The 70012-nt window shown below is 37.5% G+C and overlaps 6 protein-coding genes across 10 annotated transcripts; 5 read left to right on the top strand and 1 right to left on the bottom strand.

Moving 5' to 3' along the window:
- The first annotated feature begins 11786 nt into the window (after positions 1-11786).
- On the top strand, positions 11787-12882 carry LOC112190385 (probable carboxylesterase 17). The gene has a single exon (XM_024329821.2). It carries the CDS (start codon positions 11806-11808, stop codon positions 12838-12840), a length of 1035 nt encoding a protein of 344 aa, XP_024185589.1. The 5' UTR covers positions 11787-11805; the 3' UTR covers positions 12841-12882.
- Positions 12883-14054: 1172 nt separating this feature from the next.
- LOC112183439 (synaptonemal complex protein 1-like) lies at positions 14055-14829 on the bottom strand. Its single transcript, XM_040514202.1, has 3 exons — positions 14776-14829; positions 14502-14612; positions 14055-14258 (listed from the first exon to the last, which is right to left on the bottom strand). Exons 1-3 carry the CDS (start codon positions 14809-14811, stop codon positions 14172-14174), a joined length of 234 nt encoding a protein of 77 aa, XP_040370136.1. The 5' UTR covers positions 14812-14829; the 3' UTR covers positions 14055-14171.
- Positions 14830-22016: 7187 nt separating this feature from the next.
- On the top strand, positions 22017-44621 carry LOC112189802 (protein SWEETIE). 2 transcript variants are annotated; one of them, XM_024329156.2, is made up of 48 exons: positions 22017-22354; positions 22631-22838; positions 23219-23325; positions 23728-23964; positions 24067-24156; positions 24258-24345; positions 24436-24500; positions 25401-25505; positions 26044-26133; positions 26261-26341; positions 26782-26850; positions 28223-28348; positions 28905-29008; positions 29731-29863; positions 30036-30142; positions 30930-31040; positions 31241-31408; positions 31631-31717; positions 31910-32003; positions 32247-32315; positions 32394-32516; positions 32603-32671; positions 32761-32865; positions 33148-33236; positions 33724-33880; positions 34023-34172; positions 34368-34417; positions 34547-34646; positions 34745-34801; positions 34881-34948; positions 35119-35212; positions 35436-35632; positions 36115-36259; positions 36360-36428; positions 37011-37067; positions 37296-37382; positions 37486-37614; positions 37763-37966; positions 38076-38537; positions 38946-39011; positions 40335-40432; positions 40534-40627; positions 40826-40964; positions 41660-41970; positions 42044-42178; positions 42292-42456; positions 42562-42687; positions 43416-44621. In XM_024329156.2, exons 1-48 carry the CDS (start codon positions 22187-22189, stop codon positions 44469-44471), a joined length of 6909 nt encoding a protein of 2302 aa, XP_024184924.1. In that variant the 5' UTR covers positions 22017-22186; the 3' UTR covers positions 44472-44621. The 2 variants fall into 2 exon arrangements, with proteins under 2 accessions (XP_024184924.1, XP_024184927.1); XM_024329159.2 differs by lacking the exons at positions 22017-22354; positions 22631-22838; positions 23219-23325 and having other exon boundaries at positions 23824-23964; positions 24064-24156.
- A 260-nt stretch (positions 44622-44881) lies between these two features.
- Positions 44882-48996, top strand: LOC112189803 (NADPH-dependent diflavin oxidoreductase 1). 4 transcript variants are annotated; one of them, XM_024329160.2, is made up of 12 exons: positions 44882-45239; positions 45338-45415; positions 45513-45617; positions 45735-45826; positions 45919-46103; positions 46351-46448; positions 46559-46636; positions 46727-46837; positions 47137-47256; positions 47559-47678; positions 47778-47994; positions 48086-48974. In XM_024329160.2, exons 1-12 carry the CDS (start codon positions 45099-45101, stop codon positions 48613-48615), a joined length of 1875 nt encoding a protein of 624 aa, XP_024184928.1. In that variant the 5' UTR covers positions 44882-45098; the 3' UTR covers positions 48616-48974. The 4 variants fall into 4 exon arrangements, with proteins under 4 accessions (XP_024184928.1, XP_040371062.1, XP_024184930.1 ...); XM_040515128.1 differs by lacking the exon at positions 44882-45239 and having other exon boundaries at positions 45713-45826; positions 48086-48996; XM_024329162.2 differs by lacking the exons at positions 44882-45239; positions 45338-45415; positions 45513-45617; positions 45735-45826 and having other exon boundaries at positions 45925-46103; positions 46374-46448; positions 48086-48996.
- A 589-nt stretch (positions 48997-49585) lies between these two features.
- Positions 49586-50768, top strand: LOC112187970 (30S ribosomal protein 3, chloroplastic). Its single transcript, XM_024326956.2, has 2 exons — positions 49586-49936; positions 50315-50768. The coding sequence occupies exons 1-2, from the start codon at positions 49652-49654 to the stop codon at positions 50594-50596; spliced, it is 567 nt and encodes a 188-aa protein (XP_024182724.1). The 5' UTR covers positions 49586-49651; the 3' UTR covers positions 50597-50768.
- A 3665-nt stretch (positions 50769-54433) lies between these two features.
- On the top strand, positions 54434-60034 carry LOC112188582 (ubiquitin receptor RAD23d). The gene is made up of 12 exons (XM_024327726.2): positions 54434-54698; positions 55157-55318; positions 55608-55655; positions 56158-56249; positions 57134-57181; positions 57344-57521; positions 58743-58898; positions 58983-59048; positions 59129-59176; positions 59262-59374; positions 59453-59534; positions 59695-60034. The coding sequence occupies exons 1-12, from the start codon at positions 54633-54635 to the stop codon at positions 59809-59811; spliced, it is 1176 nt and encodes a 391-aa protein (XP_024183494.1). The 5' UTR covers positions 54434-54632; the 3' UTR covers positions 59812-60034.
- Positions 60035-70012: the final 9978 nt, after the last annotated feature.

Genomic DNA, 70012 nt, shown 5'->3' with positions numbered 1-70012 from the left:
AATGGCCAGTGGAAGGTTTTGGGTAGAGAATCCGAATCGTATGTGAAGAGCAGATCGGGAACCTCTTCGATGAAGACCAAAGATGGTTGCGGAGGTGAAATGGTGGCCATGGATTTTCCGGCTTCATCCACCGTCGACGACATGACTGACAATCCGGAATTGGCTTAAGGCGAACTGAGAGAGAGAGAGAGAGAGAGAGAGAGAGAGAGAAAGTTTTAGATCGGAGGCTCGGAGATGGATGAGAGAGACAGGAGAGCGAGAGAGAGAGAGAGAGTGGCATGATGTAGTTTCTTAATTATATTATGGGCAAAGTTGTCATTTCATTTCAAATTGGGTTAGTGAGAATACAAATCTGTTACTCGGGTAAGTGAGATAGTTTTGGCCAATTTTGGTGCTTTGGGTCAAGGACCCAAAAGTTTATGGTTACATGAATAAACATAAAAATCAGGTGCTAGAGCATGTGCAATATGATCATATGCTAGCGAGAAAGGAATCACCAACTCATGTAAGAAACAACTGTATATTTTATTGAAAAAAATAAAGTTACTTAAAATGTTACAAGTTTTGAATAACATAAATTAATGAGAAGAATTTTATATTATTGGTCCTTATTTTGTATTGCCAGGTACATTGTATCGAGTAATTATAATAAGCAAAATTAAGTAAAACTTAAACTAATAAAAACAAGACCATATCTAAGAATTTAAAAACTCACGAAAATTCATGCACGATATTAATTAGTCCATTGTTTGGCCAAAACCACTAGCATGTTTAGCCCATTGTTTTGCTAAAACTAGTAGTGTGTAGAAATGGTCGTCGCTATAAATTAATCCTACGCTCCTGCGGTAGATGTATGAATAGAACTTGTGCTTAAAATAGATTTGCAAAATCCATGGTTGAGAATTGTGAGGTAGTTGCAAAAACTAAGATGAAGACGAAGATGATGCCAATGGCGAATTTGTAGAAGATTATTAATCGAATCAACAATTTACCATAGGTATATTTCAATTTCAATTTTTCCTTTCACAAATTTTCTGTATGCATTTCTTAACATCTAATAAACCTTTTATAATACAAATAAAATTGATTGGATTCATAATTATGTCTAAATCTCAGTTTCACTTACGTTCTGAAAATGATTTTTAAACTAATCAAATGTTAATTTTTTAGCTTGTATTCTAAGATTGATCATTAATTAATTTGGAATCACTATGGGTTTCGATCGTGCAGTACGATACTCGAGGAGAAGGATATAGATCTTAGCATTCTCCGTCGAGTCTATGCGGTGGAGGATATCGTTTTCCCCGATGGCGGCAACTGGTTTGACGGTTGCTGTGTGCACCAGCTAGGCCCTTGACTATAGCGATGTGGTGATATAGCATAGGGTGGAGTTCGGTCCAGCCTGCAGTGAGTGGTTGGGCTCTTTGACAACGGCGTTCGTTCTGCAATAGTGGCAATCCACAATGGGGTCGTGCAAGTAGGGTTGGTGCTAAGGGAGGCAGCCATGGTTTCTTGACTAGGGTGGTCGTCTGATTGACCCAACGGCGATGGCGACCTTGCTAGAGGTTCTGCTTTCACTGGTCCGAGTTGTTGGGATGGAGGGTGGTGGGTTGGGCTTTTGGGCTTCAGCCCAGCTTTCTTTCTCTATTTGGCTTGGGCCGGGTCTTTCAGGGGTACGACATAAGCTGCCTTAACCAGGCTTGTGGGCTCTCTCTTATGTAAAGTGTTGGCGTACAACAATATATTCTTAGGCAATTGCATTTGTATTTAGGATGATGAGTCTAATTTATTTTTGGTTTTTTATTTTACTTTTTGGTTTAATTAATTTATATTTTGGTTAGTATTTTCTTTTGGATACCTTAGTCATTTGAATAAGTAAGCTTGTTAAATTGTATTGAGTCTCACCAACTAGAATGGTTTCTAGTAAGCTTGTGGCTTCGACACTATGATGAGACTGTTTTGGTGATGTGATTACTCTCTAGCCTGAACTAGCACGATCTTATCAGTCTTATGATCTTTTGATCACAGAAATATATCATGGAAGCTTCTATTCATACCTCCAAAATTGGCATTTGAACCTCCTCCCTTACCTCTCATTTACTTTCACAAATAACCAATTTGTTATCTACGTCTCCTTTCTTTTCGCACGATTTCCATCATCTAATAAAATCAATAAAAACCTTTTTTGTTTGTTTTTAGATTCTATTCATACCTCTAAAATTAATTGTTGGACTTTTTTTTTTTTTGTGATAAGCCAAGGGGGCAACAATTCACTAAATGTAAATGTGTGTAACATTACAAAATGACTCATCGAGATCTCCCGGCTATGACAAAAGAGAGCCATGAATAGAAATCCTAAAGTAAAAACTCTAGTGAATCTAACATAATGTTGTCATAGAGTGAAGCTCTAAAGTAATCAGTAACCTGACGCTACCAGAGAAGGCTCCAAACATAGTCAAGAGCCTTACCCAATATATTAAGAACTCAATTTTTTTTAACCCTCCACCCACATAGATCCCAAGTATGGGCCCAAAAGTTGGTGGGCCTAAACAACACAGCCCACCCAAAACTAACCAACCGTAAAAAAAAGCAGGCCCAGCTGAGTCTAGAATTTCTCAGGACACATAAGCAATTAGGCACCCAAGCACAACCAGACCGGCAACCTGTGTCACCTTCCCCACCGGAAGCAGAACGACACCATCATCAGGCACGGACGGAGAGGGGCTAAGGTGTGCTGCAGCCCACCTAGATATTTTGGGGAAAAAAAACCTAGTATATAGCATAAGACATAAGTTCCAGCACCCCTTAAAAGATAAAAGGCACCCATATATTGATATTGATATATATAGCAAACGACAAGTCTCCCATTTTCTATGGTCTCCTTTCTCACCTCTGCCAAGTTCCGCGTTGCTTTTTGAGACTCTTACCTCTACCAAGTCGATCTATCTCATCTCCTCAACACTCTGCTCTCATTCTCTCAACCTTATTCAGGGTATTACACGTTAACTTCTTTTCTATAATGAAGTTTCTTGATGAAATTGGAATGTAATTTAGGTTAAAATTTGAGGATTTCTAAATTTCTGGATATAAGTAATCAAATTTATTGATCCCTAGAAAGAGATATTGAATTTGTATTATTTTGTTGATTGTTTGAGAGTTGACTTGTTTATATATTTGATTGGTGTTTTTCAGCTTTTGAGTAAGTTGAATTTATACCCACATTGAAGATTTAATTTTGAATTGTTTCAATTTTCTATTGTCAGATTTAAGTAACAATATGCATTTTATCGATGATATTTTAGCAAGCGTTATGCAATTGAGATATTCTACCAAAACAAAGTAGACTCTGCCGAATTTTTAAGAATAATTTTTCTTACTAGCATAAGGTAAATTTAGCCCACCTCAATTCAAATTCCTAGTTTCGTTTCTAGCCATCATCTAAGAGACAGCCACCAGCGGACCTCTGCACCCGGAACACTATACCAGCGCCTGGACCCCTGAATAGAATCTAGGCCCAAGCCACAGCCCCGCGCCCCCATGAACACCACGACCAGCCAACCTAGCGCCGACCAGCCTCGCCGACAACCGCACGGGATCTTAGTCGTGCGGAAGAGAGAGATGTTGACAAATGGGAAGCTTAAGCTGCATGGAACAGAGTGATCTTGACAAATCGGAAGCATTAAGAGATATAGTTAGTATCTCACTCCTTCTGAGAAGTTGAATAGAAAGAAAGAAGCGAGAATAAGATAAGGGAATAGTTTTATGCTTGGTTATAGATCACTGGTGAGAGTTTCTACACCTTGTTTAATTTGATTTATTCAAACACACTTTAATTATTTTCAACTATGAATTGATAAAATATGAAACATTGATCCCTTTTTCAAAATATTCAAAGTATGGGTGACAAACTCATTCTGAACAATTTGTCACCCATTCCCAACAATCCCGCCATCTTATTCAAATTACCCCCCATTTATAGAAGGGTTTTTGTCCATTTACACCATTTTTAGAAATTTTTTTCCCACTTACCCCATTAAGTTTTTCTAATTCTCTCTTATCCAAAACACTCTAAGGAGGTAAAAAAAATACCACGACTTTCTCTCCCCTATCTCTCTCACTCTACTAGGGTTAGGGTTTGGAGTTTTTTGAGTTGTGTGGCGTCCCACTTCATGGCAACGGCTATTGCTTCCATGACAGCCAGGCTAGTGACCAAATTGTCGCTCAGAGAGGGTGAGGAACCGATTGACCCGGGAAACCTTAGGGTTTCTGGGAAGGAGTTTCTCACTTGGCGCTTCTACTTGGTGGGGAAACTCAACACTTGTAGGGCGGTGATTTTGGATTCTTTCCGGAGTGTAGTGCGGTCAATGTGGCGACTGACGGGGACCGTGGAGGTCCAACCATGTGGGGATTGTTTTTTGTTTACGTTCACTCTTGAACGTGATGTTGCATGGGTGAAGAAGGGTGGCCCGTGGAGTTTTCAGCGTGCTATGATTTTGTTGAACGATTACGATGGCTTTTTGGCGATTGATGAGGTGAAGCTTGACTTTGTTTGGATCTGGGTTAGGATTCATGGTCTTCCACCGGGTATCTTGACGGATCCCACAGCCGAGCTGTGAGAGGAACGATCAGTGAGGTATTGGAGGTGGATCAATTGACTATCCGGCGTGATGATACTCGGGTTTGGATTACTTTGGCCATCAATGACCTGGTGCGTTTGCATCGTCCTGATAGGGTTTCGCCTATCGACGTTCTCACTTTGAGGTTTCAGTATGAGCGGCTTTTGGGGAGATGCAGATTGTGTGCTTCCTTGAATCATGGAGGACAGAGATGTCCAAGGGAGGATGTGACGGAGATCGACACTGTGGTGGATGATGGTTCACTACAGGCTCCGGGGCCAGCTCTCCTAGGGCTTGTGTTTAGGGCTAATTCCCATCCCTCTTTTTCCTTGCCTTCGACATTCAAGGTCCCTAATTTATTGAAGAAGAAACAAGTGAATATTCATCCTCTCCCGGAGGTGGAATCTTTGCCTGGGATTGAAGGCACCTCTGCTCTTGTCCCTGTGGTTGGGATGAGTCGCCCTAGGGAGGAGGAGGATGCAGATGATGGTAAACGAGCTAAACATAGTTTAGCTCTGGTTCCGGGCACTCTGCAACCGAAAAACCTAGGGCTGGAATTCTCCTCTGATGGTTTGGTGGAGGTGAAGGTGATGCCTCCTCCCAAGGTGTACAAGAAGAAGGGTAGGCCTCGAGGACATAGAAACAGGTTAAGGCAGCAGTGTCTGTGTGTGGTGGCTCCAGGTCCACGGTCTCTACTGAGGATGGTCCTAGCAGTGTGCATGGAGGGCTTGAGGGAGCAACAGCTCCGCCGGATTCCCGGGCTGATTAGGAGAGGATCCCCTATGCCTACTAGGGTGTGATGGTGCTTGTTTATTTTGGGCAGCGTACACCAGAAGGGTCTTAGGCATCAACTAAATCAAGGAGGTGTCACACCTTGGCAGCTGTAGGGTTATTGCTTTTTAGGCTTCTTTTGCTTTGGCTGATAGTTGTTTTGGTTTGAACTTTAGTTTTTTGGATTTCCTTTTGGTTTTTGAGTTCTTGATGAACTTGCATTGTAATATGAAGGGTGTTTGTACCCTTCATGCTTGACCGAGTGAGGTCGTTATGATTTTCATCAATGGATTACTAGTAGAGGTGTAAATGAGCCGAGCCGGAGCGAATACTAGGGTGATTATGTTCGGCTCATTTATTTTTTATTGAGCTCGAGCCAGGCTACAACTTGAATTTTTTTTTTTTTCCATTCTCAAGCCTGGCTCAGCTTGAATATTTTTCTTAAACCCAAGCTAGGCTGGGCTTGACTCGATTTATTGGACAAGATCGAGCTTAAATAAGGCTCGGCTGGGTTCATTTGACTTTAAATTTAAAAATTAAAAACAGAAGAAAGAAAATTTAAAATAATAATCCAAAATTTGATGTCTAACCATCACATAAAATCCCTTTTGACTTTATTGTAATATATTTGACTTAAAATCTCAGATTCTCTTCCAATTGAAAAGTTATGTAATAAAAAGAATTAAAGATTTGAGATCAGAAAAATTATATTTTTATTATACTATGAATTTTCATGAGTCGGGTTTTAACAAACGTTGAGCTTTAACAAACTCGAGCTACTCATGAGCTAGACGAGCCAAATATATCCTTGTTCAAGCTCAGCTCGTTTTTTTGTCGAGCCTAATATTGAGCTCATACTCGGCTCATTTATCTTACGAACACGAGCGGAACGAGCTAAAATCGAGTCGAATACTAGTCGAACACGAGCTGTATTGAGACTATTTACAACCCTATGGATTAGTTTTCTGTTGCCCTAAAAAAAAAAAAAAACACTCCAAGAAGGTCTTCCTTAATACCCCATTAAGATTCTTTTTTGTTTTTTAATTTTGTTTTAATACCATTTTACCTTCACCCCTTTGTTACTTAGAGAGAGAGAGAGGGAAACCATGGAAGACTTCGCCGGATCCTGGTCACCGGTCGTAGGAGTCTGATCACCTGTCAACGGCCACCAGATTCCTGTCAATTGTCGCAGGATTCTGGCTGCCGCCCGCCAGAATTTGCTAAAAATCTCACCGGAAAGTTTTTTTTTCCCCCAATAGACATCTATTGCCCCTTAATAGTGGGGAAATAGAGGTCTATTGCCCCCCCAATAGATGACTATCAGCCATATATTGCCCCCCAATAGGACTTAAAGTTGCCAGAATGAGAACTAATCTCCCTAAATTTAGACAAATAAAACTTTGATTACAGAAAAAAAAAAATAAATAGATTACATCAATTCAAGCCGTCTATTGCCCCCCAGTAGCCATCTATTGCCCTCCAATAGAGGGGTAATAGACGTCTATTAGGGGGTAATAGACATTCAAAACTTCTTTTTTCTTTCCTTATGTCCCGTTACTTAAAAAAAAAAAAAAAAAGCTAGAAATTGATTTCGGCACCCCAATTAATAGTCGGACCAAAACCACCGGATCGAATCACCTCCGGAGCTCGCCGCCGACCTCTCTCACCTTTCTAAACCTCCAGTCCTCGTCGGAGTAGCCACCGACTTCGCTCGCCACATCCACCTCATCGAGCCGAATCATACGGCTCAGGCACCGAAGCTCGATGTTGATTTCTTCCGACTTAAAGCTCGACGTAGCCGGCCGACACGTTTTCCTGGTACGGCGAGTCACCTGACCTCTATATGAAGCTCGAGGAAGCTCAACAAAGAGAGAGAGAGAGAGAGAGAGAGAGAGAGAGAGAGAGACGCCAGAGTCGTGTGGAATGAGGGAGAGAGACGCCGGAGTCGTGTGGAACGAGGGAGAGAGACGCCGGAGTCGTCTGGGTAGTGAGAGAGAGAGAGAGAGAGAGAGAGAGAGAGAGAGAGAAGAGAGTGGCAATGCTGTAATTTATTAATTAGGCTTAGGGAAAAATAGTCATTTAACGTTAAACTGTGTAGGTGGGAACAAAAATTTATTGCTGGGGTAAGTGAGCTAATCTTTTCTTATTTTGGTGCTTTGGGTCAAGGACCCTTTATAGAATTTCTGCTCAATTGTGAAATGTTTTAGGTGACAAAATATATGTGTATAGGAGACGAAAAATATTTTGTATGTCCCCTTTATTTTTGGGTGACAAAATTTAGCTTTTGTCACTAATAAGAATCTGTCACCCATTATGAGAGACAAAATTAGAGACAAAATGAATTTGTCACCCATACCAATGGGTGACAATGGTATGGGTGACAAATTTGTTTGAATGGGAGACAAAATAAGTTTGTCACTAAAGGGGTTTTCTCCCGTACTGAGTGGTATTCTTGATAAAACACTTGAAGCAGAGAGGCTCATCCACGACTTCTTGAGGCTGGTACTTGTTTTTGTCCATTTTAGTCAGCTAAGTTTGTTTGATGGTTATACTGTTTTGTTTTGTGTTGGTCTGTTTAGAGTAGAATATATACTAGAATTAATTAGTCTTAATTAATAGATGATGTATAGGAGACTATACATGTTGTGGTACCGATCGATCACCTGATAATTTGAATTTTCTGTTTTAGTTCCACTGGTTTTATATTCTAAATGAATTTCTATAGAGTTGATGGTGTAATCTGTAAAGCAGATTGTGTGTGGAAGGGTATCCCAGGCAACACTGCTTCATTTGGTTGGCGTTGCAGGCGAATTTGCAGGCTTTCATCGAGAGGATGGTGTCGTTGTTCACTGACATAGTACTTCCAGTCTCATGGAGGATGTGCAGAACGTGCAAAAAGCATATGTGCTGATTTAATTTTTCGCCGTGCGGGCCCAGCAGGTTTACATGTACATTGCAATAGAGAACCTATGTAATACCAAAATATAGAACTATAGTCCACGATTTTACAAACCAATGAAAAAGAAAAGGGTGTTCAATCCTAACAGCTAAGCAAAAACTGATTGTATATAAGACCCTTTTCGCTCTTTTTTGCCTATACTATGGATAAAAAGATGGATGGTATTGCAAGTAGTCAAGTAGTACCCCATTTAATTTGCATTATTGCACATGCCAATTGGCTGTTGGGGATTTCAGGATGAATATATGTAACTTTATCCATCACATTCATGCATATATATTGGACTTATATCAAGCACAATATATATGATCACGAGGTACCAACTCACTGGTCTATACATAAGATCCTTGATTCCTTATATATTATGGATTCCCTGAGAGATCTTGTCTGCAGGTTTAAATAAATCTTATCAATTATCTCCGTGGTCATAGCGTGTTATAAAATATTTCGAGTAAAACCGACCTAATACTGCATCTTTTAAGGCAAGGTTCATCACCCGCCTTAAAAAAAAAAACTCTCAGTTCCTGCATGTGTAAATGCAGTGCGCAGAATTTATTTCATATATTGGCCAAAAGTGAGCAGGTATCTTTCCTAAAGAGAAAGAAGAAATTACAGATAGCACATATATATATATATAGCTAGCATCATGCATGCACACAGCATTGAAGTTTCAATTGCTTACTTAGTTTGTCGGCAGAAACGGTCAGCTTTTCTTTTGCAGTACTCCAACCTTTGTGAAAGAATAATGACGTGCAGAAAGATATGGACGGAAGCCAAATATTCCAAGGCATGCAAGTACAATATTTTCAAAGAACAAAATCTAATTTCCAAAATTTTCTTGCACATATGGTTGACTATTCCTTCCATTTTTGTGCTCTCTTGGTCCTTTTTTTCTTCCCTTTTGGGACAACTGTACAGGTACAGTGATAAAATGTGTCCTAGCACATATGGTTGACTATTCCTTCCATTTTTGTGCTCTCTTGGTCCTTTTTTTCTTCCCTTTTGGGACAACTGTACAGGTACAGTGATAAAATGTGTCCTAGGGGGCAAATTTATGGAGAAATTATAGTATAGAAAGAAGATGTGGAATAAATTGAGCATGAAGAGTCAAAAAGCAACTCATAAGATAATAAGATATTTGAAGAATAAAGTTGACTGTCCATTTAACTTAGAATTTTAAGAAGGGTTCTTGACCAAAAGCCCCAAAATGAGCAAAAGTTATCCCACTTACCCCAACAACAGATTTTTATTCTCACTAACCCAAATTAGAGTATAATGACCAGTCTACCCTCAACCTAATTAAATAACTACATCAATGCCACTCTCTCTCATCTCTCGATCACACACACTCTCTCTCTCTTCTCTCTCTCTCTCTCTCACGATCTGGCCACATCCCCGTCGGCCTGGTCGCCGGTCGTCGGAAACGAAGTCAACAGTGAGATCGTGCAGAAGTCCTAGCAGAAGTTCGAAACGGATCTTCAAATTTCGCCAACGAAGAAGGGGAGGATGTGAGTGATGGTCGAGATCGACCTCCTCGGCGGTCCAGAGTGACCTTACCGGCGAAGAAGGTTTCCGATCCCCTTGGGTCCTTGCCCTCCAGTTTCTCTCTCACTCTCTCTCTCTGCCATGAAAGCTCTGTCGCTCTCTCCTCTTCGAACTCAGTCCCGGTGCCATCTGGTTTCTCCCTCTCTCTCTCCAATCTCCAGTTCCGGCGGAGGAGCACTCTGCCTTCTTCCTCTTGCTGCTCCAGCAATGAGCTCGACGACGTCTCCGGCTGAAGACGCTGCTTCTGGTCAGCTCGTCAGCTCGCCGGTGACCGGATCTGGACCAAGACGCTGAACGACATCTCCGGCTGAAGACGACGTCTGGTCTTGAGTCTCACGGTTGAACTCCGATAGGGTGCCCAGATCTTTTCTCTTTCTCCGATAGAGACATCAACATTAAGATCCAACATGTCTGCTACTTTGCTACTCTGGTTGTCTTCGAAACCCAGAACCAAGTTGTAAAGACCAGTTTCAAGGATTGGAGGAAGAAAGATGAGGTAGCAAAAATGGCAAGAGAAACTGGTTCAAGAAAGTGAAGGTTTCATTCTCGAAAAAAAAAAAAAAAGGTGAAGGCTAAACAGAGAGATATGTGAAGGAATAAACGACTATTGGGGGGCAATAGACGACTATTGGGGGCAATAGATGTTTTTAATTGATGTAATCTCTTTTTTTTTTTCGTTAATTAAAGTTTTATTTGTCTAATTTTAGGAAGATTAATTTTCATTCCAGCAAACGAAAATTCTATTGGGGGGCAATAGACGTCTATTGGGGGGCAATACATGGCTGATAGTCGTCTATTGGGGGGCAATACATGGTTAATATACGTCTATTGGGAGGCAATACATGGTTGGTAGTCGTCTAATGCCCCTTTATTGGGGGGCAATACATGGCTGATAGTCGTCTATTGGGGGCAAAAAAACTTTCCGGTGGGTGGTAGCCGGTGATCGGAATCCGGCGGCCGGTGACCGGATTCCGGCGAAAATTGGCCGGATTCCGGCGAAGTTGGCCGGAATCCGGTGGCCGGTGACCGGAATCCGGCTGCCGGTGATCGGACTCCGGCGAAGTCCCCTATGGTTTCTCTCTCTTCCATTCTCTCTCTCTCTCTCTCTAAGTAACAAAGGTGAGGGTAAAATGGTATTAAAAAAATAATAAAAACAAAAAAAAAATCTTAATGGGGTATTAGGGAAGACCTCCTTAGAGTGTTTGGGGTAAGGGGGAATTAAAAAAACTTAGTGGGGTAAGTGGGAAAAAAATCTCTAAAAATGGTGTAAATGGACAAAAACCCTTTTAAGAATATTCATACCATAATCAAAATCTTTGGGCAATTGTGCATTTGCAAAACCACATGCCGGACAAGTTTTAATTAGACTATAATTCTATGAATTGATTAAATAATGCATATTTCATAGACTTCGGAAAAAGAAAAAATGGGGGTGATTGATAATGCTTCTATCTAATCAGCAAAAAGAAAATGCCAAAGGAATATTTGGATTCTGCAAAGCATAAACCAGCAGCAGCCTGATGATAAGTTTCATCACTGGCCTGTTGACTTCAATTTCATTATCTTCTCATTGCAATCAGCTTTTTTGATTTTGCGTGAGGGGATGACTAATTGATGGGATCATGAGTTCATCTGGATATGGTTCTGCAAGTTGTGAGCATTGTGATAATTTCTCGTGGTTCATGTTAATCAAACCTGAGAGATGAGCAAAAGTCAACTAAATAACTCACATGAGAATCAGCAATGACAGAATATGCTGAGTTCAGAGTCCACTTGTCAGATAAAGAGAAAAGGAGGAATGAAAAAGCTTTCTATCCCAACGAGATAGATCTGGCCTTTGCGATCTTCTATATAAAGAGCTTCAAGGCATCACATTAGCATCCACACCACAAAGACCAAAATTCCACACGTTACATGCGATTTAGAAGATCAATGGCAACCATTTCCTTCAATCCGAGGCCTAATCTTCAAGCAACTAACAACCATAGCCATCAACATGGAGTTGTTGTTGAAGAAATTGAAGGCTTTATCAGAGTCCACAAAAATGGATACATAGAAAGGCATTCAATTATCCCTAGTGTCCCTTGCACTACTGCAACAGCTAGAGATGTTGTCATTGACAAATTCTCCAACTTGTGGGCGCGTATTTATGTTCCCAGCCACCCAGGGGCCAATAATCTCCCGGTGCTTCTTTACTTTCATGGTGGAGGATTCTGTGTTGGTTCTGCTGCTTGGAGCTGCTACCATGAGTTCCTCAGCAACCTTGCTTGTAAAGCAAGTTGTGTCATCGTCTCTGTAAATTACCGTTTAGCCCCTGAGAACCGTCTCCCTGCTGCCTATGATGATGGTGTCAACGCTGTTATGTGGGTGAAACAACAAGCTCTCAGTCAGAGTTGCGAGCAAAAATGGTGGTTAAGTCGGTGCAACCTCTCGAGCTTTTTCATAAGTGGTGACAGTGCAGGGGCTAACATAGCCTACAATGTCACCACCCGGTTATCAAATGAACACTCGGTTTTAAAACCATTGCGTCTCAAAGGTACTGTTCTGATCCAACCTTTCTTTGGAGGTGAAGCACGTACTTGGTCTGAAAAACATGCAACTCAGCCACCACACTCTGCACTAACTCTATCAAACTCCGATGTGTATTGGCGACTGTCACTGCCGTTGGGGGCCAACCGAGACCATCCGTGGTGCAATCCCTTAGCAAATGGCTTGGCAAAGTTGAGGGATTTGAGACTCCCAGCTATAATGGTGTGCGTATCAGAGTTGGATATATTGAAAGACAGGAATTTGGAGCTGTGCAATGTTTTGACTAGATTGGGGAAAATGGTCGAAACAGTAACGTACGAGGGGGTTGGGCATGCATTTCAAGTTCTGCATAACTCTCAGCTCTCTCATCCTAGGACCCAAGAATTGGTGTCTCACATCAAGGTTTTCATAAACCAGTAACCAGTACCCACTAACTAGTTCATGGATTTCATTAAAAACTTTCTAGCTAATTACATATTTACATGTATGTAATATGTAGTGTTCTTTTATTCAAAATATATAAATATATATATATATATATATATATATGTATTGTTCTTTTTGTAAACTGTAACTCGAAAGTTAAGTTTTAATGTAATATATTTTCATTGGTTTTGAATAATATATTTCTGCAATAGAAGTTGTGCTGTGGGATTATCAAGCCGTACAATAGGACACTCATGTGGACTCTAGATGACTCCAAAGATTCATTGTTACTTAAAAGCACTACTAGAAATATGGCCTATGGCCACGGCCATTATTTCATGGCCATTGACGTTATTAGGGACGGATTACTGTGCCTATTGGTCATTAGCCACAGATTTAATGTCCGAGACGATTTGTACCGACTCCATTTAAGATTTGCCCCTCTTAGCCACCACTAAAACTGTCCGTGCCCAATCTGCCCCAACCCTTAAAAATTTTCACGCGCTGCTCTCTGACATAAACAGTTCACTTGTCTACTTTTACTTTAATTTATTATAGCACCCACTGTTACCACTTGTCCGTGGCAAATCTTTAATTTTTGAACAAAAAAAAATATTAATATGGCACATGTGGCTCAGCTTACGGCTTGGCTTCCCATTCTGGGTATTGGATACCATAACTGGTATTTGGATACTGACCATATATTTCACAGTAAAGTATATTACTCTGCAACTTACAAGAACCATATACACTCAAAGTTATAAAAGCTATGAAATACAAACAAACTATATTAAACTTCTCTATCAACCTTCAATGAGATCCAATTCTTCGCTATCTCCTGCGATCACTGTCCTTGCGCCAATAACATCCTAAACAAACAAACAAGGCAACAACATTCAACCTTAGATTATTGACAGATTTTATCTGCTCTACAATCTTACCAACAAAATGTTAAACTACTAATCAGAATAAAATTTGGAATTGTAATTCTAAAAGCATGAGGATTCTTTGAGCAATGTTATCAGTATCACTCAAAAATATTCTATCCAAAACTAGTACAAGCCAAGCTTCCAAGCAATTTGAGACATGAGAAAGTAGATGGATTACAAGATATTACAAAACTGAAATAAAGTAATGGGTTTAGCTAACCATGACTACACTCCGGGGGCTTTTGACTTTTGGTATACTCGTCGTCTTATTTATCTTGGATCCTGATGTTATACAGATATTAAAATTCAGTATTGGGAAATGTATGTGGACATAAAGATACATAATTCTGAAGGTGACCACGGAAATTGAGTACAGCTTCACAGAAGTCACCAGGTTCATACCTCAAACATGTCTGTGCTTCTTGCTTTCAGTTTAATAGTTCTTCCATTACCAGTTTCAACTTCATATTCATAAAAAATGACCTGGAATGCATGAAGTAAGTCTAAGATAGTTGATAGAATAAGGCAAAAGTTAATATCAAGTTGTTGATGGGATAAGGCAAGAATTAATCAAATCTTAATAAGCAACACTAAACCCTTATTAATACTATTGCCACTAGCAGATCATATTAATAATCCATTTTCAACTACAGAAGTTGCTCCAAAGCTAAAGTTGCACTACTTATTAATATACCATCAATAAAACTGTATGAGAAAAATTTCTACCTTTTTTTGGTGCTTTGAAATATTCATTACATTTGGAGAATTCATATTCTCCGAAGCTTTCTTCAATAGTGTTGACACTGGTGTTTGTGATGCTGCTACTAGAGGTGAATCCTACAAACCAAATAGAATGAAATATCATAATGAGTCATAATGTCATGTGAAACGGTCCAAAAACGAAAGAAATTAAAATGATTTTCAAAATATTGTGCCACTTTCTCATCAAACAAACTTGAATATACATCTAACCAATTTATATATCTAATGTACAACTTACTTCTTGAAGATCTATAGAACTTGGCCATTTTATCATCAATGTATCTCATCAGATCCGGGTCCACTAGTCGAACCCAAAATTATTCTAGCACAAGAAGAAGAAAATAAGTCAGTTAATTACACAAAACCTGGACGTAGCAAGATATTTTATAACTCCCCGTCAATGAATATGTGATTATAGCCTTAACCTCCTTCAATACATACTTGGCTGCAGAAAGGCATACAAACGTCACAGAAATGTCTATAGAGCACTGTATATATAAATCAAAACCAAAATCAATTGGAAAGCAGCAATTAATTTTCGAACACATCCTGAGATTTGTATGCTTATCTCAATCCATGATTCAAAATCAAGATACCCACTTTCGAATGGCCCTTAGAGAGAAAATTAGTACATAAAAAATTCGAAAATGAATTTTCAACTCAGTTTATGTGGACCCGCGTGTGATAATGTTAAAATTTGGAGACGGAAACTGAAATGTCCGTGGTTCCCGTAGTTCCCAAGCCCTCTTATGGGACGGATGGTCTCGCTCATGTGCTGCTAAACACTAATATTGGTGAGCATCACCATATTTGCCACTAAACAAGACCAACTGTCCCTATTGATCTAATAACAGCCACAGATGCTTGCTCGTACCCAATGGTGCTGTGCCCATAGGCTATATTTCTAGTAGTGAAGTTTACAAATCACAGTGGAACTTGTAGCTAGCTATAGAGTTCCAAGTTCGAATTTTTATCATTTGACATCGCTAATTATCGAAAATAGAATATCAAATAAATATTACTGGAAACTCATAATAATCCTAAATATTTTATAATGACTGAATATGAGATTCTGAAATAAATAATGTTAGGTGAACTTATTTTTTGGATATCACTTGCATCCTACTTTATATGGCAATTGATGACTTGATGCGTAAAACTTAGTCTAATGTGTTTATGACTCATAGTTGAGTCAATAACTCGACCCCTTTAGTATGTGTGGTTAAACAAGGTCATATCACGTACATCTCTACTACAATAAAGCAAAGCCGCAAGTTTGGTGTGAATTTCATTCTCTAAAATGAAAACTCATAATGAAATTATCTAAAAGAGTTATTATGGTAAAATAAAAAATACAACAAAATATAAAATTGAGGAACAGTGAGAAGAAAACTTTCATGTTTTGCTCATTTCAGTAATAACACCTGATGACACGGGTTAGAGGCTAGCTAACATCAAACACAAACCGTCACATATGTATGTTTTCAACCAAGTAATGACTAATCCAAACATACTAACTTTGTTTGATTTCGCTCTGCTTTTGAGTTGTGTCTAAATTGTCATCGGTTCTCTACCGTAAATTATGGTACAATATACCCTCTCTCACCATATATTTTCATCTTATGTATGGAAAAGTTGTCGCAGTACTTAATTCAATCTGCTGTTGAGATTGGTGAGTGGAAAGCTTTAAAAGCGTCTCAATCTGGGCCTAGAATCTCCCATCTTTTCTTTGTTGATGACTTGATGTTATTCTTTGAAGCTTCCCAACGCCAAGCTGATGTTCTCAAGCAATGCTTAGATATTTTTTGCTCCCTTTCTGGCCAGGTGGTAAGTTATGAAAAATCACTTATTTTTTGTTCTCCGAATACTGATCATGAATTAACTATTGACATCAGCAATACTTGTGGCTCTCCTCTCACCAATGATCTGGGAAAATACTTGGGTGTACCTCTTATTCATTCTAGAGTGAACAGGTACACTTATGCTAATCTTTTAGATAAAGTTCAAAGCAGGCTTTCCAGCTGGAAATGCAAATACCTAAGCTTAACTGGAAGATTAACCTTGATTCATTCTGTCACTGCTGCCATACCTACCTACGCTCTGCAAACTTCTAAGCTCCCTGTGAGTATCTGTGATGACCTTGATTGACTCAATAGGAATTTTTTATGGGGTGATACTACTAAGAGAGAGAAAAGTCCATCTTGTGAATTGGGAGACAGTGTGTCTTCCTAAAGCTCTTGGAGGTATGTGTTAAAGAACATCAATCTTCTCCTTCATTCACTCCCAGAATCTCCTCCATTGAATAAGTTTATCTATAGCTAGTTTACCCTTTTTCCTAGGATTATGCTTCAGTTTTGTCACTGTTGTTAATGTAATATTACTGATTCATGTAACTGTCAATACTCACAGCTATATAATGCATAGAATGTAATAGCTTAAAGATCAAGGGGAAATCAATTTCTACATGGTATCAGCCTAGGTCTAGGATCCTTACTTCTCCCTCCTTTAGCTTCTGTTTTTCTTCCTCGTGTTCAGTCACCCAATTCTAGTGTCATGGCTTCCATGTCTTCCACCCCTCCCTCCCAAAATACTACCCAATTTACCAAGCTCCCCAAAACAAACTACCTGGTTTGGCTTCGTCATATCAAACCCTATCTTCATGGTCTGGCTTGATATTGTGTTGACGGGTAGCAATAACTAGCTTCTCCAGACTTTTATTGATACTATTGGGCGTGGCTTTGACATCAAGGTCCTCTCCACTATTTCCTTGGATTACAGGTCACTCCACACTCTCACGGGCTGCATATCAATCAAATAAAGTATGCTCATGATCTCCTCTCCAAGCATGATCTCCTGTTAAGCAAACCTGTGAGTACACCTATGTCCGCTAAGTCTGACCTTATTTGATGTAGGACGAGATTTTAGCCAATTTCAACAAAAAATCTTGAAAAGAAAGAAGCGTCTTCACATCAAGAAGAATAATTTAAAAATTGAAAACTGGTATTCAAATAGACTTCTTAATGATGGAATTAATCATAAATTACTATTTTGGATATATAGGGATTCTCGAACAAAATCTTGGTTGGGATTCCAATTATATATTTGCATAATATTCTTTATTAGTATCTAGGATTTTATTTCTAATTTTTATTTAATTAGGTTTTCTAGTTTTAGTCTATAATGAATTATTCTTTTTGTTTTCTAGTTGTATTAGGTTTATGCTATGTGCCCTATATATAAGGCACCTCTTAGATTGTAATTTTCATTCAAGTTATCAATAAAAAAATCAAATATTAGAGAAGTTTCTCTATGTTTCTTAAGGCTGTGCCCGTAATTGCTAGTGGATTCTAGCTAATCTCATATGGCTTTCGACGCTTGACGGAACCTCTTACTATCGTGTTCACGCTTCCCGCGTCATTTGGTATCAGAGCGGGTATCGCCCGCTTGATTCAAGGGAGAAGTTCACTACCACCAACCTCAGTATCTATCAAAGAAAGTTTCGTTGAAGAGGAACACGCCAAGAGATTCGCCCTAGGACAACCTCATCAATCCAAAAAAAAAAAGCAAAAAAGAAAAAAAAGAAACATGGAACGTTGGATATTCACAACGCCGGATTACAACGACTTCCGAACTACATGTGTCATCAAAGACAAGGTATGTTCTGTAATAATTGACAGTGGTCTACGAGAGAACTTTGTAGCAAACAAAGTTGTGGATTATTTTCAATTACTGACAGTGAAGCTAAGAGATCCATACTGGATTCCATTTGGAGAGGATGAATATGCACAAGTAACAGAGGTTTGTAAAGTTTCTGTCTCTATGGGAAAATTTTATAAAGAAGAGATTACTTGTCATGTGATTGACATGGACGATATTGATGTGCTTTTTGGAAGACCATGGCATGAAAGCGTCAAAGGTGGTTGTTGCAAAGACAACACATATTTATTTAGGTGGGAGTCGCACAAAATTAAAATCAAGCCTAGAAGAAAGAACATCAAGAATGACCATCCTGAGGTGTGTGAAAAGGAACATGAAGAAGCAACTTTGAAGATTGAAGAGAAACTCATTAAGGATAAGGAAGCTGATTCATTCATCACATCGATATTCATGGCATGCATGCCTAATTGTGTTTAAGATCAACCCAGGGAACGTCATTGCCCATTCCTTTTCAAGTGGAGGAGTTCAAGTTTCAAGATGCTTATTCTAAACTTGTCTACGGTATTGAATTCATGGTGATACCTTTTAATTTCGAGAATATTGAAGTTGATGGCTTATCATGTTTTATTCCTAGTAATGATCGAGCTACATTCAAGAGGAACTCGAGGTGGAGTTCTTTTCAAATAGAGGAGACTGATGTAGGACGAGATTTTAGCAAATTTCAACAAAGAATCTCGAAAAGAAAGAAGCGTCTTCACATTAAGAATAATAATTTGAAAATTGAAAACTGGTATTCAAATAGATTTCTTAATGATGGAATTAATCATAAATTACTATTTTGGATATATCGGGATTCTTGAACAAAATCTTGGTTGGGATTCCAATTATATATTTGCATAATATTCTTTATTAGTATCTAGGATTTTATTTCTGATTTTTATTTAATTAGGTTTTCTAGTTTTAGTCTATAATAAATTATTCTTTTTGTTTTCTAGTTGTATTAGGTTTATGCTATGTGCCCTATATATAAGGCACCTCTTAGATTGTAATTTTCATTCAAGTTATCAATAAAAAAATCAAATATTAGAGAAGTTTCTCTATGTTTCTTACGGCTGTGCCCGTAATTGCTAGTGGATTCTAGCTCATCTCATATGGCTTTCGATGCTTGACGGAACCTCTTACTATCGTGTTCACGCTTCCCGCATCATCTCAATGCAACTGATGGTGTCATCCTTGAGAACCCTCCAGCATTCCATGAACTTGTTGGGTCCTTGCAATATCTCACTATCACACGCCCTGACATTGCCTTTGCAGTAAACACGGTTTCACAGTTTATGAGCCAACCACATGTATCTCATCTGGTAGTTGTCAAACGCATCCTCCGTTACGTCAAACACACTCTTGATCATGGTTTACTGTTCACATCGCAGCGTCAACCGGTAACTCTATCTGCTTATTCTGATGCTGATTGGGCCAACTGCCCAATTACTCGTCACTCAACATCTGGCTATCTTGTCTACCTAGGATCCAACCTGATCTCTTGGTGTTCTAAAAAGCAGCCTACCATTGCTCGGTCTAGTGCCGAGTCAGAGTATCGCTCTCTTGCCCATGCTAGTGCCGAAACAACTTGGTTGGGCTATTTACTCTATGAGCTTGGTGCCGGGATTCAATTCCCCATTTTGTTACATTGTGATAATCTGAGTGCCACTTATATGGCTTCCAATCCGGTTTTTCATGCACGCACCAAGCATATTGAGCTTGATTACTACTATATTCGTGAAAAGGTTGCTCATGGTAGTCATCGAGTCTGTTTCATTCCGTCCAAGGACCAGCCAACAGATTTACTCACTAAGCCACTTCACAAGTCTCGCCATCTTCTCTTGTCTGGCAAACTTGTCCGTCCAAGACCGTCAAGTTTGAGGGGGGCTGTTAAAGAACATCAATCTTCTCCTTCATTCACTCCCAGTATCTCCTCCATTGAATAAGTTTATCTATATCTAGTTTACCCTTTTTCCTAGGATTATGCTTCTGTTTTGTCATTGTTGTTAATGTAATATTACTGATTCATGTAACTGTCAATACTCACAGCTATATAATGCATAGAATGTAATAGCTTAAAGATCAAGGGGAAATCAATTTCTACAGTCTGGGGATAAAAAAAAAAAGTGATATGAATCAGGCCATGTTGGCTAAAGCTGGTTGGAGACTGTACCATAACGATCCTGGTCTTTGGGCTGCAATTTATAGGGAGAAGTATCTACGACATGAAAATTTGACTAATTTGGAGTATCAAACCCCTAAAGATTGTTCGAGTACCTGGAGAAGCATTGTTCATGGAGCAAAAATGCTGAAACAAGGTATGATATGGAGAGTTGGTTATGGGAGAACAATCAAATTTTGGATTGATGTGTGGCTGCCTCATGTTCCCCTTATTACGCAAGTTACTTCTGATGTTGTTGTTGACACTAACGCTTTGGTATGTGATTTATGGGATACTCATGGTTGGAATGTTGACCTATTACTTACTTGGTTGCCCCAAAATATTATTGATCAAATTCTGAATGTTGCCCTTGGCTTTGATGGTTGTGATAATGATATTCAAATTTGGAGGCACACTTCTAATGACTTGTTCACTGTTAAATATGCTTATAGCATCTTTTTTTGACTCTTACTGTACAAATAATTCTCCTTGGAGGCATATTTGGAAGCTTCAAATCCCTCATAAATTGAAAACTTTCTTTTGGGTGCTCAGTCATGGAAAACTCCTAACTAATGTTCACCGGATGCGTAGGGGCATCACACAAGATGATTCATGTCCAATTTGCGAGCGAGGTAGGGAATCTTTAACTCATCTATTTCGAGATTGTCCTGGTGTGCAATATATTTGGAATACTTTCTCAATTGCTGTTTCCGTTGCTAATACCTTTACTATGAACTAGAATGAGTGGCTTTTTGCTCACCTTCATTGTTCTAGTTATGTGGAATCCAGTACTCAGTGGGCTACTCTTTTTAATTTTATTTGCTGGTTCATCTAGAAATGGAGAAACAAACACATCTTTGAACCAAATTTCAATTATCCTAGTATGCCTCAGGTGATTATTTGGTCTGCTGTGAAGGGGTGGGGTAGAGTCCAGATAAATAATTTAATGAATGGAGATTACTGTCTTAACATGCTCAATTGGAGTAAACCTCCTCATGGTGTTTACAAGTTAAATGTTGATGGCACAAGAAGTGGTTTTTCTAGGAAGATTGGTGCTAGCGGTATTATAAGAAATTTTACAGGTGATTGGATCAAAGGATTCCAAATTAATCTTGGCATTGGAGACATCTTGAATGCAGAAGCCTGGGGATTGTTCTATGGTCTCAAACTTGCTGCTGATAGCCAGATAAATAATGTGGAAAGTGAAACTGATTTTGCCATTCTGGTAAAGCTGATGCAGGATTACAATCTAGATTATCATCCTCTTGGCTCTTTACTTAATTCATACTATGGAACAATTCATCACCCAAGATTCCAAGAAGTATTAAGAATTTTGATAATGTAATTCTACTTTGATGATACTTTTCATGTTGTTTTAATATTTTATTAATATCTTATGAGTTATCATAATATAAATTTAATATTACTATTTAAAATTTTAAAATATTTGAAATTATAAACGGGTCGGATTAGCGGATCGAGTATCCGTTAATCCGATGGATACCGATTTGAATTTAGCTATCAATGATCCGCCGGGTTAACGTAGCGGGTTTGGATCGAATTTTTTTTTAAGTAAACGGATTTAGATTTAGGTTGATCCGATTTAAATCCAGTCCATTTAGATGTCTAATATTCGTCTTCTGCGTCCCAATTCTTCTAGCTCGAAATAACTGTCTCTGCGTTCGTTACTAGCTCTACATAATACCAAATGATTCAGATCAAATCCCAACCTCCACTCTTTACTACTTGAGCTTGATCTCTCCCTATTATTTTTCTTCCTTAGATCACTCTAATGGCGAAGAAGCACGTCAAAGATAACCCCCTACCGCTTTCTCAGTTCGGCGTCTTGGTAGCTCAATTGGAGTCCATAGTCGCCTCCGCCGCCCAGAAGCCACCGGAGCCCCTCCTCTGCTTCGATCTCCTCTCCGATCTCATCTCCGCCATCGCTGAAGAGCCCAAGGTCCCTCTCTCGCTCTCTCTCTCCTTTTCAATTCCACTTTTCTCACGCTCCTTTCTCCTTCGTACTCAGATTCATACTGCTTTCTAGTTCCTCTCGGTTAGGTTCGGAAATGTAGGTCTTTTTTTTTCAGATTTTGAATTCGTAGCTTCGTCACAGTATTGAGTGACTGATGCGTATGCTATTGAGATTGAACTGTTCGTTGATGATTGGATTGAAGTTGTGTTGCTATGGAAAGTGGATTTGATTTGTGTTATCGTGGAAATGGTGAATTTGCAGGAGTCGATTTTGTTATGGCAAAGGCGATGCGAGGAGGCACTTTATTCACTGCTTGTACTCGGAGCTCGGAGGCCGGTGCGGCATTTGGCTTCAGTTGCAATGGCGAGGGTTATATCCAAGGGAGATAGCATTTCAATATACTCCAGAGCCAGCAGTCTCCAAGGGTTTCTCTCTGATGGGAAGAAGAGCGACCCGCAAAAAGTAGCTGGTTAGTTGAAATCACTGGAACTGATGATGCATTTTCTTTTCTCTTGATGGTATACACCTTCGGTGATATTGTCATTTCCATTGTCTAGATAGTGTTTGTGGTGTTTCTCTTTGTCAGACTATTCATACTGTCATATAGTGGTGGCTAAGTTAGTTTGCTGAATACTGAACTTAGTAGTAGAAAGATTTTAGTTGCAGACCTGTACTATATTGCTTAATAAAGATCATTTTGTTGGAGAGAAACAACAGGTATGTCAACTTGGGCACACCCTTGTTGCTTTAAGAGTTTATAATGTTGAAATATTTGTGCTTTATGCTCAATTAGGCTTTAAAAATCCCCATTTAAAAAAAAATATTCATGTTTCGAATACAATTCTGTAGGAGCTGCTCAATGCTTAGGAGAATTGTATCGATATTTTGGGAGGCGAATCACTTCAGGTTTACTTGAAACGACTATGATTGCCACAAAACTCATCAAGTTTCATGAGGTACTTCCATCACATCTGCAACTCTTTTGTATTATAGGTTGGTGTTGTCTTTTTATTATTTTCTTCCTTCCACAATTAAAACTTTTAATAAGAAAAAAATGGGAGAATAAAGTATATTTGTCGTCTACTGCATCAGTTGAAAAGTACTGCATTGGAATTATGATATGCCACACTGATTTCATAATTATCCTTATTATTTTATTTATTTTACAACTAGTGAAGGACCTAAGATCTTTGGCTAAATGGATGGAGATCCTAGTTAAAATATGTACAAAATGGTCACTAAACCATACTCGATTCAAGTATAGTTAGCTTATGGTGGTCTTTTCTTTTTTTTGTTTGTGTTGGTATTGCTCCTTGTTTGTTGTGTTCCACCTCTGATTTGAATTGTACGTAATTTAGGAATTTGTGAGACAAGAGGCTTTATATATGCTTCAAAATGCTTTGGAAGGGTCTGGTGGTAGTGCTGCTGCTTCAGCATACACGGAGGCATTTCGTCTCATCATGCGGTTTGCTGTTGGTGATAAATCATTTCTTGTCAGAATCGCTGCTGCAAGATGTTTGAAGGCATTTGCTATTATTGGAGGACCGGGTTTAGGGGTGGGAGAACTTGACAATTCAGCTTCTTTCTGTGTCAAGGTAGATGTGTTTCTTTGCAAGTTTTATTCCATGTTGGATTTCTATCTTTCAGATGCTGATGTTATAGTTCTCTACTTATTCATTTGGCCCTGCTTATAGTAGGCCCTTGAGGATCCTGTTTCATCTGTCCGTGATGCATTTGCTGAAGCATTGGGTTCGCTGCTTGCTCTTGGAATGAATCCTGATGCACAGGTTTGTATATGTACCTGTGACCTTCTCTTGTCATCTACTTTGTCAAAGATCTGACTGCGATTTGTTACGAACTATATCTCAAAGTGTTTATCTCTCCCTAGGTTCAACCAAGAGGGAAGGGACCTTTTCCTCCAGCAAAGAAACTAGAAGGTGGTTTGCAAAGGCATTTAGCGTTGCCTTTCACAAAAGGTATTTACGTGCTTCTCCTGTTGGTTCATTTGAATGATGTTCATGACTCAGAGGTGTATAACTACTTGTCACACTTGTTATGATGTGCAGCAAGTGGCACTAGGTCAAAGGATGTGCGAGTTGGCATAACATTGTCTTGGGTGTTCTTCTTACAGGTAGTCTGTGATACTTATTTCCTCCGCGAGTTTTCTGCTATCCATCTTATATTGGGAATGTCTTATTGTACCATTCATTGCTTCATGCAAGTCTTGTCATGTTTGATTCCTCTTGTGCATAGGAGGCATGCACAATAACTGAGCACCGAGAAAACTGCCCAAATCCAATTTAGCCCTATTAAGCACCTATGAGGAATTGCATTGTGGTACAACTAATGAATTAGACGTCTTTGTTTAGGTGACTGGTTGTTGAATAGGCTACCTGACAAGCCGACCCTAATCAGGCAGATTAGGATCCAACTTAACCCCTATTAATATAATGCATTGTCTTAATTATCTCAATAATTATGTAATGTATTGTCTTTGAGCCTAGAACTAAATAAGATGGATTACCAAGGGCTTTGTTGATAGAATTTTTTATTTTTTTATTTTTTTTCACCTTTTCATTTGTAACTGAAGAACAACAAACAAACAAACAACTGTAATAAGTCTCACAATGGTAGAAAGTGAAACACTTCCCTTTGAGCTTCCATTTGCAGAAAGCTGCCGTTAACAAAATGTCGGCTGTGCTTCGAGCATGCCTCTTAAGAGGGCTAATAAAGTTCTGACCATCTGTCAGACAGAAAAGAACGAAGGGATCTTGTAGGATTCCCAAGAAATCGAACTAACAAAGGTAGTACTTTTGGATCTACTGCCAAGGTGAGTGCTGAGCCAACCAATACCAGAACCAGAAGTTGTGTTGGCTCAGGTATAATGGCCCTTTTGATTTCATTGGGTTGGGATTTTTTTAACCTGAACTTTCAGTCTGGCCCATCACAGACCTACTGTGGTGTTGGAATGTAATTATTTTTCTCTTACTTCGCAGTAGTGCTTATCCATCCTTTGAAATTGTTAATGCAGGCAATTCGTTTGAAGTACTTGCATCCAGACAGTGAGCTTCAAAACTATGCAATTCAGGTTATGGACATGCTTCGTGCCGATACTTCTGTTGACGCCTATACTCTGGTATTCTTCAAGCAAATTCTTGAGCTTAACTCTTTCATTTGATGTAATTTTTGTTATACCTCACCCTTCAACCTTTATGTGGTAAAAAAGAATTGATCATAGTTGCTCAAAACAACCTTAGCCTAGGGGTAATGTTTTTTGCGTGAGATTTTAAAATTACTAGTCGCTTTAAAATTACTATGATTAATGTTAAGTATTGGCTTTAGTACATCAGAGAAATAAGTACTGGTGGTGCCTTCTAGACATTTCTGTAACTTGAAGGAATGAAACAATTAATATTCTAACTTTTTCTCTCGTTAGTTGCAGAATAAGGATATAGTTGTATAGGAATTACAACTTTGAGACATTTAAATTTAACTGTAAAAACATGAACTATTTTGTTATAATGTGCAAGCATCTATATTCAGAATTATCCAAATATATATTAATTTCATGGTTTGCTCATATTGTTAAGAGTCTCAATATTCTTCAATATAAAGCTACTGACTCTCTCTCTCTCTCTTCTTCTTCTTCTTCTTCTTTTCTTTTTTTACTCAAGGCTTGTGTTCTCTATATCCTTCGTGTTGGTGTTACCGATCAGATGACAGAACCTACTCAGAGGAGTTTTTTGGTTTTTCTTGGACAGCAGGTATGCTAAAATGATATGGTTTTGTTTTCGTTGTCATGGAGGTGTTCTCCTTTCAATTAATTCTTCTGTTGTCCGATAGACTTCTATGCTGTCTATTTCAAAGTGAAAGTTTTAATGAAACTTGCAGCTTATGTCTCCTGATGCCAGTCCTTCCATGAAAATTGCTGGTCTACGTACTGTCTCATATACCCTAAAAACTCTGGGAGAGGTAACTGTGACTTTAGATGTACATTTGAATTCCAATTTTTAATCTTTGCTAAGGAATTTTTCTATTAAATTATGCCATGGCTTACATTTTCATCGATATTCTAACATTTATGTTGTAGACTGTTCTATACTATTATTAAGAGAGAGGAGAGCTTGCTCTCAAAAACTGAATTTTTTTACCAATTTAACCCTTATATATTAAAAAACTATGCAATATAATTAATCAATAGGGATAGTATAGTAAATTGCAAAATAGAAAAAAAAAAAATATAAAAAATAGTAGAAAACGTGGTAATTGTATGAAAAGCTTCCCCACTACCTTTAACTTCTCTCCACACACACAGTGTGTGGCCCCTGCTAGTATAGATTTAAAAAAAGTGTTATGCAGTTGTTCCTTGTATAATATGTTGCACTGCCTTTGCTTGTTCCATCTGTTTGCAGGTTCCAGCTGAGTTCAAGGAAGTACTTGACAACACTGTTGTTGCAGCAGTATCTCATTCTTCTCAACTTGTAAGCTCTAGATTTCACGAAGCTTGAACATCTTTGAATAGATATAACTGTTCTTATTATCTCCATAATGGTCATGACTTGTATAAATCTCACATCTTATCACCACTTTCTAGGCATTGTGTTTTAATTTAATGTATTCGTTGGTTATGTTTGGGTGAACTTCTGATTGTAATGGTTTTGCCAACTAGTCTGGGTGTTGGACATGAGTATTACTTTAGGTACGCAGGTTGATAGAGGTGGTTGAGTAAAGGAAATTGGGGTAAGACAGCATAAACTTCCTCTACATGTATAAGGGAAATAATGTTACCTTATTCTTGGTAGATAACATGTGTTGAGGTATTACCCGCCCATATTTGTTATTGCTTAGGCTATGAAATCTGACCAACCTTTTAAATCAGCTAGCAGTTTGGTCAAAGCTCTTGAAGTATTGGATATGCTTCAAATCTAATTATATTATTCTATTTCTTGGACTGATACCTCGGACTTTTGGTTGTTTTGCTTTTTCAGTTCTTGATTCACAATTTCATTTTCTTTCTCGATATCACGAGGTTTTGTTGTGACATATTTTCTTTGCTCTTGGTCCTACACTCCTACTCTTAAGTGATTGAAAGTAAACTATTTCTGTCACATGTTGAAGTGTGTGGTTATTGATCCTTAAACACAATTTGGGGTGATAAAATAGGATCGTCATTATTTCAAGTGTTATTATGATTATGTCTATACAACTATACATATTTATGTATATTTTCTGAAATATTATATCAGAAAGATGAAAGTGTCTTGTAAGAAAGGGGTTTATAATGTATAGGAGAGGTATTTTGGATTTAAATTGTGCAGAGACCATGGGGATCCCTGTCCTATATTTGTATTGGAGAATAGCATATTGGGGTTCAGCATTTCTCAGCACAAGGCTTATCTGTATGATAGAGCATGTGAGCTGAACTTCCGAATTTTCTCAGACATGTATTTATGAATTGGCATATGTAAATACATTATTTCTCCTGTTTCTTTTCAATAGTAAAGCTGCATTAGCTGAAGGTTAAAGTTAAACTGTGATCCACAGGATTATTGCCCCAATTGTTGTTCTCTAATTTGCATGTTTTGTTACTTTTTACTTGTATATTCATTTCTTTTTTTGGAATTGTTTCTTCTTCTTTCCTTTTTTTTTTTTTGTTTCCATAGTTGAAGTAGTCATGCAATTTGAAATTGTTACTCTCTCATTTCTCTATGAACCGGTTTATCTGTGGCATTGATGTTGATTATTATACATGACAGCTTATTTTTATCTTATCATGCTGGAGGTAGCAATGTTAACATTGATATGATTTCTCTAATTCTCTCGGGTAAATTCTAATTGATAATCTTTGGTCAGGTACGGATTGAGGCTGCTTTGACATTGCGTGCACTGGCTGAGGTTGATCCCACCTGTGTTGGTGGTTTAATTTCATATGGGGTGACCATGTTGAATGCTCTGAGAGAAAATATATCGTTTGAAAAGGTGATACATTAAGTTAACTTATTTGTATTGCTGAATGCCAACTTCTGATTTTAAATTTATCCTGAGCATCAACGGGGTTTCTTTCATTCCTCCTACGACGTAAAACAGAAGTTACTCAAACACTATATGAACATAGCAACTACCACAACACAGCTAACAAAAAGAATACATGGAACTGCCTCCCAGTCCACATTTAAGTTTGTTAAAAACAGAGTTCCCCTATCTACTTTATCGGTGTGTTTTCCATTTTAGGATAGCAGTCTGTTGAGTGAGTTAAGATGTTGGTATATTTTTTTACTTTATGCTTCCATGTATGGTCTACCTAGTAAACTACTGTGCTACCATGTTTTCTTGGTCCTTGATTAGGTGTTCAACTTGATGCTGTTTTTATCAAGTAAGAACATAGCACAGTTTAAACTTTAAAGTGAACTAATTGCTGCATCAGTGGGATAATGGAATCTTTTAAATTGTATTAGTGGATTGTAAGCATTCTGTGGAATGCTTTCTATGAACTATAGTTTCGGTTAAGTGACTTGCTTTTTTATATGTTTCTCAGGGGAGCACTTTGCAATTAGAGCTTGATTCTTTGCATGGGCAAGCTACTGTGTTAGCAACTCTGGTGTCCATTTCCCCAAAATTACCTCTTGGTTATCCCGCTAGGTAATGGTTTCATCTTGTTTATCATGGATGCAATATAACACTTATTTTCTATGAAAGAAGAAATACTTTGGGACATACTGGTCATTGGTTAGGTTGGTGGATTACTGTAATACCAACCTTATTTTACCCAAGAAATAAAGTAGATACGTTGGCATATTTATAGTTGGTAGCTTGATATATATTGTCGGATCATTCCCCAAATCACAAGGTTTTGAAGCGGGTGGTTATCTGAATGGTATCATAACCTAGTTGGAGGAGATCCTGGATTAAGATCCTCCAGTTCCCAGTTCTCTTTTTTGTTGGTTGGTTGGTCAGGTGAATGGTGGGGCTGCACCTCTCTGTCTGAAATTTTGTATCGTATGGGTCTCCATGTGAATGTTGGAGATGCATTTGAGGGAGATTATTAGCTTGATATACATTGTTGGCCCATTCCCTGACAGCTTGATCTTATGGGACAAGTGGTTGTCTAAGTCACTTTTTTTTTTTTTCCCGGGGGTTTACAACGCATGGTTGCTGTGAGCATTTTAATTATTTTAGTGCTGGTTTTCCTATCTATTAGTGTGATATATACTGCCCGGCATGTTTTCTTAGCCTTTCAATGCCAGGGCTTTGGAAGTGGATGGTATTCGTGTTATTAGGTCATTGTTACATTTCAATTTTTTTTTGCCCTAGCACTTAGCATGAACTGTTGGTTCTGAACTCCTAGTTGTTTACTGTCTCAGGTTGCCCAAATCAGTTCTTGAAGTTTCAAAGAAAATGCTGACTGAATCTAGTAGGAATCCTCTGGCCGCTACAATTGAAAAAGAAGCTGGGTGGTTACTTTTGTCATCTCTCTTAGCATCCATGCCGAAGGAGGTAAGAATCATTTTTGATATTATAGTTTTCTTTACCAGGCAACATTCAGTCCCATCACCAGTCCCATTCCTACCCTACTTATAAAAGTAGAGTCATAGAACCATTTATTCTACAGTTTAACAGATACCTTTTGTAACTTTGTAAGTTACGGTGTTATTCTTCATACATGCAGGAGCTTGAAGACCAGGTTTTTGATATTCTTTCCTTGTGGGTGTCCCTTTTTACTGGAAACCCACAAAATGAAACTAACCAAACTGGGGATTTGATATCTAGGATTCGGTAAGTCAGATTGTACTGTTTAATTATATTCACCTAAAAAAAAAAAAACTCATTATCCAACATGTCTAAATATTCTATAATTCTAGGATACTTGCTCGCTTTCAACTTTCCCTGCTTCTGCCATTTGAACCTTTGAGTCTTTCAATGTGTTTGATACATTTTCTGTTGACGTACAATTGAACTGTATTAGCCAAGTTAGGGCTAAGACATAACATGACTGGTTCTTCTTGAGTGGTTAATAACTTCATCTTGATGCTTATGCTTGGACCACATTTATGGTTCAGGTGATTGTTCTTAAATGCTCCAAATATTAAGGATTGCAATTTCTTGCTAGTCTGTTATTTAGAACTCAGTTTTATCTTTTGAAAATATGAATATCTTAATTTTCACAGTTTTGAGAGTGCTTTTATTTGACATGCATTGATATAATCATATAACTATACTTTACATTTTAATTTTTCTTATAATCCATTGATGTAAGTATGACATATGACCTGCATTACCCGTCTGGCACCGATCAAATGTAAATCTTGATCTGGGTTGGGCCATTGGTTGTAATGTTTGAACTGTATTAAATCGCCTGTGATTTGAATAATTAGTTGGTCTTTCCCATTGTTTCCTAGTAATGCTTCTGAGCTGTTAGTGGCTGTCTTGAAAGTCTTTTTGTGATTGATTTTCTTTCAATGAAATTGATAAGATTATACTATTAGAAATGCAGCAATGCAGACAAAGTGAGCATTTTTCTGATTGATTTTATATCTTGACTTTCAACCTTTTCCTTTTGTAGCATGTGGTCTGCTGCAATTGATGCACTTACGTCATTTTTAAGATGCTTTCTTTCCCATGATGCGAAGATTAATCGGATTTTGCTTCAACCTGTGCTTGTATACCTAAGTAGGTAAGTTCATTTTGCAAATCCCAGTTGTCTGTATATTGTTCTCCTAATTCATTCAATTAAAGGCTGGCTCTAGATGGTGGATGTCTTGCTAATAGATAGATAGACACATTGAGTATGCTTCAGTTTGGGGCTTTGAGCCCGAGGCTGGGATACTTTTATATTCGGTTTAAACATATTTTCTGAACTGTGATGGAATGCAGGGCTTTATCCTTTATATCACTGATAGCGGCCAAGGAACTGCCAAATGTGAAGCCTGCTCTGAATATATTTATTATCAGGACACTAATAGCTTATCAGTCTCTTCCTGATCCAATGGCATATAAGAATGAACACCCCCAAATTATTCAAATTTGCACTAGTCCATTCAGGTAATCATAACTGCCTAGTTTATTCCTGCATTACTTTGCATTTGATTTCTTTTTTTTCATTTTTTAGTGAGGAATGAGGACACACACACACACACACACACACACACACACACACACACATATTGAATGTGAATTCCTCCGTAAATTCTATATTTTGGAATTGCTTTTTTTAATATCTGTCTACCTGACCTGGATGCTTGTTTCATGTTGTAAATATAAAAGAGAGGCTTTTGGGTGTGAAGAAAGTTCATGCTTGAAGTTTCTGTTAGACAAAAGAGATGCATGGTTAGGTCCCTGGATTCCTGGAAGGTGCTCTACAGTCTTTTCTTCTAAAACTATTAATGAATGTTGTAATTTCATTTTATCCAAGTTTGTGCTGGTACTATTAGACAACATGGCAGCATGTACTCTTAAGCAAGCTTGCAGCACTTTCTCTTTTCATTTTTCTTTTGATTTTTTAATTCACGAGGTATTTGGTTTTTGTTAATTGCGTTTACTCAGGGATTGGTTTGAAGATGAACTTCGTGCTTTTCAAGGTGGAAAAGATGGTATTATACCCTGTGTCTGGGAGAACGAAGTTTCTAGCTTTCCTCAGGTAATAGTTATTTCTTTCTAGTTGATGATTTGCTTACTGTCACAACAGTTTTATTTCCTTTTTAGCGTCTTTTAATATACTGAAGCTTGTCAAGTCTGCCCCTGCACACCGATACATGCGATGGAAGACATGTTTCTGGAAATATTGATATTTACTTCCTGAAGTATTTCTAATTTGTTTCCTAGTTTTCATTTTTTGTTTCACTTAAAGTTCATAAGCTAAGAAATAAACTTGATCTTGAAGCCGGAACCAGTAAACAAGATATTGGTGAACCAGATGCTTCTCTGCTTTGGAGTCATGTTTGCTTCTCAGGTAGGGAAATGTGGCATATCGACATTAGCTTGTGATGACTGGTTAATGATTATTAACATCAGTTGGAATTTATCCCAGGATAGTGGTGGGATGCTGTCACTTCTTGGAATGATTGAGCAATCTATGAAAGCTGGAAGAAAGCAACCATGGCATGCAGCTAGTGTAACCAATATATGTGTGGGGTTACTTTCGGGATTCAAGGTCCTTGTTTTTCCTTTCTGATATACTTATACAGTGTTATGGTTTGCTAGGACTGACCTTAGTTGATGTTTAAATGCTTTCTTCAGGCTTTGCTTTCCTTGCGTTCCCAGCCATTAGCAGTTGATGTATTAAATTCAGCACAGGCTATATTTCAGGTGCCTAATTGTCATAATATACTTTGGGTATGCTTTGGTCAGGAAATGTCAGATGCTAGCTTACTGACATGTGTAATTTTAATTAACAGAGTATTCTAGCAGAGGGTGACATCTGTCCATCACAACGTAGGGCTGCATCAGAATGTCTTGGCCTTTTAGCTCGTCTTGGAAATGATATCTTTACAGCAAGAATGGTCAGTTCAACATTCTACTTTCAAAATGCACCTTTGTTTTTCTGTTTTCAATTTTTACTTGATATGAAAGAGCAGAGTCCCCCACTTTTCTTGATGAGTTGAAAGTCAGTTTTCTCTTTCATTTTTTTTTTTCTTTTAAACTTTGTATGCTGTTGCTGAGTGTGTTTTATTTTTCCTAGTGTGTTCAGTTTTCATCTAGACTCTCTCTATCTCTCTCTCCTCCTCATCCCCTCTCTCCCTCCCTCCCTCCCTCTCTCATTCATTGTTTTGGGTGACAAACAGACAAGATCACTGCTTGGTGACCTAACTGGAGCAACAGATTCAAACTATGCAGGCTCAATTGCTTTTGCTCTGGGTTGCATTCATTGCAGGTGAGAGCCTTGGAAGTGAAGTTTTGTTTTTCTAATTTTGGTCTTAGAGTGATTGTACAAATGACTTTTATTTGCTTTTGCTCTTGGCTGCATTTCACTTTAGTTTAAGTTGAGTTTTCTCATAATTTTGTTGGTCCTGAATAGCTGCTTTTTTTATGTTAGTTTTATTCATAGATAGTTATTTACATCGCTGAATATGATGTTTGCACGTTGCAAGTAAGAGCCAAGTTTGTTGTTGAAACTACTAACATAGATGAGGTATTTTAAGTGCTAAGAGGACAGAAGCAGGTGCTTTTAATGGGTATCATAAGGAGCATCTTACTCCAAGTGAACACTACTGACTTGATAGATTTGTTTTAGATCACTAACTCGTCATATTTGTTATTTTCTTAATACAAAAGAATTAGTGATCCTGGGATGGTTTAGCTATATATCTCAATTGAGAAACTCGACCTTTTCTCACTGTCCTTGCATACTTTGCCTGCAGTGCAGGAGGAATGGCATTGTCGACATTAGTGCCTTCAACTGTGAGCTCAATTTCTTTGCTTGCTAAAAGTTCAATAGCTGGTTTACAGATCTGGTCTTTACATGGACTTCTGTTAACCATAGAAGCTGCTGGCTTGTCCTATGTATCTCAAGTTCAGGTAAATTTGATTTTCGATGACTGTTGCAATTTGTTGCTAGAGCAGACTGTCAATTCAATTTGTATCTCTTATGATTCTTACGCGATGAACTGTTAGTTTGTAGTTGACCTGGTGGTCTTCTATTGTCACATCTCCTTTGCAGGCAACACTTGGCCTTGCTTTGGATATTCTTTTGTCTGAGGAGAATGGTTGGGTTGTACTTCAGCAAGGGGTTGGCCGTCTTATAAACGCTATTGTAGCTGTTCTTGGTCCTGAACTTGCCCCTGGAAGTATTTTCTTTTCACGTTGCAAGGTATTATATATATGTTATTCATTGCCTTTGCCTCCGAGCTTGTATTAAAGTACTAAAGCAGTTGGACTTGGCACATTCATAGGCCTTTCTTTTTTAAATTTTGAATGCTCAACAGAATAACTATCTTCTTCTTTTCGGTTGTATGCTACTTCATAAATTCATGAGTTTGATCCATTTGATAATTTTTTTTTGCAGTCAGTTGTTTCAGAGATAAGCTCAGGCCAAGAAACAGCAACAATGCTCGAGTATGTAATCCACATCTTTGCCCCTTCTCTGTTTCTCATAACATGTTTACTTCTGCAATCTTTTTTTTTTTTGGTTCTCTGTTAGAGAATGGGAGTTGGCTCCCTTGAAAATGTTTATCATTCTTTCAGGAGTGTTCGCTTTACTCAACAACTTGTACTATTTGCACCACAAGCCGTTTCTGTGCACACCCATGTCCAAACTCTTCTTCCTACTTTGTCCTCAAGACAGGTTTGCTTTATTTGTCCAGGTGATTATTCATGTTCTTATTCCTATATGTAACTTCTTATTCTTACTTCTTCTTCTTCTTCTTCCGCTCTCCTAAGCAGCCAGTTTTGAGGCATCTTGCTGTTTCCACTCTTCGGCATCTTATTGAGAAAGATCCAGTATGTCCTCATCTTACTTTCTGTTTTCAAATTCTCATCATAACGAGTCAGATCCTAGTGCTGATACTCTTCTATACAGGTGTCCGTTGTTAACGAGCAAATAGAAGATAAACTATTTCAAATGCTGGATGAAGAAACTGATTCTGAGTATGTTAAGAAAATACTACCGTGTCCTTAGTTAACCAATCTAAGTATTGTATTCTATTTTCTCTTCTGTTTAACATGCACACTTCAGTGTAAGTAAGTATATATGTTTTGTACCAGAGAGAGGCTTTTACCCTGTATGGTTATGTTTTAAACTACCTGTATCCTTTTAGGATTGGTGATCTGGTGCGGGCCACAATTATGCGATTGCTCTATGCATCAAGCCCTTCACATCCATCTCATTGGATGTCAATATGTCGTAGTGTGGTGAGTTCTTATTTTCAGGAAGCAGCATTTTTGACAGCAACGGTCTAAATTGTGGAAGAAAAGATCCAACAGAAAACTATTTTGATTATCTGTAATTCTCTTGTAGATACTGTTACTTCTGGATGTATAATTGAGAATTAGGCTAAACTTCTCGCCTTCATGTTCTTATTATTACTTTTTTTTTTTAACGATCCCAAATCTCTAAATTGTCAACCTTTCTCAGGTTCTTTCCACATCAATGAGGAGAAATGCTGATAGTACAAACGGTTTAGAAAATGATCCGGTGGGTACAGAGGGTGATCCAAGTTTAAATTCTGGAGAAGATGATGATAACATGGTTTCTGGATCTAGAAGCTCTCCCCAGTTGATTCTCAGCAGGGAAAAGCACCTCAGATACCGAACCAGAGTGTTTGCTGCTGAGTATGTGATGATATTTTCCATGCATTGTCTGAAATGATACATTCAATTCATTGCACACATGAACACTCAAACATGTGTTGCATAATTGTGGGATGGATGCACCCTAAGCAAGATTCCGCTGGGCAGAAAATGTTTATTCTATAAAGAAATAAACAAATGTAGCAAAAGTATTGTAAACTTTATTTCTTTGATCTCAAGAAAATGATTAGGAATCATTTTAAAAGTGCAATTTCAGATGAAAGAATTGCTTTCAGCATATAATTTTAAAGCCTGCGTAACATAAGAACTAGAAGAAAGGTGTGCACGTGTTTGGTCTGTGCTTTCAGAGGGATCTGATACCCTCATGGGTTTGACCCTCACCATATGATGAACCGTCTCCCCTAAATAAATAAATAAATATATATATAATAAAATATTTTCAACAATTCACTTAAACTTGTTGTATCCCTCATTTGATTAACTTTCTAATTTCTTGTATGTAGGTGTTTGAGTTACCTACCTGGAGCTGTTGGAAAGAATCCAGCTCATTTTGATCTCTGTTTGGCTAGGGACCAATCTACTAATGGACGGGCCTCTGGTGATTGGCTTGTCCTCCATATCCAAGAGCTTATAGCACTTGCTTATCAGGTACTGGATGTGAAGTTAATTGTGTTTTGTTATATTGGTTTGACATATCTGAACCCCCAAAATATGTTGAAGTTAACTTTTTTTGTTTTAATTGTCGTAGATAAGCACGATCCAGTTTGAAAACATGCAGCCAATTGGTGTAGTACTTCTGAGTACGATTACAGACAAGGTAAATCTGGGCTGTACATGCTAATTCTGTTGATATTTATCCCACCATAACACCTAGTTGAGGCAATTTATTGTGGCTGTGAATCTTTACATCTATAAGCTCCCCAATTACTCAAATGTCGCTTTTTAGGGGTTTTTAGCTGAAATCCATTTAAAGTGTAATCTGACATCATTAGGGATCTAAATTAGTAGCAATATGGGGTACAAGTGCCACATGCATGTCGTTGGAGTAAACAAATCATTAAATACAGTCCTGGGACTTGCTTGAGCTTGTAAAAGCCTTGCCCTAGCTTGTCTTGTGTTTATCTTTTTGCTGAATGTCGAAGAACATAAAGCTTTAATCTAATTGGAAACCATGTGCTTCCTAAATACTTATCTGTACGTATTCTACACATCATAATTTCAAATACTCTAATTCTGGTTCACATGACTTCTACTTTCAATTTCCTTGAATCTTTTATTTGATAGTGCTGCTAAGCATTAGCCAACACCCCAAGTTCACTTCGGTGTTTCTATTTATATTCTTTATTTTAATTTCATTGGTTTATTCATTACTATATCTATTTTGTGATGCTGGATACAGTTCGAGAGGACTCCTGACCCGGAGCTTCCAGGGCACCTCCTGCTGGAACAATATCAGGTCTGTTAAGTGAAATTTCTTTTTATTTTTTGTTTATTCACTAGATTCCATTAGATTCGAGGACCTACGTGTTAAATCACAAAGTGATGTGTTTTGTCTCTGTGACAGCTTGGATATTTTTTTTTGTTTTTTTTTTTTTCTGTTTCTCTTTTGGATGGAGGGAACGGGGTTTTTATAGTTGAATTTCACTAAACTTCTTTGAACTAATCGAGGCTGTATGTAATTCAGGCGCAGCTAGTGTCTGCTGTCCGCACTGCCTTAGACTCGTCCTCTGGTCCTATTCTTTTGGAAGCAGGCTTCCAGTTGGCTACAAAGGTTTGCTACAAAAACAAATCTATTTGTAATTTTTCTTTAATAGTGATGTTCCAATTAATTTGTGAAAGACAATGTAATGTGAAATGGATTATTAAAAATTCAGATATTCACAAGTGGAATAATTAAGGGTGATCAGATTGCTGTTAAGCGCATATATTCTTTGATTTCGCGACCATTGAATGACTTCAAGGACCTGTATTATCCTTCATTTGCAGAATGGGTCTCGTGCAAGGTATAAGCATATCATTCTATCCAACTTTTCTTTTAATATATCGTAATTTTATGACTCCAATTTGTTTTAGTTGCTACTGCTATTAATAAAGATGATGACGTGTTTTTCCGTTTATAGAGATAAATCTAATATCTTATTTGTAATGTAGATTAAGATAAGACTTCTTGCTGCCCATGCTTCTCTCAAATGTTATACATATGCATTCTTGAGGAGACACCAAAGTGCGGTTCCAGATGAATATTTAGCACTTTTACCATTATTTTCAAAGAGTTCAAACGTGCTTGGGAAGTACTGGATTAGAGTCTTGAAGGACTACAGCTATATTTGCTTGTGCGTGCATCTTAAGGCAAAGGTCAGTTGACTGATGGAACTGTTAGCTTTCCATTTTTCTGTCTTTTATTTTTTTCTCTTTTTTTTTTCCACATATGTGGCTAGCATCTTATATGTTCTTCTCTTCGCAGTGGAATCCTTTTCTTGATGGAATTCAATCACCTCTGGTATCATCAAAGTTGGAGCCCTGCTTGGAAGAATCATGGCCAGTAATATTGCAGGCAATTGCATTGGATGCAGTTCCAGTGAATCTTGAAGAGAATGAATCTTCAAAATCCACTCATGAAACTACATCAAGTAATAGCTTATTGTCTGGATATAGTATGGTTCAATTGGAATCCGAAGATTATCAGTTTCTCTGGGGATTTGCTTTGCTAGTTTTATTTCAGGGGCAAAATTCGACCCCCAGTGGATTGAAAAATCCAGTTTCTTTTGTTAAAGCTTATAACAGGGTTGATCCATCCAGTGAAGAATTATCTTCCCCAGGAGTTAATTTATATGAGATTGTATTACCGGTCTTCCAGTTTTTGTCCACCAAAAGATTTGCCAGTGCAGGATTTCTCACTATGGACATATGCAGTGAATTGCTTCAGGTGGCAATCCATATTTCTTCCTCTTGTTCTTGTTAACTCTGAAAAGATCCAGTGTATGCATGGGAAGTCCCTAAAAATAGCTACATATTTTGTATGATATTTATCTCGAAGTCATTCTCTAGATAAACTTAAACATAATATTTGTAATGAGAAAAATAAGCATCAACTCTTTCTAAAGTGAAAAGAATTGGGATATGGCAGTGGTGCGTGAATCGTTACTTGTTATTGGTACCTGCAATGTTTCTCCTGTTTTTTATGCTTGGTTTGTATTGTGAAGTCACCAGCCTTTTGGTCATTTTATCCTTGTCAAGCCATGGAGCATCAGTTGACATAACTTTTGTACTAGTGTTGACCATTGAGTTCATTTTAAGGACTTTTTTGACTCAGTTCTCATTTTAATCAATGCAGGTTTTCTCATATTCTATGTGCATGGATAATTCATGGGATACTCTTTCAGTGTCTGTTCTATCACAGGTAAACACATACTTTGACTTCAAAGGCATATCTTTGCTCTTGTTTTGGTGAATAATATTGATGAGTATTCAGCATTGTCTAGTGTTCTGATCTGTTGGTGAATAATATTGATGAGTATTCAGCATTGTCTAGTGTTCTGATCTGTTGGTGAATAATATTGATGAGTATTCAGCATTGTCTAGTGTTCTGATCTGTTGGTGAATAATATTGATTAGTATTCAGTATTGTCTAGTGTTCTGATCTAGCAGACACTCAGTTAATACACATGAAGTCTTTCATACCAATTATTGAGGATAGTTTTTTTATTGGATTGTTAGTCCATTACTTTCACACATGCTATGATTCTATGATTTATCTGGTAACTAGTCCACTTCCTTTGGCAATTTCCTGCAGGCTGCAACAGCCAACATGCCTGTTTACACTCCCTACCTTTAGGCTCTAATAACAATATCTTGTGTAGACTTGGTGCAAATAGTTTATAATAAACTTTTGTGCATGTTTAGATGTGTTATCCACAGGCCGGCTCACCTGCGGGACTACTTTTCGGGGACAAAAAGGGACAAAACAATGTCAGCCTTATAATTTTGTCACTTTAGATCCAATGGCTCTCAATCATTTACATAATAAAAATCTCAAATACCTGAATTTTACCATGTTCATCATTTCAACCCAGTTCTCTGTTTCTTAGTCTCTTGCTCCATTGAAAACTCATTCAGCAAAGTTATGATTAAATTTCAATATCATTTAAAGAATCAAACTAGAGACTTGAGAAACTTAGATATTTACTGTTCAAACCACAATTAAAACAACAAAGCAATACTCTTGGATATTCGTAAATTAGAAAAGAACGAATCCTGGATTTTGGTTCAACCCAGAATACAAAAAGTAACGAATCCTGGATTTTGGTTCAACCCAGAATACAAAAAGTAATAGAAATCAATCTTGAATTTCTATTAGTTCGCACCCTTGACTCAGACCCAAATTCCAATGAATTTTACTATTCATAAATGTTTAATTATTCATGAGTCTCAAACGAGAGAGAGAGAGAGAGAGAGAGAGAGAGAGAGAGAGAGAGAGAGAGAGAGAGAGAGAGAGAGAGAGAGAGGTTTGTACAGTTTCTTTCACCCCTCGTTTAAATCTAATGACCATAAACCATCTATCCCTTTTTGTCCCTGAAAAGTAGTCCCGCAGGTGAGCGGGCCTGGTGTTATCCATATCTTTGCATCGCAGATGCTGAGTTGTAATTTGAAAAAGAGGCACTCTGTCTCTGTGTGTATAGTCATTCATAAGTTTTGAATCATTTTTTTCCCCTTCCATCAATAGATTGTGAAGAACTGCCCTGAAACATTTTATGAACCGGAAAACTTTGCTTATCTGGCAATGGAACTCTGTTTGGCATACCTCTGCAAAGTGTTTCTAAGGTATTGAGACCTACCATAAGTACTGTTTTATCTCTTTTGATATATCATTTTGACCATGTGAAGTTTCAATTGGCTTAAGGTTCATACTTTTTGTGTTCCAGTACCGACGTGACATCTCTGGACAAATCCTTGGAGGATTTGATATCCTCAATATTTGTCACAGCAAAAACCCTTGTGAACTGTTTTCAACCAAAGGTTAGTAAGTTGTATCAGACTGTAAGTAATTATGTTTTCTGTGCTCTAGTGGTTATCGTCGTTGAGTTTTGTTATCTGTTTGTTTATTTGTGTTACAGAGGCATGCTTTCTTGGTTATATCAACATTTTGTCATTTAGTATACTTGTTTTGATTTTTGATTTTCATCTTTCCTTTGAACTGTGTATCTTGAGATGCAGAAGCAACTAGTATCTGCGGCATTGGCGTTTGTTTTAATTGGTTACAAGGGAATCAGAGAAGTCTCAACTGACTTCTGCTTCTCCAAACTTGATGAATATTTCAAGTGCACGAGTCTCTTATTGAAAAGATTTATTGATGGTGAGCATTTGAACTATAACACTGACCTGGCCAATTTTGTTAAACTAGTTAATAATGCTTCATTACCTCCACCTGCGATTTAAAATGATGAAGTAATTTGAGCATCAAACCACCCTTATGTACTCTATTGCAAGGTCATATTCTTGCAATGTGGGATTCACATTCTCAACATAAAATATTTTTTTTCAGCAAAGTTTCTCTCATATGTGATCCATCTGACTAGGATGGCCTATAACTACCTTTTCTAATCAACCTTAGTTGAAAAAGGGATGATATTGATTTAATGTTTACCCACCATCACTCAGTCACTCAGTCACTCAATATTATCATGGTTTGTTGGACATTAGATTTTCGTCTGTTTAGAATTTGTCTCTGATTTTGGTTCTTTAAGGGAATGCTGCGTTTTGCACAACCTGTGTCTTTTGAATTTATTTAATTAACGTTGAATCTGCCATTTCTTGAGTGTCTTGGTGCTCAAGACATCATTTTTTCAAGATGAGGTTTCCAAGGGACCAAGACTAATAAAAGCAATTGAGTTGATATCAGTATAATTCTACAAATGTGTTTGTGAGTGTACACACACAAGTGGAAGATAATATGTCAATAAGTTAATGTTAAAGATTATGCCATACTGATAAATAGCATTGGCTTCTTAGTTGTGGTCATAGTTATGCTAATCAAAATCCATATTGCAGGTACATGCAGTGTTGGTGATGATGGTATTCTTCAGATGAGAAAAATATTGGGAACTTGTCTGAATGTGATCACTGGTTTAACCAAGGACTGCATTGAGTGTATTCATATGCTAGAGAATAAGAGATCTGATTCGCATACATTACTGCAAACAAAGCTTGCTTTCTCTCTTGAACAAACTATATCATTTGCCAAGCTGGGTTATGAAATGGATTATCTTGAAGATAATACAGATGGTGATTCAATTTATTATGGTATGTTTAAATATTGCACCAGACGTGTCCAAACTGTACTCACCGATTCAAGTTTACAGGTATGTCCTTGTGCATGTATCCCATTATGGTCACTTATACCGAGCATGTGGCAACTGATGATTTTGTTCACAGGTTCAAGAAATTGGGTTGCAAGTACTAAAAAACTTGATTCAGAAAGGCACAGATGCAGAGGATGACACTTTCTTAATGCTTTTTGTTGGGGAACTTGCTTGTGATTTTTTCCTGATAATGCAGAATATGCTAAAGGTATTTCCTAATTTCCATTTGGATATCCTCTGCATTTACAGATTACTCCCTTTTTCCTTTCGGCTTTTGATATTTGTGGTTCTGAAGGAGTTGTACTGTGCTTTATATTACAGAAACCTGTAACTGAAAAATCAGCATCTGTTGCTGGTGAATGTTTAAGACTTTTAGTGCTTCTGCAAACATCGTCAAAATCTAGCGAATGTCAGAGAGGTTTTATGAATTTGCTCCTGGAAGCTGTTCTCGTGGTTTTCAAGGCTTCAGAAGAAGGTTCTTCTCAGGTGATATAATTAAGTAGCCTCTGAAATTTCAATTGTATCTCATCACATCACATCTATGAATAATGAATTAATGAATTAATGATTTTCTGATTATGCATTATACAGGAAGTCAATAAACTTAGGAGCATTGCGGTGAGACTTGTTTCTCATCTTGCTCAAGTTCCTTCCTCAGCAGTTCACTTCAAGGATGTGTTGCTGTCTATGCCTCTGACTCACCGACAGCAATTTCAGGTGTCTTCCCCCCCCCCCCCCCCCCCCCCCCCCCCCCCCCCCCCTTTTTCGTGTGTTATGTGCATATGTGCTGATTTCACCCAAAAAAAAAAAAAAAAGAGAGAGAGAAGAAGTCTAGGTTATGCGTGTCTTGTAAGCTTAGAATTAAAATGGTGCCATGTGTTTATTGGCTGCTCTTGCAATTGACAGTATTTTCATTCTTGCCTTCTCGGTCCTGAAGTTAACATTATTATATCTCTTTTTTTGTAAAAACGGTGAATTTTAAAGAAATCCTACCATTACTTTAAGCGTCACCCTCTGTAATCCTTTTGGCTACTTGGTAATTGGCTATGTGGTGTCTTTTGACCTTTAAGTGCATGTCTGCATTATCATCTTATTTTCATCCCTCTGTCATAGTTACAGTCAACTTTTTTTCGTTCTCCAAACAACCAATGGATGTTAATGAATCAAACCATGTAACTGTTAGGCGATGCTTTTTTCTCATGTACTTTCTTGCAATATTCTTTCTTTACTTTTTTTTTATTAATACTCTTGAGTCACAATTCAGAACTTTCACATATCCAAATCATGCTAACTGCCCTAGATTCTTGTATATCCTACCATTTTGATTGCTTCCAGGTCCAAAAAATATATTTTTCTATTGTTCCAGAATGGCCTGGAAGACTTGAGAGTTGCAATCTCTACCTTTTGGATTTCATTAAAATTGGCTCCCTTCTCTCTCTTTTCAGGGGTTTATTCGTGCTTCTGTGACCCAAGAGCATAATGCAACACAGATGAAGCCCACAACTCCATTTTTGGAGATAAAATTACCAGTGCCAACAGTGGTAAGTAAAGAGAAACAGGCTCCACTACCAGCCACTACATCACATTCTTCTGTTTCTGATTATCAAAGAGGTGGAGAGGAGGAAGAGGATGAAGATGAAGATGATTGGGATGCTTTTCAGTCTTTTCCTGCTACTACAAATGCAGCTGAAATTGACTCGAGAGTAGACAGTGCCTTGGAAACACCCGACCTGGTTGAGAAATTGTCTCCTTCGGAAGTGAATACAGAGAGTGATCAATTTCATGGAAATTCTGTTTCCCAACCTCTCAACAATGTAGATGCTACCAGCAAAGCAGACCATCAAGAGGCTGGCGAAGCTGAGGTGATATCTGATTCCCTGGATGATCTGAGATCCTCACAGGGTAATATACTACGTGACAATGTCAAGACAGAAAAACCCGATGATTCCCAAACTAATAGTGGTGTTATCGAGGCATTGGATGATCAAAAGGAGAGAGACGATAAATTGTTATCCGGACCAGAAGAGGGAATGGGAGCAGAGTTGAACCAAGTTACTGAACACAGACCATCTGAACTTCATCCTATTGAAGATGCTGAAGGATTGGTCGGAAAGAATTCAGCACACCTTGAGCAGGGAAAGGAGAACACTGATAATAGACCAGTGCAATCATCATCAGATCCTGTAAAGCTTGGTGAGGAAGTAAAGGGAGGAGGGTCGAACCAAGTGACAGAACAGATACCATCTGAACTTCATCCTGTCGAAGATGCTCAAGGATCGGTTGCAGTGAATTCAGCGCACCATGAGCAGGGAAAGGAGATCCCTGATAATAGACCAGTGCAATCATCATCAGACCCTGTAAAGCTTGACAAGCAAGTAAAGGATAAAAGAGAAGATAAAGAAGAGTCGGCAGTTGAAGATTCTCGGCCCCAACAACACGAACAGAGCGCCAAAGTTCAAGCTTTAGTTAAAAGCAATGATGATGCTGAGAAATCTGAATGATAGTAGTTGCTGTAAATTGTAATATCGATACAGAAGTACACAGCTTTTGTTGCCACTCCAAACACGGAAATAACTTTGTATTGTCATGACATGTATCATTCACAATTTTCCAAGAAAAATTACAAATCAAAGCTTCATTTTGGAAGAAAACTTTAACAAGACTTGCCTCAAGCTCACAGTTGAAGACCCCCAGAAAATTATATGCATAGGCCAGCAAATGATCCAAGATCGAACCGAGAAAGTGAGTCGGTTTCGGTTCGGTTTTCGTACTTGAAAATGAAATGGGAAAAAACCGAACCGAATGAAAACTGAAAATTAAAGCTCGGTTTTGTCTCAAAACCAAATCCGTTTTGCACCGAACTCTTACACAAGGTTTAAATCTTATGGGGTCAAATTAGTTCATTATATGAAGGCATGAAGCACACCTAAAATGATTAAATCAGCTCATTATATGAAACACACCGCAAACAATGACTAATCGATTTTTTAAGTCTGAAGAGTGAAGACACAGGAGTCAAAAGACCAGCACGTATAAAAGCGCACAGGCTCTCTGTCCTATTTCCTCTCTCTCTCTCTCTCCGCCTCTCATCAGAAACTGACGTCAGCTTAACGTAGTCTAGCAGAGGCATGGAAGAGAGACCGAAGAAGCTACTCATTCTCTACGCCACTCAAACCGGAAACGCCTTAGACGCCGCCGAGAGAATGGGCCGCGAAGCCGAGCGCAGAGGCTGTTCCGTCCACCTTCTCTCCCTCGACCAATACGACGCCGTAAAGCTCTTCCCTTCCATTCCTTGAGTAAAATTGTATATATATTACCAATCCCCATTTTCGAATAACAAAGCTTTGTTTCTTTTTTACTTCCTCAGAGTTGCTTGCCTCAGGAGGGCGCTGTAATTTTCGTTGTTTCTACCACAGGCCAGGGTGACACTCCCGATTCCATGAAGGTTTTGCTTCTCAATTTTGATTATTATGTGATTACTTAGTACATGAAGTCTGGAAATTGAGGCTTTTTTTTTTTTTTTTCCTTCTGTGTATATGCAGGGATTTTGGAAATATCTATTGCAGAGAAATCTAAGTAGGCAATGGCTGGAGGGACTTAACTATGCTGTTTTTGGATTGGGTGATTCTGGTTACCAAAAATTTAATGTAAATACCTCAATTCATCTCTGCTTCACTGCTTTCATTTCATATGTAGTCTACATGATAGATTAAATGTGCTTCTTGGCCTGCAATTTAACTAGGATTGATATTTTGCGGCTGCAGTTTGTTGTGAAGAAGCTTGACAGAAGACTTTTGGATCTCGGGGCAACCCCTATTGTGGAAAGAGGTTTAGGAGATGATCAGCACCCATCAGGGTATGAATGAACTGTTAAGAGAAGTTACTAGTGAAATCTTGCTCTATAGTTTAGATTGGGAGAATGTCATTTACATATTTTACTGTCAACAGATATGAAGCTGCTCTGGATCCTTGGATGTTATCTTTGTGGAACATGTTGAATACAATCAATTACAAATACTTCCCGAGTGGCCCAGACTTTTTGATTCCATATGAGAATTTGATTGCTCAACCAAAAATTCGGATTATGTATCATGACATTGACAAAGTGGATTCACAACTTTCAACTGGTTCAGGTAATTTTCTTGTCTAGAGTTCAATTAGTTTTTAAATGTGAATGAAATGTCACATATTTGTTCCCTTTTCCCAATTGACACCAACCACAACCCCCCCCCCCCCCCCCCCAAAAAAAAAAAACCCAAAATTCGTCCTATGTTAGATGTGTTGTTGATGTCTAACGTGTATATGTCCTCAGTATTGGGGGCATCCTTCCTCATGGTTTTTATGTAGTGTCTAATTAAGTTATGCCTTGTGTTTTCTCAGACTTGAATCACATTGAGTTGCAGATTGAAAGAGCTCGCAAAATGTCCGCTGTAAAGTATTCTCTTGACAAGAATAGGCCTGACTGCATTCTTAAATTGGTAGAGTATCCTGAACATTCTGCTATGTGTAACGGCATAAGCACATGCTAATTCGAGCTGCATACTTTTATCATATGCATTCCTCGACTCAGTGGAACTTACTGATGTAGGTCAAGAATCAACCATTGACTAAATCAAGTAGTAAAGATAAAGAGGTGCATCACTTCGAATTTGAATTTGTTTCATCTGTAAGTTGTTTGATACTCTTTATTGTTAATTTAACCAATATGAATTGTTCTTTTTCATTCGAATTGAAACTCTCATATTATGCACATCAGACTATTGAATATGAAGTCGGTGACGTCCTTGAGATTCTCCCCAGTCAAAATCCTGCTGCAGTAGATGCTTTCCTACTTCGTTGTAATTTGGACCCTGAAGCATTCATCACTGTGAGTAGTTTTCTTGTGCATCAATTGAAGTAGAAGCCATTGTGTCTCACTTGTAAAATCTAGTAGAAGGGAGGTATAGATAAGAAAATAGGAAGGTATTAGGTTAAATGAGGCAAAAAGGTTATAAATAGGATATGTTTTAACAAGAGAAAGATAATTCTGAATGGTTGGCTTAAATAAGATGATTTATGTATTCTTCAGCTTCTCATATTTCCCTTCATTGTTTACAGAAGTGTAATATTGTATAGTATATGAAGGAGTTCTGTATGTGATTATTAATACAGCTTTATTGATTTCAGGTCCATCCTTTAGAGACGGAGAATCAGCTTCTTGATACTCAAGTTCCCATCAAATTAAAAACTTTTGTTGAGTTGACAATGGATGTTGCTTCAGCTTCCCCTAGACGTTATTTCTTTGAGGCAAGAATCCAGTATGTAATATTAGCAAGTTTCTTAGAGAGCTCTTTTTGCAGCTTATGTTACCTCCATATTGTTGCTTGCTTGGTCATGCTCATCATCCAATTGGGTGTTAATTGTCACTTGTTTGTATTTCTACTGTTTAGGCAATCATAGAAAGTGATTTGAAGAATATGAAAAACTTTTGAACATCTTGCATTTAAAACATACGGAATAGAAGGCCCATTAACAAACAATTTTAGTTAGTTTTAGTCATTAGATACAAATGCTTGTGCTCTTCATTGATCTTCCATAAATATTTCCAGGTCATGAGTATGTTTGCAACAGCTGAGCATGAAAAGGAAAGACTTCAGTATTTTGTGTCACCTGAAGGAAGAGATGACCTATATCAATACAATCAGAGGGAACGGAGGACTGTTCTGGAGGTGATGTCAAATCTAGCGATCAATTTCTTTGCTTCCTCCTTGGTTGGGTTTTTTTTTTTTTTTTTTTTTCAGTAATTAAGTTTATATATGCAAATTCAGGTATTAGAGGATTTCCCCTCCGTTCAAATGCCATTTGAATGGCTGGTACAGTTGGTTCCTCCTTTGAAAACGAGGGCTTTCTCCATCTCCTCCTCCCCTTCGGTTCACCCTAATCAAGTGCACTTAACAGTGAGTGTAGTATTATGGACAACACCTTTCAAAAGAAATCGAGCAGGTCTTTGCTCAAGTTGGCTAGCCAAGCTTGATCCTGAACAACGTATGACACTTTTTTGACTTATAAAGCCAATTATGAATGAAGCAATGATTTGAATTACCCTTATATGTTTCTCTTTTCGTGTCATAAACAGGTGTTCATGTTCCAGTGTGGTTCCAGAAAGGCTCCCTTCGTCCCCCACCACCATCACTTCCTCTTATTCTCGTTGGACCTGGAACTGGATGTGCGCCCTTTCGTGGATTCATTGAGGAAAGAGCCATACAAAGTTTGATTGGTTCTACTGCTCCAGTCATGTTCTTTTTTGGATGCAGAAATGAAGACAACGATTTCTTATACAAAGAGTTTTGGTTATCTCATTCGCAAAACAACGGGGTACTTTCAGAAGCGAAGGGTGGAGGCTTTTATGTTGCCTTCTCTAGAGACCAGCCACAGAAAGTCTATGTGCAGCATAAGATGCGGGAACATAGCCACAAGGTGTGGAATTTTCTTAGTGAGGGGGCTGCAATCTATGTAGCTGGTTCTTCGACAAAAATGCCCTCAGATGTATTATTAGCGTTTGAGGAAATTATCTCCAAAGAAAGTGGGCTTCCTCAGGAATCTGCAGTCAGATGGCTTAGGGCTCTGGAAAAGGCTGGCAAATACCATGTTGAAGCATGGAGTTGAATGCTGTTTGAATCCTAAGACCAAAAATCTTTTGGTTTGAATATGAGAAAGTAGCTTCACAGTGAAGCCCTAGAGATCGAAGCTTTCATAAATTTGCATTTTATACGTAACCTAGGTGATTTTAGACAATGGAGATAGCTTCTGCTACACATTGAGAAAGTGATCACAGGCTAGGCCTCGTAAGTTGATCTCAATTTTTTTTTTTTGGTTCATCCTTCAATTGGTAGATAGAAAAGGAATCAATTATTCTGATTCATGGGTTATTGTCACCCTGATAAATATTTGTATTTGTAAAAGGAAGTATATGTCATTGAGAATTTCAGTTACTTCCTTATTGGGAGTGTCATTGTGATGAAAAATGTTACTCATTAAATTTGTTTATCTAATAGTTTGTTCCAGTAGCCTTATCCCGATCACCGAGGATTGTTGTTGTTGAAGATCACCGAGGGTTTGACATGCAAAACCTTGTCAACAGTTTACTTTATTGAAATTGTTATGTTCCATGATCTCACCGTTGGTAAAACATGATTCTTAAAACTCCCTCCAAATTTCTTTAAATGATTTCAGTCGATGATTTTCTGGGTTTTGCGGCTACAAAAGGTAGTAAAAAAAAGATCGGGTTGACATTTTCTTGTTCCATGAATTCTAAAAATCACAATTCATGAATGTGAATGAGAAGATTTTGGTGAAAAAATAAGAATTGCATGCTATATAGTTCACAAAGTTTTTTTTTTTTTTTGGAGAAAATTTCGGAACTAGTATCCACAGGGTTAGAAAAGCATACAACAACTTACGCTGAAAGAGCTTAGCCTCATTTGCATTGGCACAATTAGCATCGATAGCATGGGCCGCATGGATCGAATTACAGGCCTTAAATTGGGCCTGCTTTACCAAAACTAACCCCAGAAACAATCTGAAATGGACCGAATGGCTTTTTATCCGTTCACCCAAATAAATAGATATTACGTCTCTCTCTGTGAGTCGCTGAAAGGTCGAGGAAGATAGATAAGAAAAAATCGTCTAAGAAGCTCTGAGAATGTTATCTATGGCTGTTGGGATCGAGTGTCAGGCAACCCTGAGTGCCTCCGCCGTCGTCTTCAGGCCGAAGCTTCTGCCTCCTCACCAAACACACAAGCTTTTCGTCAATAACAGCTCAACATTGAAGCCCAGGAGCACCTCTTCTTCCTTCTTCATTTCTCACTCGCTGCCGGACCTCAAGCTCAGACTCCCCCACACAGACTTCAAACTCTCCGCCGCCGCTGAAGCTCTTGTCGCCGAAGAAACCGCCGCCGATGACGCCACCCCTGAAGAAGACAAAGAGGTTCAGCTTCCTCCCTGTTTCCCTTTTAGTCCAATTTGTTTAGAAAGGTCGAGACTTTAGGCTAACTGGGTTTTATTGGCATTCATATTTCTCCATGTTTCATCTTTTGGGTTTGCTTTGAATGAAAGTGTGTATAGACTATAATGTACCAATTATTACAAATGAGGTTATAATTAGTCACAATTTTCTTTCTTTCTTGCCTTCATGAATTTTATGCAAATTTTGGGGTCAATTCTTAATCCTTAAAATATTTTGATTTCTCTAGTTTGATTTCCTTTCGTCTATCACATTTTACAGACCAAGCAAGCTGAAGTATAGTTTAGATTTTAGAAAAGCAATACACTTGGAGTTAATTTTGTCTTTTATATCTATTTTCAGAAGCTTGGAGTGGTTGTGAAGCCGATGGAGAAACCAAGGCTTGTGTTGAAGTTCATTTGGATGGAAAAGAACATAGGCATTGCACTTGACCAAATGATACCGGGGCATGGCTCCATCCCGCTCAGCCCGTATTACTTTTGGCCGAGGAAAGATGCTTGGGAGGAGCTCAAGGTCTTACTCGAGAGCAAGCCTTGGATATCTCAAAAGCAGATGATTATTCTTCTCAATCAGGCCACTGATATCATCAATTTGTGGCAGCAGAGTGGCGGCAATTTGGCGTAAGCTTTGATGTAAATCTTTTTTCCTTGAGTTCTTAGGCGCTGTGTGTTATACTTGGGCCCCCTTGAATGTTAGGAATGCTGTTTGTGTAACATGTTGATTAGAGCTGAATGACTACTTGTGTATCAATTCTGTCAAGTTGAATGAAATATGAGTTCTCAATTCTCTTTGATGATATGGGTTGTTTTTGTGCTATCCGTCAAGAATTCATCTATGAAAAGTAAGTTTCATACACTGTTGCTAGTAGGATGGTGTTCAATTGTCTTCTTTGGTAACAAATACTGGATCGTGTTGTCTTAGTAATTCATCTCCTTCTGGCAAAGTGGATTTGGTTGGGGCCAGTTTTCTGTCTTTCGATACAGTCATATCAATCCAAACTTGAAGCAGATGCTGTCTTTCTGTCCCTGATATCTTTTGTTTATGCTAGAATTCTTTGAAATGTATTTGGGGGTTGTTTTCGGTCTATGTCTTTACCTTCTCATTTTGAGCTGAAGTAGTCAACATGATGGATCTTGTCAAAACCAATTCTATTATTTGAGTAATCTCCTGTGATGCTGCATAATCTCCGTGCATTGAATACCGACTACTGCTGCATATGTTGGTGATTCAAACTTGAGCAATGTATAGGTATAAGGATCATCCAAAGTGGCAGATTTTTTTCAGGTTCAGACCAGCATCTGATCTGGTTTATTTATGAATAGTGTATCTGACAATGAAGTAGCGAAAGTTAAATTGCATATGAAATTGGGGGGAAAGGAGTTGGGTGAAGATAGACTTACTCTGTTTGTGAGGTTCTAACTTGATAATTTTTTAGATGAATAAATGATCGTTTTTGTGCTTTGTTTTGACAACTCTTGTCAAAGCTGTTTTGCCAGCGGTTCATAAAAATCAATATCAAAGCTTTGCCTTGCTTTCAAGATTTGATAAACATGCATGATGCATCAGATCTTATTTTCTTGATTTCATGTGGAGCATATACATCTGATTGTCCTTAATTCCTTTAGCTGAATCGTTCTTAGTATGCAGTCTCATATTAATCATACCGACACCGAGTCTTGAGCTCATTTAGCAGAACACATGCAATATTTGCTATGGTTAGTAAGCCGGCCTAAGAAATTGTCATTTAGAACTGGTGTTGTTGCAACACATGCATTTTGTGGGTTTTCATTTCCATATGTATTGTTTGATTTTACATGTTATATATAATTGCAATAAAGAAATAGTCTACAATACTCGCTAACTACCTCATATGTCATTGTGCTAAATAGACATCAAAAGTGATAAAATGTATTACACTTCACATTTTGAGATACTGAAGGAAATTAAAAAGTAAGAAGAAATATATATGGTATTGTCATTTAGGGATGACAAAAATCTCCAGCGGGGCGGAGCTCAATTGGATACCCAATGCCCCTAATAGGGGGAGAATTCGGGGACAAGTGGGGAATGGGGATGGGGATCCCAATCCCCGTTATCTAAGATCGGGGATGGGGCGGGGATGGTATTATGATCTCCATCCCCAAACCCGCTCCAATGATATTTACATATATTTAATTTATATATATTTATTTATTTATTTTTTATAATATAAATCATAAAACTACTTTACTTTAATGACTACACTTTTACTTTAATGGTGTTTGACTTTTGCACTTATTAAATTATGATTTATGAATTTAATCATGTTTTAATTTTACTTGTTGTAGATTTTGATTTTAAAAAAGGCAATATGAGAAGAAATTTTTTAAAATTTTTATAGGGGATTTGGGGCGGGTTTGGAGGCTACTGGGGATGGGGACAGGGAATCCCCAATATATTTTTATTGGGGATTGGGGCGGGGATGGGGGTGGAGAATTACCCCGGAGATGGGGATGGTATTGTGACCTTCATCCCCAACCCGCCTCATTACCATTCCTATAATGTCATCGTAAGATAGTGATTGTCCAATAATAATTATGTTGATTGTCATAATTGTAAATAATCATATCTTGAATTCTTGACTATAACGATTTTCAAACAAAAAGAAAGCGTCTAACACTTTTATTGAACATATGCTCAAATGCACTCTATTGGTTTGAACCCTTTTTTTTTGTCAAATTAATATAGGATTTTTTTCACCGATCTAAAATTGAAAATCCTACAACTTTATGGTCACAAAAAAAAAATCAAATAGAATCTTCTAGGATTACAAAAAAATAAAAATGAGTAAAAAATAAAACCTCCACCTCCACCTAAGAGTGACTAAAATTTCCATCATCAATTCTTTTTGTTTTTTTGAGAAAAAAGAAAATTCATTAATTCAAGATATTACAACCAGCGATTACAGATACCATGAGCCGATAAGGGCTCAACTCTAACCACAATCACCCTTTCTTCTGGGCTACAGACAATCAACCTATCCTAGGAGTCTTGATACATCCTTATTGCCAACCTCAAGAAGAGACAATCCCCTTCCAACTCCATATACCAAAACCGCCAGTATATGAGTAGGGGCATCTCTCCATTACATTGACAACAAGAAAACATCAACATTAAAACAATTAGTCCTTGGATATGACACCACAACAATGGCACAACCATGAAACCAAGACAAACAAACCCTCGCTCAAATGAGGAAGGACTTATTAGACCTAACCAAAAACCAAACATTAAAAACCTAATAAAGAAAAGAAATAGACTATCGCGAACCGTTTTCCTGTCCAGTCAACTCCAGCTTCTCGGAAACCGCCATATGAAGTCGGAAACTTGCAAGGTTGGCTATCTCGAAACCAATTGCTTGTATGCCCAACGAGAACACCAACCCACGCTGCTCCAACAATCTTGTTACAGCCCACCACCGAGCAACAAACGACTTTGTGGTCAACTCCAAGTCTTGGAACTCAGGTCGATAACACCGTCCCCCACCGGCGTCGAGCCCCTGTGCATCTGCATTGTAGCCCTGCTCCACCATTGAATTTGTCTGAGAGAAAGAGAAAACCAAATACTGCAGCCATAAAACCCGATCACCATCTTCTGCCAACCAAACACCATCCCGTCCGGTCACACCCATCATACTCCGACGAGGTCGGAAGCCGTTGTCAGTGTGAAGGCGCTGCCGGACAGGCACCGAAAACCCTTGTATTCCCAACCCTAATCTCAACCTTGAAGCACATTTGGAGAAGAAAGAAAAGGTTGTTATCAAACCCTTGATTTAAGCGTATTTCCGTCATCAATTCTAATTTGTATAAAATTTGAGAAAAGTTCAAATAAGAAGTATTTCATCTCTAAATTTTTTAAGTTATAAACATGATATGGTTGTAAACTTCAACCCTGACTCAATTGTGGATGACTCATTTTCTTTGGATACCCATTGCTTCAATATATACATATCTTGAATTTTAAGTATCGATATTTTACGGTGACAGTATCATGTATTGTTAAAAAAAATTAAAACACATATGTATTTATGATTAGACGATGAAGTTAAACGGATTGATATACTTAAATTTTTAGGAATTTGGTGAAGGTTTTATTTGGGATTCGAATTCTCAACCAAAATGATGGAAAGCTCTCAAAGCCAATGAAAGGATGGAAATAAATTCAGAATATCCCCAAAATCCTCAGTTGGTATGAAACATATTGCGCAAGCGTACAGGCACGCGCCACATTACCGAAGGGGAGAATTCTCTTCGTAGGATAAAACCCCAACCACAAACTTTAATTTTACCTTTTAACCCAAATCACAGCACCAAATCCACGGCTACGCCGCACCGTACTACGTGTCGAATTCTCATTGGTTAAGAAACTACCGCAAAGTTCACTCTGTTGGTTACCCAATCCCTGCAGGGTGCAGACGATATAAAGTTACAAACGAGAAACGGAGACCCACTGCTCTCGGTTACTCAGCAGTGACTTCGTGCTCTCTCCTTTTCTCTCTCTCTCTCTGAAGAGCGTAGCCGGCGGCTACCGGAGATCGGATACTCGCCGGAGACAGAATCGGAACTGTACGGATTCGGCGAATCGTCGCGACCACAGAGGACGAAGAACCCGGAGAAAGACGATGAAGGTTTTTGTCAAGACTTTGAAAGGCACCAACTTCGAGATCGAAGTGGAACCCCAGCAGTTGGTACGAAAACCTAAATTCTTATATGAAAGCTTTTTAATAGCCGTCGGATGAGAATTTCAGTGTTTCTGTGCTTGTTTGTGGAATGATAATCGCTTCAGTTTTGTGTGTAATTAGGGTTTTTGGGGATTGGGTACGAATTAGGGCTTTTACTGTCAGAGTGCTGGTTTTCGTAATTGTAGAATTCGGTGAAATCTTTGTGCTTTTATTGTTCTGTTCTGTAAATTGTGCAAATTGGGCCAACTTGCGGTAGGTAGCCATTGGTTATATGCTATGCTAGTAAGGCAAAGCTTTTGTTTTAGTTAATATGGATTTGAGGAGTAAGGTTTTCTCCTAGTCACATCGATACTACCGCACCAGTTCAAGTTGTTCCGCTCGTTCCTCCTCGACAATTTGTACTTGAGGTTTTTAGGATTTTCAACTCATTGTGGCAATGACTTTTGTGGGTTGTCCGAATTCAGGTTGCGGATGTCAAGCAAATTATAGAGACGGCACAGGGTGCAGATGTGTACCCTGCCTCAAAACAGATGCTTATTCACCAGGGGAAAGTTCTTAAGGACGCCACGACTCTAGAAGAAAATCAAGTTGCTGAAAACAGCTTTATTGTGATAATGTTGAGCAAGGTGAGCTGTGTTGCATTTGTGTTTATTGTTAGTTGCGGTTAAGAAAAGGGAGTTTTAACTTCTGTTTATGGGATTTGTAGCTAACATAAACGGAAGAGTTTAAATCTTCCATTGTTAAAGAAGATAACTAAAGCATCAATTTGGGGATATCAGCAACTGTTGATTATCACATATTGTCTGCCTTATGTTTTACTGAGTAGAGATATAGTGTGTTAATAAAGTTGCAGAGTCAAAATGACTTTTTTGTCGTTTTTTTTTTCTTTTTCTAATTTATCAATTTTTGAATTAGGCTTCACCTAGTGGAAGCTCCAGTACGCAAGGTGCCCCCAAAAGTCAGGTAATATCAGCTCAGTCGCTGTTTTTTTTAGGTCGTAGCTGGATCTTGTGATTGAAGTGATATGGATCTCATGGACACAGAACATCAGTGGCATAATAAATCAACCTTGGATAAAGCTTTTATATATATGTGTGTGTGTGTGTGTGTTTTCTACTATGATCTCGGATTGATTTAGAAATTGTTATCATGACTTCCACTGTGATCCCCAAAAGTTGCCTCCTTGCTTTTAGGTTCTTAATAGTTATGATAATTATTCCAGTGTTTTCTGATAATGTTTCAGTTGTTTCTTTGTTCCTAATTTAGTTTGTTTTACTACTAAGTGTTAAAATATCTTTTACCTGATTGAGGAGATATTCTACCATATGTTTCCATCGTTTGTCTATAACAACAAAATGAAGTAAATTATGTGTATGTAGACCTTTACTATAATTACTTACTCTGTATATAATGATTTATATCTGGAAAATTTTTCTTGCTAATCTTGTAGTCTTATTTTATATAGGCTCAACCTGCTAGTACTCCTAGCACGACGACAACACCAGCGGCAGCTCCGGCTCCAGTTCCGGCTCCTGCACCTGCCCCAGTTGTGGCACAGTGAGTATTGTTTCGCAACTGTACCTTTTTACTCAATTTTGTTTCTCAACTGTTTGTCATAAGTTGTTTTTGTGTAATAGTGTTAAATATTGGTTTATCCATTGCGACTTTTTTGTATAAAAATATTAAGTGCACTCTTTTTTTTTTTTTTTTTTGACGATTATAAAGTGTTCTATTTAGCGAGAATTACTAAAGACTGTTATTATGTACTTTTATAGGGTTCAGTTTTTAAGGGTTGGTTCCAGATTTTTTTAGATTGACTTTGATGGTTCAACTATTCCCTGTAGCCAATCGCTTATTTTTCACTTAAATAATTTGGATGCGTTTCTTTATAAGAAATATAAGTTTATTGATTTAAATGAAAATTTCCAACCAAGTGGACAAAATATCCATCGAGCAGATACTCCAAGAAACACCAACACACAAAAGCACCAAGCAAAGAAGAAACAAAACAGCAAGCTTAATTTGGCTGTCATGTAAACCTTAAACCGTAATAACTTTTAACTATCAAGTTGGTTGGTCAATTTGCTTTTCACAGCTACATTATCAATTTAGTTTATTCCTTAGTACCCTTTGCAATAATGTTGCTATATGATCTAGCAGTCATGCCATATTGAACTGATGATTTGGTATATCTTCTGTGTAATACTAATCGATAGGGCCTCAGTGGAAAGTGGTACAATATCTCGTATATTGGAACCCATGGTTACGGACCCTCTTAATGGCTTTTTTTCCCTACAAGTTTAACCAATCCCCAATTGTAGTCTTTATCTAACAAGCACCCTCACTTATCAAGATTTAACTTGTTTATGCTCTTTATTGGAAAAGGTTTTTATATCCAACTTCAGAGTTGATTAAATCCTTGGTCTTGGTAAATTGTTCAGGTCACAACCTGTTGTTGAAACTGCTGCTGTTGTAGCTCCCACTGATTCGTGAGTACTTCTTTGTGAATTTTTTGTACACATAACTTTTTAGTATGATGTGGTTTGAATTTTCCTGTTATTTAAATTAGTTGTGCGAGTGAAATCATTTGTCACTTTTCCTAAAACAAAGTTCTTCATTATTTCTGACTTCATTGTATTGGTATGATGCAGTTCAGTAACTGATGTGTATGGGCAAGCTGCATCAAATCTTGTTGCAGGAAATAATTTAGAAGTTATCGTTCAACAGATTCTAGATATGGGTGGAGGAAGTTGGGATAGGGATACCGTTCTTCGTGCTTTACGTGCTGCATTTAACAACCCTGAAAGGGCTGTTGAATATCTTTATTCCGTGAGCACTCAAACTTTGATTTCTTGGTTTTATGTTTGTCATGTTGCTTTATGACTGGATCCAGTTCTGTGTTCCAGTATTTTTATTGTTCCTTTCAATTTCATGAGAGCTTTTGTATTTGCTTTCATGATGTTTCTCTGATTGGCCAAAGGACTTATTATTACCAGACTTAATTTTAATATCTGTTGTAAAACTTGTAAGATTTTGGAAAAAGTTATTATGTTTCAAGATACTAGATCTCAGTGTCGCTGAAAGATATTTTTTACTTGTTTCCTTCATTTATGGTGACTGTTTCCTTCATTTATGGTGACTATTTTGGCTATTGTATTCATTTGGCACTTACTTCTTGGTTGGTATGTTATGCAAATATTGATCCCTGTCAATGAAAAATGAAAATATTTGTCACAGGAAATGATAGAAGATGAAGTTGATTACTGAAGTGTTAGTAGTTAACTAGAAGTGATTACTGAAGTTTTGATAGTTAACTAGACTTGGATTTTTCCTTTTATTTTTGGGCAATCAACTATACTTGGAAGTTAGTTTACTAAGAAAGTGATTAGTAAGTAGTCTTGAAAAGATGGTTTGCTGTCTGTCATCTACCCACCTGTGTCATGAAAGATGCCCATTAATGAGAAATGAATAGATTTGTCACAGGGAATGATAGAAGAGAATCTGATTACTAAAGTGTTGGTAGTTAACTAGAACTGATTTCTCAAGTCTGGGAAGTTGGTCAACTAAGAAACTAATTAATACATATTTTGCTGTTTGTCTCTCTACCCACCTATCATTTAGCAGTATGAAACATATATTAGGCATTTAAGAGAATAATTGTTGACAATGAGGTATGCCGCAGATTTTCTGTTGTTTGAACCAAGGTATTTAATTGATATTCATAAACTACTTGTAGTATTTTGCCTACTTGTACAATAAATAATAATGGTGTTGGGTTATGGTATTTTCCCATTTATGGCTTATAGAGCATAAATCGGCTGGTGAATTTCAGTCATTTGTTAACTATGAAACGCTAATCAGGTTGTTTTATCCCCTTGAAGGAGCGGGAAAAAATAAAAAATAAAAAAGCAAACCAAATAAGCCATCTAATACTTGGTTGGATTTACTTGACCAGATGCTTTGTTTTGTTTCCCATATCTTGTATTAGTATATATCTAGTTGCAAGAATTATGTTGTTACTATTAGATTTACAATAATGTTACATGTCAGGGAATTCCCGAACAAGCTGAAGTACCTCCAGCTGCCCAAGTTCCTGTTGGTGAACAGGCAGTAAATCCTCCAGCAATAAATCCTCCCGCCCAGGCTCCACAAGCAGCAGCGCCTGCTGGTGGTCCAAATGCAAACCCGCTGGATCTGTTTCCACAGGTATTTATTGTCCAATTTTGTAGTCTATGAACCGTGTAACCTTGCTATAGATTCATTGGTAAAACTGTTATTTTGTTGATCCAGGGCCTTCCTAGTGTTGGTGCAAATGCCGGAGCAGGCAATTTGGATTTTCTGCGAAACAGTCCACAGGTACATATTCGTCTTTTTTACTTGAAATCAGCTATTGATTTCGTTGCTTGAGGTACCTGAGCTTTTTGCCGTTATTTCAGTTTCAAGCTTTGAGAACTATGGTGCAAGCAAACCCTCAAATTCTGCAGGTATTGTTTGCTGATCTTTGATGTCTCTCATTGTCGCTGGTCCTTCTATAAATAAGAGGGCTAATTGTATTCTATCTTGTTGCAGCCTATGCTCCTTGAGTTGGGGAAGCAAAATCCACATCTAATGCAGCTCATTCAAGCACATCAAGCTGACTTCTTACGCTTGATAAATGAGCCTGTTGAGGGGGGTGGCGAAGGGTAAGAACATCCTGCTTGATAAAATTCTTTATTTCAATTAGATGCACATGTTGCTAAGTTATCTTACTCTGTGATCAGGAACCTTTTGGGTCAATTGGGTTCAGCGGCAATGCCACAGGCTGTGACTGTCACCCCAGAGGAGCGAGAGGCCATTGAACGCGTAAGTAATATTTCTTTGTACTTGTTGACAATAGTTGCAAGGGCAATTTGTTCAAGTTGTTATCGGTGCTCTGATTGTTATCATCACCAGTCTGAAAAGCACCATGTATCATCTTTTTGGTAATCACAAACAATGTGAATCTTTTGCTTGCTGCTTGCAGCTTGAAGCTATGGGTTTTGATCGGGCCCTAGTATTGGAGGTATACTTTGCATGCAATAAGAATGAGGAGCTGGCGGCGAACTATCTTTTGGATCACATGCATGAATTTGAGGAATGATGAGCTGAATTGGGGGTTTTTCTTTGGTATTTTAATTTCGTGTCTGAACTCTTTGCCATGTGGGTTAAATTTAATAGGTGTCTTAATACTCTACTGTCATGTAACTCTCCAGACCATGTCAATCCCATTTTATGTTTTGGATGGCATAAGTTCTCTGTTTCAAATATTGGTTACAATATCATTATAGATATTTTTTTTCCCCAAAAAAACACTGGTTATGTCATGACTGAAGTCATAGAGCTCATTGTCTGAAAATGGGTTGCATTTCATGCGTGGGAAAGTTTTAAACCCTAGATGAACCAGCAATCTCATAATAGCACAGAAGCATCTTCTCAATGGCAATGACCAAATAAATGTAAATTAGGGCTTTTATGGCTACTACAATCAACCAATGAGTAGATTTTTTTTTAATTGGCAATACGGGTTAACTAGTTCACTCTTGATCATTGTTTTAGTTTTATTCAGATTGTAGTGGATTAGGCGTCTGCCTACGGCCCCCAACTCTCTTGAGCATTTTTGCATAATCTAATTGACTTGAGATTTCTTAGATGCACTTAGAATGAGGATGAAATGAGATTAATATGAATAAGTTCTTAAAATTATTGGTGTTTAGATGTAATCAAATCCTTGAAGGACTGGGATAACTTAATTGCATTTCGATTCACTTTATTTACATAAATGCATGATTTATCGAAACCATTTTCTGATATGTAAGTGTGTAATGTTAATAAATGTATATTTTGTACGGTGACCACTTATCTAATTTTAGCCTAAAAATTGTTCACTTACTCCACTAAGAGTTTTTTTACTCATTTACCCAATCTAACATCTATTGACAATATTGCCCTCATTTTAATTAACAACTACTCTCTCTCTCTCTCTCTCTCTCTCTCTCTCTCTCTGTGCGATGGCAGCTGCGGAACCAGAGTACGAAGCCCACCTCTCCTTCCTGCCAGATCTCCCCCTCCTGTCTCTCTATCCCTCTGAAACTGTTCGATCTACTCCCACCGGCGTATGATACAGGCGTCGCTCATGGAGAAGATCTACTCCCACCGCCGCTCTTCATCGTCTTCCGACGATCTAAGAAGGCCGATGCCGTCAGGAAGACCGATGATGTCAAGCACAAGGTTGGCTGGCTGAGGAAGACGACAAGTCGTCCGCGCACGATTCCGTCAAGTCCAGATTCTCTCTCTCTCTCTCTCTCTCTCTTTTTGCGCACACACATACTCAGTTTGTTTTGCTCTTTTTTTTTTTTTTTTTTTTTTTTTTTTTTTTCCGGCGAAGCAAGTGTTAGAGCTGTGCCTTGTTTTGAATTTGCAGAGTTCCAGCAAGTCGTAGTCGTCGTGAGGTCAATGCGATTTTGTGCTATTGAGAAAGGACGTGGAATAGTATAGGGAATGGTCAATTGTATGTCCAACTAAATGTCAACTGAGTCAAACTAAGGCACTGAGCAATTTTAAATTTGTTGTTAGATGGCGAGGTTGTACTTTGTAATTAGAATAATGAAGGTGTATAAAGGCACTTACTTTGGAATTAGTTTTAATTTATATCAGTGGCTTTATTTTCTGTTACAAGCAGGTAATGAACATGTAGAATTGGGGAAGGAAAAAAATGAACATGTAGAATTGAACATATAAATTGATCAATTGTGCCTGTGGTGTATTCATTTTGGTTTTAGGAGTTTATGCAATTCACTGGAGGGCAATAATATGATTATTGGAGGGTAATAATATGACTATTGGGGGCAATAATATGATTATTAGGGGGCAATAATATGAGTAATGAAGGGCAATAATATGATTACAGGGTATTATTATGAAGCAATAAAATTAGACGCCGGAATCCGGTCACCAGTCCTTTAGCCGGATTCGGGATTCCAGTGACCGATTGCCTGAGTCCAGCAAGGTCTCTTATGACTTCTCTCTCTAAGTGACAAAGAAGGAGAGGACAAAATTGTCCCAAAAATAAATAAAAAGGAACAAAAAAAAAATACTTAATTGGGTATTAGGGAAAAATATATTTTAAATATTTGGTAAGTGGGCAATCTCTTAGAATGTTTGGGTAAGCAGGTAAAGAAACTCTACTCAAAGCTGTTGCTCAAAATATGCCATGAATTGTTATTTTCTGTCAAAAGGGCTTTGTGATGATATACATCAATTATGTGCCTCGTTTTTTTGGGGCGACACAGAGGAAAAAAAGAAAATTCATTGGAGGCGTTGGGAGAGTAAATGCCTCACAAAAAATGAAGGTGGAATGGGTTTTAAGAATTTGCATGCATACAATTTAGCAATGTTGGCCAAGCAAGGATGGAGATTAATCTCTAATCCCACATCTCTTATTGCTCGGCTATACAAAGCTCGATATTATCCCAATTCTTCCTTTTGGGAGGCTGAATTGGGAGAAGCCCCTTCTTTCTCTTGGAGAAGCATCTTGCAAAGTCGATCAATTCTAAATGCAGGTGTGCATTGGCGAATTGGAGATAGCAGTACGACACATGTTTGGACAGACAAATGGATACCGGATTGTTCTCAATATCAAATTCATCGGCCAAGCAATACAGAAGTGGAAATGGTCTCAGATTTAATTGATGCAGACACCAAAATGTGGAAGTATGATGTTGTGATTCAATCTTCCCAGGTAACATTGCTGAAAAAGTTATGTGTATTCCTCTAAGTGCAAGAACAAGTGAAGATAGAGTTTACTGGAAACCAAAAAAGAAGGGGTTTTATTCTGTCAAGTCCGCTTATTGGATAGCAAGAGAACAGGTCCTAAGCACAACCATGGCCTCCACATCACAAGGAGACCATTTCAAACCTCTCTAGAAGTAAAAAAAAAACCCAGGTAAGGTTCATGCGTGGAGGGCTTGCAACAATCTGCTGCCCACAAAAGCTTCATTACAATCTTCTTCCCAAAGGCTTTACGGGGGACACTAGTTGCCTCCTTTGCATGGCCAAGTTTGAAGACAGAACTCACATCTTCTGTAAGTGTCCTTCAGCTCAAGCTATTCTCTCTGCACCACCTTTTAATTTCCAGCAGCATATTGCACCTAATATGGATTTTAAGGCATGGATGTTAGACATGGCAACCACTCTACAGCAAGATGTCTTTGACAAACTCCTTAGGAGTCTTTGGGCTATTTGGAAGAATCGAAACAACATGCTCTGGCATGGTACTTCTCAGTCACATAATGAAATGATGTTTGCTGCATTGTCCTAGTTGGAAGAATTTAGGAAAGCAAGATCAGCAACCCAACCAACCAAAGATTCAAGACGTAAGCACAAGTGGCAGCCGGACACCAAAGGTAATTGGAAACTCAATGTTGATGGTAGTTTTCTACCACATCAAACCAAGGGAGGACTTGGTGGAGTCTTAAGAGATTCACAAGGCAATTTCAAAGCTTCATTTACACTACCAGTTCAATATGTGGAAAGTGCTAAACAGGTGGAGTTGCTAGCTGTCAAGGAGGGATTAAAATTGATATGTGCCTTTCCTGGGCAACCAGGTATAGTCAAAACCGACTGCCTTGAAGCTACTATGGACCTCAAAATCCCAGATGGGATCTATTACCGTATGCAGCAATCATGGCTGACATTCGAGGTATACCACAATCCAAACCAGAGCTACAGATTTGTTTTGCTCCTAGCTAGGACCTGCAATAGGGTGGCACACAGGTTGGCTAGTCTTGCTTTTGAGGACAGTTATAGTCATATTTGGAGGGATCATCCCCCTGAATGTATCCTAGATGTACTAGCCTTGGATTGTAACTCGGGCTAAGTCCTTATCAATACGGATCATTCTTCTACTCAAAAAAAAAAAAAAGATCATTTTCCCTTATGTAAATATTATTATAATAAATGAAATAGAAAATTACAAACAAGTGTCATTTTGAAACTTATATTAGCCATAAGGCCACCTAAATTGTTTTGTGCAAATAAGGCCACTTGCCTCTTTAAATTATTTTTTCTTTGTCCATTTTACCCTTCTACCTAAGAAAACTAACCGCCTGGTTTCTTTATCAACCTAACGTACGACCTGAACGGCAAGAGGTCTCATCGTTCCAAGCACAGGGTTTAGAGTTTAGGGTTTAGGGTTTTATTTTAGGGTTACCTTCGGTTTCTTTATCAACCTAAGGTACGACCTGAACGGCGAGAGGTCTCAGCGTTCCAAGCACAGGGTTTAGGGTTTTATTTTAGGGTTTAGAGTTTTAGGGTTTAGGGTTTAGGGTTTAGGGTTTAGGGTTTAGGGTTTTATTTTAGGGTTTTATTTTAGGGTTTAGGGTTTAGGGTAGGGTATGGTTTAGGGTTTAGGGTTTGGGGTTTAGGGTTTAGGGTTTAGGGTTTTATTTTTGTTGGGTTTAGGGTAGGGTTTAGGGTTTAGGGTTAGGGTAGGGTTTAGGGTTTTTATTTTTGTTGGGTTTAGGGTATAAATGATGATTGTTAACTTTTTACTCTAGTGGCATTTATGTAAATATATTAATTTTTATATCCAAAATTTAATACCTTTTTTATTCTAGTGGCCTTATGAGGGAAAAAAATAGTTGGTGGCCTTATGGCTAAAAGAACATTCAAATATGCACTTATATGTAATTATGAAATTGATGCGGGGCTAAGGCTTCCGTTAGGTTGAGTTCCAAGTTCTTTTGAAAAATAAAAACTAAAATAAAATCTTAAATTCTGATTTAGACACTTGAATTTTTCTGCAATTCAAATAAGAACAAGTAATAACTTGTGAAATGAAAATAAAAAACAGTAAGAAAACATTGAGGCCCCCTGATGTAAATATGTCCACCCCGGTCCTCCTCTTTGATCCATCCAATCTCAACCGTTATGCATCTATACCATCAGAATGATGTACGGACAGAACTTAAACGTCTTTGTTTTGTTCTATAAAAGGCTATACCTTTGCCCCTAATAAGGGCACAAGCTCCATAAGAATATGTTCCTTTCCAATTGCTTTCCTATACTAATTTGCATATGTTCATGTTTCCCTTCCCGTCCTTTTTGACTCTCGATCGCAGTCAGCAATTCCTCTTCCTTTTTAATAAGAATTCAGACGTACGTTAAAGCAATGGTATAATCTGCTAATCATTACTCTCACTAGCAGATTAGGATTCTCTCCAAGCCCTTTCCGCAAACTAGGACATTTTTAATCTTTGTTTTTAACTGTAAACATGCATATCTTCTGACATTATCTTACTCTAGTCTCTAAAGATGGATATGTTTTACGCACCGACTACGAATCATCATCGTCCGATAGAAGAACTTATCGATCCAAAGATTCTCCAACTGCTAATATCTAACTACTTGATCTTTTATCAAACAGCAAGTCTTGATTGAATTGTTAATGGAAATGTCTAATTTGTTAGCTTTCGGCTGGGTTCCTTCAACCACAGGGGTATGGTCGAGGTCCTACAGAATATATACAAGATTAGGTGCACTGCTTAGAACACTAATATTAATGTCAACCATATCAAAGCTAGCTGATACCGATCATCGAATACTTACACTGCTGCTAGTTAAGCTACTGTACCTTCAATCGAGAACAAAGGAACAAATTGAAGTCTGAAGAATTTCCAGATAAACCACTGAAGATTTAGGTGTGCCTAAATGAAAGATTTGAGTTTAATAGTAGACGTCATATTGTTCATTTAGTATGTAATGATAGTTAGATATTCAATAAAGGGTTTCAAATTTGGTATAATCTTTTTGGAAGAATAATCATCGAATCAATCTTGAAGAGAGAATTGTAGAAGAATTAACATTAGATTTTCTCAGCAGAAAGCTGCTTGTAATGTGTATCCTTGCAGTGTGAATTGGAGCCGTACGTAAGACCTTCTCTTGGTGGAATGGCATGTGCAAAGCAAGAGGGAATTATAAAACATTGCCCGAGGCAATCATAATGTCATTTTAAATTGAAGTCTGTAACGATCAAATCTATATATTTTTGGTCAAAAAATCAAAATAATATACACACACGCGTACATATTAGAAGTATAAGAATCCGTTAAGTTTGTAAACTTGTAAACTATTAATTATACGTGTCCAACAATCAAATTTACGGTCAAAATTTATCTTAAATATATATGATAACATACACATAATTTTCAATTATTTTTTCTTCACAACACATATTCAGGGATACGGCGGATATGAAATAGATCGATGTGGCCATAACCAACACCTGCAGAGCTAGTGACACCACATGAGAGGTATAAAAGTTTTGTGCGGATTGCATAACTGAAATCTTGCATGTTTTGATAGTTTGTACAATTAATTAATTATCGTATGTTATAAAACAGTAAGTTGTTACCCTTAAATATATAATGAATGTAGATTATGTAGTGTTTTGAAATTCATGTATCTACTTATTCCACAAACAAGTATAGAAGCTTACGCATAAATGTAAATGTTGTCTCACAAGTTGCAGGAGATTTACACATGCATTCTTGGTCCATGCACCTTGATTCCTTGAATTCAACTATTAATTACCGTAGATTTTAAGCATCTATATAACTGATTAATTAGCACCCCCTTAATTAGCGATTTCTCTGATTCCCCCTCACGATTCTTTGTTGACTCACAGAGAAGGTCAAAGTAGCAACCATCTGCTTTCGAATAATTTTCTTTGTTTTTGAAATCACCTCATTTCCCTCCAATTCCAAGTAGTATTCTGTCTTTTGGGTGTGATATATTCATGGTAAGGACCAGCAGAATTACGGAATGATGAGTTACCATCGCCTTCTATCTTTTGTCAATCTGTAACACAAGCAATGATAAGAGAGAAGACCAGGTGTGCCGGCTTTCAATTCTCCAATACCTAAGTCAGTATCATTATAAGATGTTGAAAATTAGGAAGAGATAGTAAACAGTTACCTTATGATGGCGATAGAGATGTCTTATTTGTAATGAGTCTAGAGGGTGAGGTTCCCCTCATTTCCAATGTGGGAAGGTTGGAGCTTCCCGATACCACAAGTGCGTGGTATCAGCATCATGTCTGGGGGCTATTGGCCTTGTTCTGAGTGGCTAGTAAACCTTGTGCTTCTGATATTTATGCTTGGAAAATATGTATACAAACAGTTCATATTCTCTCAATTCTAGTGAAGTTCCTCTTCGCATTGCCTTTAATGAGTTTTATACCTTATATGAGCCTGCTTTTGGGTCTAAACCCGATAGGAGAAATTCTTCCCATGTTGTCCTCGACCCATTAGTGAATACATTGTTCGTCTTAATCCATGCTTTTACGTACAAGTACTTACTTAGAAGGTACTTGTGTTTTTCTTTTTTCCATTACAAGTCCTTTTTTAAAAATATTCAAAACGGGTGGTTCTAGTTAGAGCATCTTTAACAGACTCTCTATTTTGACTCCTTAACTATTTTGGAGAGCATGTTTAGTTTTTTATATATTTTAGTAGCTGCACCAGACTCTTAAGTGGCTTTCTATTATAACTTTTAGCTATCTCGCTCCTAAATATAGAGAGCGAGATGAGACTCTCTATAATTTAAAACATTCATTTTAAGTTATTTTATGTAATTTATAAATATATTTAAACTATTTAATCTATATTTAAAAATTAATATAAATTCAAAACTAGCTAAAATAGAGAGCATTGATGCAGACGTATTTCTAAAGTAGCTAGCTAAAATGATTTTTTAGCTACTTTGGCTAAAATTTGACTCAAAAATGGCTAGCATTGCTAAATATGCTCTTAGACCTCCAAATTTGTTATTTGGACCTCTCATACTTAGTACACCTCTAATTTATTTTTTAGAATACTTGAAAGAGAAGTTTTAAATACACACCCCTAATTACTTAATACACACTCCATACTTTATACACCACCCATTTAATTTCTTATTCTAATATTCTACTAAATACACAACCCAAAGTACCTAAAATATCCTTAATCTAAAAAATCATGAAATATCTATATTGATGTTTTTAAATGACCATATTGATTACTTATGTTACTTATTCAGAAATCCATAAAGAATTATTATTGTTCTCTTTAAATAGATGCTTATAAATAGGTTATATATTATTTGAGTTCTCATCCACCAAACACCATGTTGATCAAGTATAAAATTATGGGTTGAACATTTAACCAAAACTATATCACTAGTTTCTCTCCAATGGTGGAACTACAAAGTTCTCATTAGAGGGGCCAAACAAATTAACAATTACAAAGTTTTTTCACCCTTGATGTTTTATATTAGAAAATAAATGGATTAATCGTATCTCTTCAAAAAAAGGAAGAAAAGGAAATTAACTAAAAAATGGGAGTAAAACGATCTGTTTTAAAAACATTTAATATCATTGATTTTGCAATTCTAAATATTATGGCTTCTAACCTCATTTAATTACATCCTTTCAAAAAAAAAACCTCATTTAATTATAATTTATTTGAGAAAAAAATTAAATTAGATAGTTTCTAACTTTATTCTTGTACTAAATTAGGAGGCCATGTATAGAAATTTGTTGTGTTTATCTAACTATTTATACCTAAATTATTCTATATAAGGAAAATATGACTTTTTTTTTTTCTTTCTAATGCATAGAAGTCTATTTTAGTCATTCAACCTACCTACAAAATCTAATTTGAAATATAAAATAATAGGAATGTGTATTAAGTGATTAGGGGTGTGTATTTAAAATTTCTCTACTTGAAAAGTTAAGTAGGCATCCTTATTTTTACCAAAACACCCTTGAACATAAGATACAACAATCTTTTACCCTACTTTTTATCTCTATTTTCAACCAAGAGAATAAGAATAAATCAAAATCACATGATGATATTACTCTCTTATGGTCTCTTCTCCATCAAAATTAATCAGATGGTTGGTTCTCAATCTTGATATGTTGCTGGAATCCCTTTGAATTTGCTAAAAGAAGGATTTCAAGGGTTTTGGGTTGGAAGATCGAGTAATAATTATATCAGAATATTCAATTAATTTAGTTTAAGGAAATTTCAAATTACATTGTTTTGAATTTACTTTTGTATTAAATGATGAGCTATGTATAGAAATTATTATTTTTACTTAATTGTTTTAGGTAAATCATAAAACTATATGGCAATATAAGGAAATTCCGGAAAAAAAAATAATTTAATTGAATGTATATTTTTTTTGGAGAAATTAATTGAATATATATTTGGGGTAGGTAGGAAGAGTATTTTTTTTTCTCTTTGTTCTTATTTGTCTTTTCATATGACTTGACAAAGTCTGTTAATAATTGAAAAAAGTTAGATGTCCAAATATTTAATTTGAAGGTTCAACTGGAACCACCCATTTAAAATTTATCCGAAAAAAATAACTTCAAATTTCAAAACATTAATAATCACTGGATTGTACGATAGATATGAAAAGAAAAAAAGTTTTGATGGAAAAGGTTAATGAAAAAGAAAGGCCCGCATGGGGCAATGCAGTTGTTGAGCGTCTCCTTCCGACTGTGCTTGGTTGCTACTCCATTAAATTACTACCCTTCTTAACTAATTGTTGACATATAGAATATCTAATATAATAAAGAGAACCAGGCGTGAGGCTGAGCCTCTTAGCTAAGCTGGATTCCAAACCCCTTTAAAAAAAAATCCGAAATTTGGAGTCAAAGAGTTCACCAAGTTTTGAATTGTCATAAATGCCTTTGAATAAAATAAACTTAAGTCATATAAAAAGCATCTAAAATTGTCAATATGCTAAAGTAACAAAATCAAGTAAAAGAAAACATATATATTTAAAAAAAAAAATTCAATCCAAAAAAAGGCAATTTCAATTCCTAACTTTTATTCTCTTTACCTAAAAAAAAAACATTAAGTTCTTGTATTATTTCTCCGAACAAAAACACGGAGATAAGAATGAAAAACATAAGTTTAATTTAGGGTTAAATACTTATTACTCCTTATACTTTGCTCCAGAAAACAGTTCGGTCCCTCACCTTTTAAATTAAATTGGAAAGTCCTTATTCTCTCTGATTCTCACACAACAGGTCCATAATAGGTCTAAAATGACTATTATACCCCTCACTTCCTCTTTTTTTTTTTTTTTTTTTATTCTCTCTCTCTCTCTTTCTCTTTTTCTCTTTTTTTTTTTTCTCTTTTAGTTTTTCTGGTTCTCTCCCCCCCTCTTCTTCTTCCTCTTCTCCCACCGTAGAGACTGCCATTCACGGATCTGTACTACCCATTCACCATGCCTATCTCTCACCACCGCCT

Source organism: Rosa chinensis, chromosome 2, assembly GCF_002994745.2.
Source record: "Rosa chinensis cultivar Old Blush chromosome 2, RchiOBHm-V2, whole genome shotgun sequence".
Lineage (NCBI taxonomy): Eukaryota > Viridiplantae > Streptophyta > Magnoliopsida > Rosales > Rosaceae > Rosa > Rosa chinensis.
Note: the sequence above shows the minus strand (reverse complement) of the source record. Positions and strands in the feature narration are given on the sequence as shown.

Bases quoted from the DNA above. Each gene is read 5' to 3' on its own strand.
- LOC112190385 (XM_024329821.2), top strand. From the start codon at position 11,806: ATGCGATTTAGAAGATCAATGGCAACCATTTCCTTCAATCCGAGGCCT.
- LOC112183439 (XM_040514202.1), bottom strand. From the start codon at position 14,811: ATGATAAAATGGCCAAGTTCTATAGATCTTCAAGAA. The intron at 14,613-14,775 runs GTAAGTTGTACA...TTTGGTTTGTAG, and splicing joins GTTCTATAGATCTTCAAGAA to GATTCACCTCTAGTAGCAGC. The intron at 14,259-14,501 runs GTAGAAATTTTT...CATGCATTCCAG, and splicing joins TTTCAAAGCACCAAAAAAAG to GTCATTTTTTATGAATATGA.
- LOC112189802 (XM_024329156.2), top strand. From the start codon at position 22,187: ATGGCGAAGAAGCACGTCAAAGATAACCCCCTACCGCTTTCTCAGTTC. The intron at 34,949-35,118 runs GTATGTTAAGAA...GTATCCTTTTAG, and splicing joins GATGAAGAAACTGATTCTGA to GATTGGTGATCTGGTGCGGG. The intron at 41,971-42,043 runs GTATGTCCTTGT...TTTTGTTCACAG, and splicing joins TCACCGATTCAAGTTTACAG to GTTCAAGAAATTGGGTTGCA.
- LOC112189803 (XM_024329160.2), top strand. From the start codon at position 45,099: ATGGAAGAGAGACCGAAGAAGCTACTCATTCTCTACGCCACTCAAACC. The intron at 45,240-45,337 runs GTAAAGCTCTTC...TTACTTCCTCAG, and splicing joins CCCTCGACCAATACGACGCC to AGTTGCTTGCCTCAGGAGGG. The intron at 45,827-45,918 runs GTATGAATGAAC...TACTGTCAACAG, and splicing joins GATGATCAGCACCCATCAGG to ATATGAAGCTGCTCTGGATC.
- LOC112187970 (XM_024326956.2), top strand. From the start codon at position 49,652: ATGTTATCTATGGCTGTTGGGATCGAGTGTCAGGCAACCCTGAGTGCC. The intron at 49,937-50,314 runs GTTCAGCTTCCT...ATCTATTTTCAG, and splicing joins CCCCTGAAGAAGACAAAGAG to AAGCTTGGAGTGGTTGTGAA.
- LOC112188582 (XM_024327726.2), top strand. From the start codon at position 54,633: ATGAAGGTTTTTGTCAAGACTTTGAAAGGCACCAACTTCGAGATCGAA. The intron at 55,656-56,157 runs GTAATATCAGCT...TATTTTATATAG, and splicing joins AAGGTGCCCCCAAAAGTCAG to GCTCAACCTGCTAGTACTCC. The intron at 59,375-59,452 runs GTAAGAACATCC...CTCTGTGATCAG, and splicing joins GTTGAGGGGGGTGGCGAAGG to GAACCTTTTGGGTCAATTGG.